The 71,206-nt window shown below is 42.3% G+C and overlaps 4 protein-coding genes across 8 annotated transcripts in view; 2 read left to right on the top strand and 2 right to left on the bottom strand.

The window, feature by feature from the left end:
- Nucleotides 1–942, top strand: part of LOC121995571 (pto-interacting protein 1-like) — a 13,966-nt gene extending 13,024 nt beyond the window's left edge. For both annotated transcript variants that reach the window (XM_042549295.1, XM_042549296.1), the window contains one exon: nucleotides 599–942. In XM_042549295.1, coding sequence (XP_042405229.1) covers nucleotides 599–730 — 132 coding nt within the window. In that variant the 3' untranslated portion in view covers nucleotides 731–942. The remainder of the gene's footprint in view (nucleotides 1–598) is intronic.
- A 16,810-nt stretch (nucleotides 943–17,752) lies between these two features.
- Nucleotides 17,753–22,173, bottom strand: LOC121995570 (probable receptor-like protein kinase At2g42960). Its single transcript, XM_042549294.1, has 8 exons — nucleotides 21,790–22,173; nucleotides 20,711–21,382; nucleotides 20,502–20,606; nucleotides 20,139–20,261; nucleotides 19,672–19,842; nucleotides 19,421–19,550; nucleotides 18,736–18,945; nucleotides 17,753–18,097 (listed from the first exon to the last, which is right to left on the bottom strand). Exons 2-8 carry the CDS (start codon nucleotides 21,361–21,363, stop codon nucleotides 18,017–18,019), a joined length of 1,473 nt encoding a protein of 490 aa, XP_042405228.1. The 5' UTR covers nucleotides 21,364–21,382; nucleotides 21,790–22,173; the 3' UTR covers nucleotides 17,753–18,016.
- An 18,601-nt stretch (nucleotides 22,174–40,774) lies between these two features.
- On the top strand, nucleotides 40,775–46,736 carry LOC121995569 (serine/threonine-protein kinase haspin homolog). Of its 3 annotated transcripts, none has more exons than XM_042549293.1 (16): nucleotides 40,775–40,809; nucleotides 40,888–41,017; nucleotides 41,111–41,182; nucleotides 41,399–41,495; nucleotides 41,582–42,231; nucleotides 42,660–42,783; nucleotides 42,866–42,981; nucleotides 43,179–43,290; nucleotides 44,171–44,263; nucleotides 44,342–44,403; nucleotides 44,500–44,630; nucleotides 45,448–45,518; nucleotides 45,587–45,639; nucleotides 45,974–46,040; nucleotides 46,146–46,313; nucleotides 46,512–46,736. In XM_042549293.1, the coding sequence occupies exons 1-15, from the start codon at nucleotides 40,791–40,793 to the stop codon at nucleotides 46,269–46,271; spliced, it is 1,923 nt and encodes a 640-aa protein (XP_042405227.1). In that variant the 5' UTR covers nucleotides 40,775–40,790; the 3' UTR covers nucleotides 46,272–46,313; nucleotides 46,512–46,736. The 3 variants fall into 3 exon arrangements, with proteins under 3 accessions (XP_042405227.1, XP_042405226.1, XP_042405225.1); XM_042549292.1 differs by having other exon boundaries at nucleotides 41,105–41,182; nucleotides 41,585–42,231; XM_042549291.1 differs by having other exon boundaries at nucleotides 41,105–41,182.
- Nucleotides 46,737–48,848: 2,112 nt separating this feature from the next.
- Nucleotides 48,849–55,837, bottom strand: LOC121995568 (nuclear envelope-associated protein 2-like). Of its 2 annotated transcripts, none has more exons than XM_042549289.1 (8): nucleotides 55,318–55,837; nucleotides 55,102–55,142; nucleotides 54,969–54,993; nucleotides 54,712–54,899; nucleotides 54,526–54,633; nucleotides 52,363–52,824; nucleotides 52,186–52,287; nucleotides 48,849–49,158 (listed from the first exon to the last, which is right to left on the bottom strand). In XM_042549289.1, exons 2-8 carry the CDS (start codon nucleotides 55,114–55,116, stop codon nucleotides 48,991–48,993), a joined length of 1,068 nt encoding a protein of 355 aa, XP_042405223.1. In that variant the 5' UTR covers nucleotides 55,117–55,142; nucleotides 55,318–55,837; the 3' UTR covers nucleotides 48,849–48,990. The 2 variants fall into 2 exon arrangements, with proteins under 2 accessions (XP_042405223.1, XP_042405224.1); XM_042549290.1 differs by having other exon boundaries at nucleotides 55,108–55,142.
- Nucleotides 55,838–71,206: the final 15,369 nt, after the last annotated feature.

Raw genomic sequence — 71,206 nt, 5'->3', positions numbered from 1 at the left:
GTTATATGATCTTTCTCCATGTCATGAGATTTTATAGGAAATCTAAATTTGGTTATCACAGAAATCTTACAGATGTAAATCCCATATGAACTGAGGTCATATTGGGCGTGTAAGCATGTCAGGGTTTATAACTCGGTAATTAAGCATTCCAACTGCAAAGTAACAGTAATTATATTTCAAATCATCTAATTTTAGAAATTAATATTTCTATTTGTTTTTTCAGTATTCCTTTTCCATATTGAAAATGATTTACTAGAGATCTTCAGTTATTTTTTGTTCTCAGAAATAGTTTTCTTGAGATTTTGAAGTCTGATACCAAAAGAGACATCAAGCAAAACTACTTTGATTATTTCCTCTGTCTGAAGTTCGTAACTAGAATTTAGTCCAATTTGATTTTGCACGACTCAAATGACCTATTATCACTTTCCTTTCATTGTATTCATAGGTTAAAAAATATATATAATGCTAGCAATCTGGACCTTGATATTGTCATTGGCAATTTTTATCAATTTGAATACACTGATGATATGCAAGTCTGAAAGGATACGATGAACTTTAAATAATTAGGACATGATGATGCTTTCATTTTGTCGAATAGTTTGCTGCTGTGGCCGCATTGTGCGTGCAATATGAAGCTGATTTCCGGCCAAACATGAGCATCGTCGTCAAAGCTTTACAGCCGCTACTGAATACTCGGTCCGGTCAACCTGGAGAAGGCCCTGGAATGTGAACCCTATCATATGTCTAGAGTTAAGTGCAGTCCTATCCTAACCTGTAGATTTTATATACCACCATTGTTCTCGATGGATCCATTATTTCAAACCTCTGCCCACTAGTTTTGAATATCCTTCGAACTCGAATTTGTCCTGTGAGTATGATCTCGGATTGTTCCACAAGTTGCATTATGCTTTCTTGTTCTAAATGCATTTGTAAAATTCGATATGATGGCAAAGTGATAGGACTTGTTGGCCAGGCAAACTCTGAGATCGATTCATTTTGATGTACTTTCAAAATAGCCTTCGACCACCCTTAAAAGAAAAGGAAATTTACATGTAGTCCTTAATCAGAAATAAAATTTTACATGTAGTCCTTATTGATAAAAATTTATTTTCACTCCCCAATCAAATATAATGGATATTAATTTACCTAATTATTTCTGATATTTTTAGTTATAAAAAGTCTAAAAATAAATATAATTCTTCTTAAATTCAACACATTAAATTAAAATTTCGTATATTTTTTATCAAATTGAGCACGATTCTTTTTCCACCTCAATTTGATAAAAAATATATTAGATTTTTTTAAAATGGTACTTAATTGAATGTAAAATATACTATATTTTCTTTAAACAATGCTGAATTAGGAGGAATTATATTAAGTAGGAAAAAAGTCGTGTTCTATTTGATAAAAAATATACTTTTCTAGTTTAAAGTGTTGAATTTAATAGGTATTATATTTATTTTTAGACTTTTTGTACTTATAAAATATGAGGGACAATTTTAATAGAAAATATACTCGATTCTAGTTTAAAGAGTTGTATTTAAGAGCAATTAAATTTATTTTTAGATTTTTATATCTAAAAAATCTAAGGAGTAATTAGAAAGTCGTGCTCAATTTGATAGAAAATATATTCGATTCTAGTTTAAAGTACTGAATTTTGTTGGTGCGGTTAGTACTAACGTTCTAACTCAGGTTTTGATAAATGACAAAGTAGGTTAAGTTAGTTTTGTTATGATCTAACACTTTAATTGAGTGTGCAGGAGAAATCCAGCTAGGTCGACGGGTCGATATGATAGCTGGTGCGAAGCCCAACTAGGTCGACAGGTCGACCGGATAGCTGACACGAAATTCAGATAGGTTGACGGGCTGATCGGATATCTGGCACGAAGCCTAGCTAGGTCAACGGGTCGACCGGATAGCTGACACGAAGTCCAACTAGGTCGACGGGCTGATCGGATAGCTGGCACGAAGTCCAGACTGGTCGACGGGTTGACCGAATGTCTGGCAAAAGGTAAATAAAGGTAAGTCACTGGAGGATAGTGATTGTGAGGACGCGTCCCAATTGAGGGACAGTAGACGTCGGTCTAGTTTAGGTCCATTTGGGATCCATAAACTGAGACCTTAACTAGTTCCTGGTCCTAGGAGGACAGGAGCTAATTATTCTATTTTTTATATTGTGCTAACACTTATCTTGCAGGGTAGTTTGGACTAACACATTTGTTGCAGGGCAAGAAAGCAAGCAAAGAAGTAAAACTGCCTTCGAGTGAACAGTTCCCGAATGTGCCTTCCATGGCTATAGAAGGCGTCTCGGTACTGTTCATGGAAGGCGCATTCCATGGCTATAGAAGACGCCTTCCACGGATAAAGGTCGACCGGTTCACAGATAAGGCGAAACGAAATCGGGATAGATTTTATCCCATTAAAGGCGCCTTTAAGGCCTTTGGAAGACGCCTTCCAAGCCCCTTATAAGGCAGTTTCGAGGAGGATTTGGAAAAATAACTACATACAAGCTACTGCGCGCATATTTGAGCCTTCGATTCCTCCCGGTTCCTACTGCGACTCTGCTGCTAAGCTGCTGAGCCCAACGACCGCTCCGAGGAATTCAGATCGTGCCCGACGGACAAACATCAACACAAAGCGCCTCGTTTCGATTCCGAATAAGTGTTGGTAAAATTTTATTATTGTACTTAGCTACTATTAAAAGACAAGTGCAGACTGTTGCACTTGGTCTAACTTTTTATACTCGATTCTCTCTTTCGGGGGTACTGGAAGAGATTTTTAGTGGATTGTCCATCGATAGGTCCGCGGGACCTGGACTTTGGAGTAGGAGTCGTCGAAGGCTTCAAACTAAGTAAAAAATCGCTTGTGTTCTTCTCGTACTTTCTTATTTTCATTTTCCGCTGCGTACTTGTGTTTTTAAAATCGAAAAAGAAGTGTTTTTAAAATCACGTGATTCGCCCTCATCTCATGTGCGTCACGATCCAACAAGTGATATCAGAGTGGGTACCGCTCTGAATTGGTGCAACCACCAATCATGCAAAGGGGGTTTTTAAAGAAAAAATTAGATATCGTTTTTGTTTAAAAAATATTCTTACGCCTTTTGTGTTTTTCCCTCCAATTTTTTTTTTGAAAAATTCATCTCAATTTTTTCACTATTAGTTTAAATTGACAAAAATAACCATTCTAGTAAATTTTGTCATAATACTTTCATTATTATTTTTTTATTTTGTAATAAAAAAAAATTGGTGAAATATCTTCATTTCTATATCTCACACACTGCTTATCCCAAGACAAAGTCTTGGAATTTGCTTCTTGTCTATATATTTTGCAAGTATATCGATGTCTATTCAAGAAGGACAGAGCATTCACGAACCACCACCATACGATCAAGAAGATTTCAACTACTAGAGACGAGCAATGGAATGATTCTTAGGAAGTTTAAATTTTGATAATCTGCTGATATTGAGAAAGCCTTCTGGGGACTCAGAACTGAACAAAAATGTAAGTAAACTTATTTGTAATATTTTATGTAATAATATTTTATACAGACTAGAAAAGTACAAGAATGCACATGAGCTTTGGACCTAGTTGATCAAGCTACACGAGGAGTCGTTAGAGCTAGAGGATCAAGTCAAAATCAATCAAAAAGCCTACTGAATTAGGGGATGCACTTAAGGTTTGTGATCCGGCGGTAAGAACGGGGGACCCCCTTTTCGAGGAGTTAACGCCACGTGGAAGTTAGAAGGCCAGGTGGCCAATCGGATAAGGAGGGACCAACCGGACGATCAAGAAAAGTGGGAGCGGTAGGCAGACCGGAAAAGGGGGCCGACCGCCCGGCCGGCCAACCGGTGTCTGACTGATGGCAAAAGGTGCCCCGGGCCGACCGGAAAAGGGGGGCCGACCGCCCGACCGGCCAACCGGTGTCTGACTAATGGCAAAAGGTGCCCCGGCGGGAGTCGGGGTTCCGACGCTCGCTGAACAGGATCATAGAGCCGAGCGGATGGCACGCTCGGTCGAAGACATAAGGTATCATACTGCGAACAGTCCCCACATAGCACATTACCGAGAATTTCCCAAGCATACCAGTGTATATGGAGGGCCGGACGTGAGGTGAGTGCCGGCCGGCCGGACGCCCCGGCATGGAGCGGGGAGAGAAGGACAAAGAACATCTTCTGACAGCTGTCATGCTCTATGATTAGGCCATACTCCAAATCTGGCGACAAGGTGTTCTGTTGTCCCATCGAAGACGTGCCTGGACTGTAGCAGTTTGGTGTCAGGTAAGCTTTCTTACAAACACATATCGAGGTATGGGCTAAGGACACGTATTTGCCTCGGTAGGCGTGCGTGAGCTCTTTCACCGCTCTATATAAGGAGCCTTATACTTCACCGAAGGTACGCGTTCTACGATTTTTGGAGCCACTTCTTCGTTGTTCGCTTGCCTGACTTGAGCGTCGGAGTGTCGTCGCCGGGAACCCCTTCCCGGCCCGACTTCTGTGCAGGTTCACCGGAAGTCCGTGCGGACAGTCAGGAGATCTACGTCAGCCGTTTGGAGAGCGCCACATGCCCAGCGTCCGTTGATTCAGCTTTCGGACAGGATCAATTTGGCACCGTCTGTGGGAACGCTCTTGCATCTGATCGGAAGCAATGGACGAAGCTGGACGACAGAACACGGTGACGCTTTCCACGGAGAAACTCGACGCTCTAATCGAGTCGAGGGCCGCTAAGCTTGTGGAACAAAAACAGAAGACACAATCCGAGCGGCCAGAGCAGCAGGCAACATCAGCATCTGGTGGCCGAGCGGAAGCACCGCCTTCCACAGTTCCATTTCCCTCAAAAGCAGATACTTCATCTCCCGAATTCAACTTATAGCAAGCCCCTCTTTCTGGAACCTCAAGAGCAGGAGTTTGATGTCAGGCGATGGATCAACCACATAGGAGGAAGTTGGGTGGACGGGCTGCCGAGCGGATGAAGATGGATTGGGACTTGGATCAACCATGAAGCGCAAATTATCTCCAGCCTTCACGGGGCAGGGTGAAAGGTGCGCCAATGTAATGTATGCTGTGTTTTCTGTTTGGCTGTATATTCGAAATGCAAGAAGCAAAATGTTAAAAACGCAATTGTCATTATCGGCCGAGCGGCCTATCTCCATAATATATAAGATCCGAGCCACCGACTTAATGGCGAAGACCCCGTGCCGATCGGCCGGGCGTATGGTTACACAAGTCAAGCTCGATGACGAAGACCCCGTGCCGTTCGGCCGGGTGTAAAAATTATCCGAGCCAAGCCATCGAAGACGAAGACCCCTCGCCGCTCCGTAGGGCGTATATTCTCAGTGTTCAAATTAGCCTTACAGGCCGTCGAGCTCCGACGTTAAAAATCGAGAGACGAGCCGGCGTCTATAAACCCTCCGAGTGGAAGACCGTCGAGCTCCGACGTTAAAAATCGAGAGACGAGCCGGCGTATATAAACCCTCCGAGCGGAAGACCGTCGAGCTCCGACGTTAAAAATCGAGAGACGAGCCGGCGTCTATAAACCCTCCGAGCGGAAGACCGTCGAGCTCCGACGTTAAAAATCGAGAGACGAGCCGGTGTCTATAAACCCTCTGAGTGGAAGACCGTCGAGCTCCGACGTTAAAAATCGAGAGACGAGCCGACGTCTATAAACCCTCCGAGCGGAAGATCGTCGAGCTCTGACGTTAAAAATCGAGAGACAAGCCGGCGTCTATAAACCCTCCGAGCGGAAGACCGCCGAGCTCGACGTTAAAATCGAGAGACGAGGCGCCTATAACCCTCCGGCGGAAGACCGCCGAGCTCGACGTTAAAATCGAGAGCGAGCCGTCTATAGATCCTCCGACGGAAGACCGTCGAGCTCGACGTTAAAAATCGAGACGAGCCGGCCTATAAACCCTCCGGCGGAAGACCGTCGAGCTCCGGCGTTAAAAGACGAGGCAGCGCCTATAAACCCTCCGAGCGGAAGACCGCCGAGCTCAGACGTTAAAATCGAGATGATCGCCGTCTATAAACCCTCCGGCGGAAGACCGTCGAGCTCGACGTTAAAAATCGAGACGAGCCGGCGATAACCCTCCGAGCGGAAGACCGTTGAGCTCGGACGTTAAAATCGAGAGACGAGGCGTCTATAAACCCTCCGAGCGAAAGACCGTCGAGCTCGACGTTAAAATCGAAGACGAGCCGGCCTATAAATCCTCTCGGCGGAAGACCGTCGAGCTCAGGCGTTAAAAATCGAGACGAGGCGCCTATAAACCCTCCGAGCGAAGACCGCCGAGCTCGGACGTTAAAATCGAGACGAGCCGACGTCTATAAACCCTCCGGCGGAATACCGTCGACCGACGTTAAAAATTGAGAGACGAGTGGCGTCTATAAACCCTCCGGCGGAAGACCGTCGAGCTCGGCGTTAAAAATCGAGACGCCGGCGTCTATAAACCCTCCGAGCGAAAGGCCGTCGAGCTCAGAGACGAGCCGGCGTCTATAAACCCTCCGAGCGGAAGGCCGTCGAGCTCCGACGTTAAAAATCGAGAGACGAGCCGGCGTCTATAAACCCTCCGAGCGGAAGACCGTCGAGCGCTGACGGTAAAAATCGTCGTTAAAAGGCGAGCAATTGGAGTCTATAAAGCCTCAGGACGGATAACTTTCTGCGAGGTCCTGCTCGGTTGTAAAGGCCGACCTCTGATTGGGCCTGCCGCTAAGGCAAGAATAAATCGGGAGGCCGAGCGGCTCCATTATAAAGAATACTTAGCGTGAAAAAATTATTGTGACTGAAACAAAGGCTAAGGAGGAATATAAAAACAGATTTCATTTACGCCGAACGGCAGACAGACAAAAATACTATTAACAAGGGTATTAGCGCCGAACGACGGGCGTACAAAAAACAGTTCAAACACTCCTCACTCATCAAAGTTAAAGAGGGCGTCCGGGATAGAGCCCATCATGACTGCCAGATCTTCGGGGGGGGACAGACAGCTCGGCTGGTAGGTGGCCCTTAGTCTTTAGATAATCAACAGCCACCTTGATAGCCTCTTCAAAAGTTAAGGACAGCTTGTCGCTGAACTTTTCACCAAATTCGTCCGAGCGAACGAAAGCTTTGCGCACTTCCGCCGACCGACCGGGCTCCCCATCTTGATATTCTTTAAGAGTGGCTCTGGAAGCGTCAAGGGCAGCCTGAAGATCTTTCAAAGCCCCTTCAGATTTTGCCTGGTCAGCCGAGCGGCTCTCCCGTTCAGTGGCCAGCGAGGCGTCCAAGTCCTTCACGCGCTGTTCCAGCCCTCGGTTTTCCACCTTCATCAAGTCCATATCGTCGATGGCCTTGAGCTTCCAGGTGGTCGCGGTCTTTATTTCCTTGTCCCGTTGCTTGACCAAGGCCTCGAGCCGAGCTACTTCACTCGACAAGTCGGAGGACTTACTTCGTTCGGCTTCCAGTTGCTTCTTGGCCTTCTCCAGAGCGGCCGTGGATTGGCCTCTGCTTTCCCCCGAAGCTTTGATCTTTTTCAGCTCGTCCTCCAGCTCGGCTAGGCGATTGCTGATAGCAATCTGCTCCACCCAGTTCTGCAAATGGATATGATCGAGTCAGAAGTTAAATCAAAGTAAGTAGCAAGACAAAGGATATACCCCAGTCGCCTGCTGCAAATTACTATCGCCTAGTTGACTGGGATTCATAAGAGCGATACGAAGTCGAGCATCCTCCCAGGCTTTGGCGAGTGGACCCGTAAGAGTGATCTGCTGCTCGGGAACCGTTGGCCGATCGGCAGCCAATAAATATTCCTCCGATGGAAATCGCAGAACAGTTTTTATCAACCGCGGGCCGCTCGGATCATCTTGGGGCGTAGTTGCTGTGCCAGACGGCTTGCCAATTGTGGAAGGACGGTCGCCCAATCGTCTTAGGCGACGCAGGGTCCGAGGAGGACTAGTAGGCGGCACCTCGGAGGCAGCCCGAGGGGAGCCGAGCGGCGTAGGGGTGCTCTCCGTGGAAACCGCTCTGGAGATCAAGGGAGCCTCACCACCTCGCTCGGAACGCTGCTCATCGGATGGGATCGGCTGAGAGGCTTGCTCTTGCCGTCTGCGTTTCCGAGTCGCTAGAGGAACCTCATCTACCGAGCGGCCCTCTACCTCGGCCTGAGCAAAGGACGCGATATCGCCTCCAGCCTCGTCTAGAGGGACAGAAGCGGTTATGGCTTCGGGGACCATCTGAGTCCCCTCACTCCCTCCAGCTGCTGAGCCACCCAGGACCAATCCCCGTTCGGCGACCTTCTTATTCTTCGCCGCCTCAATCTCAGCGGCTCTCAACTTTAGCCGCTCGGTAGCCTTGGCGCGCCACATGACTTCGGCTGCAGAAGCAAAAAATAAATCAGTTAGAACAAAAGAAAGAGAACGATAAGAGCACTTACTCATGCTGCAAGGCAAGTCGGCTGGGACGGGGGACAAGCCGAATATATACATCACTCCCGGAAGGAGCAGCTTGTCGATGTGGTAGCGTTGGCCGACCAGCCGGTCGGCTGCATGAAGATAGGCCGGATCGCCCCTAAACTTGCCGAGCTCCGGTTGTGCTGGCATCGCCGTCTGCCATTTGATACGGAAAGCCGGTGGCTCGGGGAAACGCATATAGAAAAAATGCTCCTTCCAGTGTTTGTTGGAGGTCGGCATATTATCGAAAAGAACAAAACCTATCCTAGATTGGAAAACGAAGGTACCCCACTCGGCTTGCTTAGGATAGTAGAAGTAGTGGAAAATTTTGGGGTCCAAGGGGATGTCGTTCAGTTTAAAGAGAATTACCACCCCGCTCAGCAGCCTAATGGAGTTCGGAACTAGCTGGCTGAGCGGGATGCGGAAGTAGTTGCACACTTGTAAGAAGAATCGATGTGGAGGAAATCGCAGCCCCGACCAGAAATTGGTCTCGGAAAAAGAGAATGGTGCCGAGCGGCGGTTCATTAGGCCGGTCGGTGGGTGTGGCTAATACTATGTGGTGGTCGGCGGGGAGTTCATAGGTCCGAGCGAGGCGCAGTGCGTCCTCCTCGTCAAACCGGCTCTCCATGGTCGTGTACCAAAGACCAGGAACGCCGGCGGTGGGTTGGGAAGTGCTAGTCATGGGCAAAAATAAAAAAGAAATGCAGGACAAAAAGAAAAGGAAATCAAGCAGGGAAGAAAGGTAGCAAAACGACAATGGCAGCTAACAAAAAGCGTAAAGGAAGGAGGAAGTGAAGAAAGGAATGACTTACGAGTAAAAGGATGATCGAAAGGGGTTGTGAGGTCGTCGGAGAGCTGAGAAACGGAGTCGCCGGAGCAGAAGGAAGCAGCAGTGCGTCGAAATGCGATGGAGCAGGAAGGCGGCGGAGAGAAGAAACTGAAAGCTTTATAGCGTTGGCCTTTGATAGCCCTAGCCGTTGGATTCAGGTTGCAAAAAACCAAGCTATCATCAAACCGTTCATTTCAAACGGCGGCTGTCCCATCGGAGGTAACGCCACCGCCATATACTGACAAAAGCGAGATCACCATATGTCAGCAGGATACGGGTCACATTTAATGAACGCCCCTTACTGCGTGCAGTGCACGTGCTTGGCAGTAAAGGAGAAGATTCGGTATGGATTCCAAGAGAATACAAGGCACGGGCAAGAAACCGCCGAACGGGTGTAACGAAGAGTGTGAGCCGAGCGGATGAGCATCCCTAAGCCAGGCCGAGCAGACTAGTATAGCGGCCGTTACTCAGTCAGATCGGAAGTCCAGTCAGTCAGACTTCGCCTCCTTCGACCAGACTTGAAGGGGAGGCGAGTGATCCGGCGGTAAGAACGGGGGACCCCCTTTTCGAGGAGTTAACGCCACGTGAAAGTCAGAAGGCCAGGTGGCCGATCGGATAAGGAGGGACCGACCGGACGATCGAGAAAAGGTGGGAGCGGTAGGCAGACCGGAAAAGGGGGTCGACCGCCCGGCCGGCCAACTGGTGTCTGACTGATGGCAAAAGGTTCCCCGGGCCGACCGGAAAAGGGGGGTCGACCGCCCGGCCGACCAACCGGTGTCTGACTGATGGCAAAAGGTGCCCCGGCGGGAGTCGGGGTTCCGACGCTCGCTGAACAGGATCATAGAGCCGAGCGGATGACACGCTCGGTCGAAGACATAAGGTATCATACTGCGAACAGTCCCCACATAGCACATTACTGAGGATCTTCCAAGCATACCAGTGCATATGGAGGGCCAGACGTGAGGTGAGTGTCGGCCGGCCGGACGCCCCGGCATGGAGCGGGGAGAGAAGGACAAGGAACATCTTCTGACAGCTGTCATGCTCTATGATTAGGCCATACTCCAAATCTGGCGGCAAGGTGTTCTGTTGTCCCATCGAAGACGTGCCTGGACTGTAGCAGTTTGGTGTCAGGTAAGCTTTCTTACAAACGCATATCGAGGTATGGGCTAAGGACACGTATTTGCCTCGGTAGGCGTGCGTGAGCTCTTTCACCGCTCTATATAAGGGGCCTTATACTTCGCCGAAGGTACGTGTTCTACGATTTTTGGAGCCACTTCTTCTTTGTTCGCTTGCCTGACTTGAGCGTCGGAGGGTCGTCGCCGGGAACCCCTTCCCGGCCCGACTTCTGTGCAGGTTCACCGGAGGTCCGTGCGGACAGTCAGGAGATCTATGTCAGCCGTTTGGAGAGCGCCACGTGCCCAGCGTCCGTTGATTCAGCTTTCAGACATGATCAGTTTGTATAATTGATTAAAAATACTCCTATCAGTAGTAGTTTAAACAATCTGCATGATAATTCAGATAAGTATAAAATTATCCCAAGTATGGTGCATGATACTCTAGATTTGATCAAATTGATATCAACCTTGACTTGGTCAAATAAAACAATGACAAAATCAATTCAAATAATTTAATTAATTCAAAAAATTTAAAATTAAATAAATATTTAGTCAAACATTAAAATAAATTCGAATTTAAAAGTTAATAATGAGAAAATGGATTTAGATAAAATAAATAAATATCTTAATAAAATATTTAATAATATAAATAATATCAATTTAGAAAACTCTATTCAAAACTAAGATAATTTAATTAACAAAAAAAATTAAATTTTAAAGATATGATTAATCTAATAAATTCAACTAATAATGTAAACTTAAAAGATAGAGAAAATATGAGGATAAATTCAAACACTTCAATAAAATCAAAATCAAATTTAATAAATTTAAAATTAAATACTAAAAAAATAAAATTAACAATTAATAAAAAGTTAAAAGATAAACCTTTAAAGAATTATATTTCAAACAATTTAATCAATTCAAATTTTAAAACTAATAAAAACGCAAACACTAAGAATAACATTAACTTAAGATCGAAAGAAAATTTAAATATTAAATACACTATTAAATACACTCCTTAAAAAAAAGACAATTTGACTCATTTAATTAATTTAAAATTAAAATTTTAAATTAAATATTAAATCTTAACTAAAATTACAATCAAGTCTACTACAATTATAAAACAAACCGACATAAATCCAAAACCAAAACTTAAAAATTTTGATCAATAATTCGAGGGAAGACTATAAACTAGTTGACATCTCCAAAACTAACTTACCCGGTAGGGTAATTAGGATTAGCTTAAAAAGGGATAAAGTTTAACTTGACCTACGGTACTAGTGAAGTTTTAGATGATAGTAGGTTAGGGAAGCTCTGTCTATACATGTCTAGGAAAATATGGCTTCGACCTGGTGCATTTGACTTAGTGGAACTAACTGAAGCTACCCTTTACAGATCCTAATCAGTTAGACCAAGGTTTTGTACTAAGTTCAATGGATAAGACTATTTGGAAAACCACGAAGGCATGATTACTCTAATGATGTCCAGGCGACTCACCATAACCTAGAAGTTTATTCAAAAAATGTCTGTTTGTTGAGCCCAAAACTAAACCTGAATCTAACACAAAGTTAAACCAAACTCTAAAATTGAACTAAACTAATCTTACAAATTATAAAATTTTCTGATTATAAACATAGATCGGGTGATATAACTAACGATTTAAAATTAAATTAAATTAAAACTAAAATTAAATTAAAATTAATTAAATTTAAATTTAAAATTAAATTAATATTAAATTAAAATTAAACTAAATTTTAATTAAAATTAAAATTAAATTCAATTAAAATAAAAAAAAATAAATTAAAAAAAATAAAAAAAAAGTAAAATTGAAATTAAAATGAAAAATTAAATTAAATTAAATTAAATTAAAAACAATTAAATTAAATTAAAATTAAATTAAACTAAATCAAATTTAATTTAAAATTAAATTGAAAATTCTATTTTAAATTATTTTAAACTTTAAAAAAATATATTCAATAAAATTTAAACTTAAAAACAAATTATTCTAAACTTAAAGAATTATTTTTAAAAAAGTTATTTTTACTTAAAGAATTATTCTAACATAAAAATTATTTTAAAAATTAATTTAACTTAAAAATTAATTTATTTTAAAAATAATTTTAAAAATAATTTTAAATTTAACTTAAAAATTATCTTTAAAATTATTTTAAATATTAATTTAACTTAAATAAATTTTTAACTTAAAAATAATTTTAAAAACTAATTTATTTTAAAATTATTTAAAAATTTCATTTAACTTAAAAATTATTTTAAAATTAACTTAAAAATTATTTTAAATATTAATTTAACTTGAAAATTAATTTAACTTAAAAATTATTTTAACTTAAAAATTATTTTAACTTAAAAATCATTTTAAAATTTATTTTAAAAAATATTTTAAATTTAACTTTAAAATTAAGATTAAAAATCAAATTAAACATTAAACTTTAAATAAAACTTAAAATTAAAATTAAAATTAAAATTAAATTAAGTTAAACTTAAATTAAACCTTTAAAATTAAAATTAATTCTAATATATGTACTTAACTTAAATTTCAATTTAATTTAACAACTTGAAATTAATAACTAATTTAATCTAAATCTACTTAATTCTTAACCTTACTTAAAATAAATTAACCTAACCCACTTATCTCCTAACTTATTTAGCAGATTAATTAATATATTAATACTCTAAATCAAAATCCATTTAAATTTTTTGACAAAAAAATCCTTTAGAAAAAAAATCTTTTAAAAAATTATTTTAAAATCCTTTTAAATATTTTAAAATCTTTAAAAAATATTTTAAGAATCTTTTAAAAGTTAATTTAAAAATCCTTTAAAAAATATTTTAAAATCCTTTTAAAAATTATTTTTTAAAAGAAATCATTTTAAAGACTCTATTAAAAATTATTTTAAAAATCATTTTAAAATTTTTTCCCCTTTTTTTCCTTTTATAAAATCCTTTAAAAAATTATTTTCAAAATCATTTTAAAACTTAGACACTTAACTTAAAACTTAAATCTTAATTAAATTAATTAAAATTCAATTAAACTTTAAACTTAATAATTAATAAGTAAATAATTAAAAATTAATTATTCAGACAAACTTTATTTAAAAATTAAGATTGACTTAATTAATATATTGATTTAATCTAATTAACTTTACTCTAAATCATTTTAAATTAAACTTGATTTTACATTAAAAATTTAATTAAAATTTTAACTACTTTATCTTAATTAACGAACCTCAAAATTATTTAACTTGATTTAATAACTTTAATAAATTTAACTCTCAATTAATATTTAAATTAAATCTTAAAACAAAAAAAGGTTAAATAAATGAAAAATTATATTATAACTAAGACTTTCATCACTTAACTCAATCAATTAATACAAAATTTAAGTTATTTTAATCAAATAAGTATTAAATTGAGTTATTTATTATTGAATTAGTAACAAATCAATTCTTAACTTAATGCTAGAATAATCGATTATTGATTAATTTAAATAACCTTATTTTATTCAAACTTATATAAACAAGTATATAGAAATTCTTATGTAAATAATACTTGATGAACATAAGTGTTACTAATACTAAAATCCCCTAAAAATACTTAGGTATAAAAATTGCTAAGGCCTTAAAATTTAATATACTTAAATCCTAGTGTAGCTTAAGAAGGAGTGTTGATACCCCCAGGGCGTAGCGCAGACGGTGGGCGCATGGTATCTCTGGCGTAATGGCCAGGGGTCGATTCTCAGGAACTGACGATCTAGGGTTTACCCCGCCATGCACCTATGGCCTGTGTCCCTGCATGAACCTTCCTCCATATCCATGGGGACGACACTAGGGGGGCCGCTAAGGTAGTGATCTACGTTTTTAAGAAGGAGTGTTGATTTCAGGGGGAGTAATAAATTCAGGGGAAGTATTAATATTTTATATTTTGCAAACTTCTTGTATTTTTCTTTAAATATTTTGCAAAATTTAAAGGGTTACTAAACTACTTTTTGTTTATTTTTTTTAACCTTAAAAGTTTTAAAGATAGGTTTTAAAAATTAAATGCCTAAATTTTTGAAAACATCCCCTATTTCTTTTTCAATTTTCAAAATATTGTTCAAAATGTTTTGAAAGTTATATAAAAATGTTTTGAAAACTCAATTTTCAAAATATTTTCCAAAATTATTTTCCATTTTGAAAATATTGTAACTTTTTTTTTTCGTATTTTCAAATTTTATATCTTTTGAAAATCTAATGAAAAGATAGTAAATTGTGAAAATTATGTGAAGTTAGTAGATTTTGAAAATCCTTTCCATCATTTATTAATATTTTTTACAACTTATTAACTTATTTTTATAAGTTTAACTTCTCTGAGTAAATCTGAAAATTTTCTATTATCAAAATTTTTTTATTCTATTCCTTAGTTGATTTTTTTTATTCCCTTATAAGTTTACTTGTTTACTTGTTTATTGGTCGAGTTATTTTTGCATATTTTTCACTAACTTAACACATGTTATTATTGCATCAAAAAGGGAGAGATTGTTGGTGTAATTAGCACTAATGATCTAACTCAGGTTTTGATAAATGACAAAGTAGGTTAAGTTAGTTTTGTTGTGATCTAACACTTTAACTGAGTGTGCAGGAGAAATCTAGCTAGGTCAACGGGCCGATCGGATAACTGGTGTGAAACCCAACTAGGTTGACGGGCCGACCGGATAGCTGGTACGAAGTCTAGATAGGTCAACGAGCTGGCCGAATATCTGGCACGAAACCTAGTTGGGTCAACGGATCGACCGGATAGCTAGCACAAAGTCCAGCTTGGTCGACGGACTGACCGGATAGCTGGCACAAAGTCTAGACTGATCGACGGGCTGACCGGATGTCCGACAAAAGGTAAGTATAGGTAAGTCATTGGAGGAGAGTGACTGTAAGGATGCACCCTAGTTGAGAGGCAGTAGGTGTCGGTCCAGTTTAGGTCTATTTGGGATCCCTAAACTAAGACCTTGACTAGTTCCTGGTCCATTTGGGATCAAGAAACTTTTATCCTGGCTATCGTCTATTGGCGTCAAATATATCACACTATTTTTTATATTGTGCTAACACTTGTCTTGCAGGATAGTTTGGACTAACACATTTATTGCAGGGCAAGAAAGCAAGCAAAGAAGCAAAATTATCTTCGGGTGAACAATACCCGAAGGCGTCTTTCATGGCTATGGAAGTCGCCTCGGTATTGTTCATGGAAGGCGCTTTCCATGGCTATGGAAGACGCCTTCCACGGATAAAGTTTGATCGGTTCACAGATAAGGCGTAGCGAAGTCGGGATAGATTTTATCTCACTAGAGGCGCCTTCAAGGCCTTTGGAAGGTGCCTTCCAAGCCCTTTATAAGGCAGTTTCGAGGAGGATTTGGAATAATAACTGCATACAAGATATTGCGCGCATATTTGAGCCTCCGACTCCTCCTGGTTCCTATTGCGACTCTACTGCAAAGCTGTTAAGCCTGACGACTGCTTCGAGGAGTTCAGATCGCACCCGGCAGACAAACATCAACACAAAGCGCCTCGTTTCGATTCCGAAGAAGTGTTGGTAAAATTTTATTATTGTACTTAGCTACTATTAAAGGACAAGTGCAGGTTGTTGCACTTGACCTAACTTTTTGTACTCGATTCTCTCTTCCGGGGGTACCGGAAGAGGTTTTTAGTCGATTGTCCATCGATAGGTCCGCGTTACCTGGGCCTTGGAGTAAGAGTCGTCGAAAGCTCCGAACCAAGTAAAAAATCGCTTGTGTTCTTCTCGTACTTTCTTACTTTCATTTTCCGCTGCATATTTGTATTTTTAAAATCGAAAAAGAAGTGTTTTTAAAACCATGCGATTCATCCCCCCCTATGTGCGTCATGATCCCAACAAATTTAAGAGGATTTATATCTATTTTTGGATGTTTTGTACCTAAAAAATATGAGGGATAATTTTGATAGAAAATACACTCGATTCTAGTTTAAAGTGCTGAATTTAAAAGAAATTATACTCATTTTTGGACTTTTTTACCTAAAACAAATTTGAGGGATAATTAGGTAATGTTATTTATGAAAATTGAACCAAATAAAATTTTACATACATAGAGTGGAAATAAAATTTTTTGGATATAAAAATTATATGTAAAATTAATATTAAGATTAAAGATTTTTCTTAATTTACCGTAAAAGAAAAGCAATAAAATAGTTAACGACGACCATTGGGATCAGATTGAAAGGTTTCTGATAGCAATTCCGGGTGCCTTTATTTTTTAGGCATTACTTTTTTCTAAAAGACGCCCAAATATATATTTTTTTTTCTTGACTTATCCATACTATACTATTTCAATAGGTAATTAAATGGTTGGCGAGAGAGAGAGAAAATCTTATTTTTATAAAATAGTTATGAATTTTTATTTCTAGGTAATTAACTTGTTGTACTGGATTCATAACTATTTAAAGTACATTATAACTTGGATTTATGTTGGAATAGCATTATTTGAAACAAAAAGTGATGATTAATTAAACCTTTAAACAAACAAAAAGTGACCATACACTTTTGCATGAACGTTCATGTGCTTACACAAACACAGTATTCTTCTTAGCACATATAGGACTGTAAATGAACCAAGCGTTCGTGAACAAGTTTGGTGTTCGGCTTGGTAAGAGCTTGTTTATGTTCGTTCAATATACATAAAATTAATTAAACAAACAAGCTTGAACAGCTCGTTAAGCTAAACAAACAAGCTTGAACACATATGTGTTCAGCTCGTTAACGTTCATGAACAACGTTCATGAACAACGTTCATGAACAATGTTCGTGAACAACGTTCGTGAACAACGTTCGTGAACAATGTTCGTGAACAACGTTCGTGAACAATGTTCGTGAACAACGTTCGTGAACAATGTTCGTGAACAACGTTCGTGAACAATGTTCGTGAACAACGTTCGTGAACAATGTTCGTGAACAACGTTCGTGAACAATATTCGTGAACAACGTTCGTGAACAATGTTCGTGAACAACGTTCGTGAACAATGTTCATGAACCATATTTATTAATAAAACTCTTTCAATATGCTAAATAAATAATAAAATAAAATAAATAAATTTAAATTATTAATCTTAATAACTAATCAAACAATTAAAAGTTTCAAACAATCAAACAAGCTTGAATTGAGAGCTTGATAACATCTAAACGAACCAAGCTCAAGCCAAGCTTCAAACAAGCTCAAGCTCATAAAAAATAAACCAAGCCAAGCTTGAACACTCATTTCAAAAGCTTGGTTCATTTTAAGCTCGGCTCGACTCGGCTCGATTATCTTATCAAACAAGCTTGAACACCCCAAAGCTTGGCTCGGCTCGGCTCGTTTACAGCCCTAAGCACATACATACTTCAATTTAATGTTATATGCATATTGTCAACTTTTACCATGTACACAACCACGTAACATACTTTCCTAAAACAATCTTAAATCTATCCCTCTGTAAACAACTTTGAAAGAAAAAAAAAATGAACACAGGCAAAGTTGTTGCCCTGTAAGTCTAATCAACATTTTATTTTTTTTTAAAAAATAGTAATATACCTAAGCATTGCCAGCACTTTAGTTGTCCCTCCTATCATTTTTCTGGTTCTCCCTTGTTCCCTTGGATTTAGAATCAACTGGGATTTATCTCAAGATCCTCCCGTTTTGTTTCAGCATCTCTCTTTGAAACTCTACTGTGCCCAGGCCTTTGGTCCTGTAAATCATTAAAATATTTGATTTAATAATCTAAAATGTGTTTGTTAGATATGAAGTATTGATCGATAGCGTTCGTGACAATGCATACATACGACAGCATGCACTCACAGTCGAAGATCACAAAGTCTGAACAACTTATAAGAGCAGTTTTTGACAAACAATATTACTCAAAACTCATACCAGTGTCTGAGATAGTTGTAAACGACCAGAAATGTTAATAAAAAAACAAATTGGCATAGAAGGTCATGTTGCTTTCTGAGTTAGAAGACCCCATCACATAGCCGCCACTGTATAAGTAAAGGTGAACCAGACTGACTGGTAGAAGATTTCGCAGAAAGTCAATACTATTGAGCTGTAGGAATAGACCATGCAGAAAATGTAGTTGACATGTAAACTGTTGTTTATAATGAAAAGCATCTTAGGAAGTTCTATCTTGAGTAACACATGTGATTGATGGATCAAAAGTAATGTGTTGATGGATAGAGAGTAAGTAAGACAAGCCTTTTGAAGACCATAGCTAAAAAGTAAATGAACTTGGTTCAATCATGGGGCAATTTATGCTCTTCACCTGGACTAGTCACTTTTATCTACTATTTATATTGTATGGCAATGAACTACAAGATTAACAAAGCAAACCTCATTTGATTTAGTATTCTCCTGTTCCAGCATTTGAACAACCTGCCCCATTTTGGGTCTCTTATCTGAATCAAGATCAACACACCTCAATGCTACTAAAAGGACTTTTTTAAGAGCTTTAGAAGTTGGCCTAATCACTATGCTTGGATCTACCACTTCTTCAGAGCGGCGGTTGGCAATCATCCATTTAAGCCAGTCAACAAGATTAACCTGTAATCATACCATGAAAAATATTAGTCAGATGAGGAAAGTTAGGAAAATGGCTGAATCGAACTGTTGATTTTTGCATAAAATACTTAGCAACTTGTATTAGTTTCCACTCTTTCACAATTTTGTCTCTGAAAGATATTTTATTTCACTAATTGCAGTGAATTGGTTAGCAAAGATCATATTGGTACAGGTGACAGTTATAGATGATTTAACTCAAAGATAAAGTTTGTTGTACTCAAAAGTATCAGTGATACAACAACTCCTGATCCAAAAATGTAATATGGAAAGTTAACCAAATCAAAAATTTACTTTGTTGAAGTTTCCTTCCTGTGTTCTACATGTGGTCCAGAATAAAACATAACCAGGCAATAGTTAACATTCTTTCATAACAAGGTTCCTTAAGCACAGCTAAATGATGCTGTTTTGGACTGCTTAATTAAACAATAGACATTGTCGTTGTCTATTAGTGTTCTACCTCATCAGGAGGGCGTCGATAGTCAACTGGACCCCTTCCAGTAATGGCCTCCAGGAGAAGAACACCAAAGCTGTATATGTCACTCTTTTCATTAAGACATCCAGAATTTGCATATTCTGGTGCAACATACCTGCATGAAAAAATATCATGATAGTGGATAACATTGTTATTGCAGTATTCCTTAAAATTAAAGTAGTTTTGAAATATTTAGCAAATATGAAATAGTTTCACATTTTAGCTAGAATATTTACCCAAAAGTGCCCATCACGCGGGTAGTGATATGGCTTTTCCCAGCACCCAACAACTTTGCTAAGCCAAAATCAGACATTTTGGCATTAAAGTCTTCGTCGATCAATATGTTACTGGACTTGATATCCCGATGAACAACTTTTGGCTCAACAGCCTCATGTAAATAGGCAAGCCTGTCAATGTACATAAAGGTTTAAAACCACAAATATACAACAGTCTATCACAATGAGTAAATATGTGAGGGTTGCATCTATATAGAAGTTGAAAGGCTTAATTAGTAAAGACACACCAGAGTTTTAACTATAATCAGAAATATGTTTTATATTACAAACATATGTATATAGCATTTTGATTTTTGTAAAGTGTAATGGTTTTCCAAAGCAGCCCAATCCAACAGCAAAATCCTTTGATTTAGGCATGTGTAAATGGAAAAGAAAAAGTGAGAGCAACCTCCAGATGATTTACTTACGCTTTAGCTGTTCCCAAGATAATCTTCATACGGGCATCCCAAGTAAGAGAACCCTTCTGTTCTACAACCCCATGAAGCCACTGTTCAAGATTCCCATTGTTGACATACTCATAAACCAGCATCCTGATCATTGTTAGACAAGATAAAGTTAATAGATACAACAATGACAAATATCTATCGCAAACATGTAACACTTATGAGACACAATGAAGAAGATTCTTTATTTTGCTCGTTAATCTGAAACTAGTTCAAGTAGGAACACTTCTAATTGAAAGACAATGCAATTGGTTTGATTCACTATTGTCAGCAACTTGTCAAAGTTTTTGTGAGTGAATAGAGCTTTCATGTTAAAAAACTTTGAACCTTTGAGTGCCTTCCACACAGAATCCAAGGAGCCGAACTAAGTTCTTGTGGCGAACATGACCAATTGCTTCAACTTCCACCCTAAACTCTTTCTCTGCTTGGCCACTAGAATCCACAATACCACAAAATCCATAAGGATATGAAAAGACAATGCTTAAGAAAACTTACAAAATGATCCACATTTCCACATTTATTCTGCATGAACTTACAAATTGTTGAGAAGCCTCTTGATTGCTACTGGAGTTCCATTGATCAGCTTTCCACGATAAACAACTCCATAACCGCCCTCACCAATAACATTATCCTTTGCAAACCAATTTGTCGCAATTTCTAAGTCTCTTAAGGTAAACCAATGGCCCCAACCTAGGTGAGAAAACTCTGGAAGGTTTGACAATTGTGGAGCACCAGCTGGATCTGCATAGTGCTGCCTGTTTACCACATCCATTGCAGTTCTTCCATTTTCAGAGGATTTGGAGCTAGTATGTTTCTGGACGAAATATAATGAGCCAACATTGCTATTGTCTTCACCTGGTTCTGGTTTTCCGAAGTCCATACCCTTGTTTGAATCATGGTCACTAGAGCCATCATAGACTTTAAGAAGAGCAGAATCATCTTTTATGGGCTTCTCAGTTGGAACTTCCTCAATGTCCCGTGCAAATGCAGGTATCTCAGTAGTAGACAAGTAACCAGAAGCCCTTCTATACCTTCTCCGGTTCTGACAACAGACACACATCAACAACAATGACAGTGCACATAACAGGACAGCTCCAAAACCAATACCAATTATCTCCCACACTCTGAGACCAAGAGGACTAATCTTTCTAGATAGGTGATCAGAAAGAGAGGGACTAGGCGATGACATGTTTTTGATGACACGCTATCTGCAAGAAAATAACAGGTCAAGATGAAGCAAAATAAAATCATGAACATGGAGAAATCATGGCAACTTGAGAAAATAACTTGTGGACAGACGTGCATAGCACCTTTAAATTGATGCAAGATGACAGAAAATAGGGTCACTGTCCAAGAAAACAACTATGCCAGAAGCAACAACAATTTTAATTTCCCATATGAAATAAAAACAAAAAAGGGCTGAACATTCATCTGTCATAGTCTGCTAGCAAAGCCAGAATTGCAAAAAAAAAAAAAACTGTTGTTTTTCTAGAATAACATGATTGTCTAAAAGCCATCATCAGAAACAGATCTCAAAACACTAGAATCCGAAACGGAAGATGGCATCGAACGAATCAGACAATATTCAAAAACCCTAACTTGACAAACATCCTACCTCCAAAATTAGAACTTTGAGGGGCGGACTCCCTTCAATCGGCTCCTTCACCTCACCTGCTTATAGCCTTATACCCCATCGGCCGCCAGCACCCCAGACAGGCACACTTCACGGAAGAAGCTACGAAAGGGCTTCCCTCGCACAGGTCGGAGAGTCAGTGGTTGGCTTCCTCTTCTCCCGGCAGGTGAGGCGAACACAGGTCATCCTCTTCGAGTAGCGGCAGGTACTAGGCGCATTGTCGGCAGAGAAAGAAGCACCTGCTGTATAAAAAAAGGAAAAGAAGCCGCGTTCCCTCACCTTCTCCGTCTTCTTCTTCTCCTCCTTCGTTATCTCACATGAGAAGTGGGTTCCGAGGGCGGTTGGTAGTGATAATAACACAAGGAAGGAAGCGTAGATTCTAAATCAAGTAAAAAAAAAACAACATTAGTCAAATAATAAAAATAATAATAAATCTATATTATGCTTGTAAAATTTAAAAAAAAAACAAAAATTCAATCTTCTCATTATTTTGAAGATTAACCGTTTTCCGAGGAAGTGAGGGAAGATGAAATAAGGAGGAGAGAATTAATGGAAAGGGAAGGAAGGGAAAGTAAACTATAAATGTTTCAATCATTTGGAAAGAGAGATGGTTTATGATTCCTAGAGAAAAGATTAAATATATAAAATTATTAAAAATATTTTGTTTGTATTTTTTTAGTTTGTGAACTCCAAAGAGGAAGAAGAGGCGGTCGTGACGGAGTTGAAGGTCTATACGCAGGTGAGTAGTAGCAAGAAGACGGCGGTGATGAAGGAGATGATCGCCTAGGAGTCCCAAAGTACCTATGCTTCATGTTTCAATGGTTGTAGTACCTATTCACCCTCTCCGACAACTCCATCAGGCAACTATCGTTGAAGTCGAACACCACCTCTAGGCACAACTTGTTGAACAGGTCCATCATGGTAGATTTGTAGAATTGAGCAAGAGTCGAATCTCGATAAAGATTGAGAAAATATCCTCTCATGTGTTGATTTACTCCCTTCTAATAGTCTAGGAGGGTCGTGAGAGGGCTGACAGAGTAATGGATTTTACCTTTCGTATAATTATTTTATAGAATTGTTAATAGGCCCGTCACCTCACTATCGTTGCCCAACCAGTGCTTTGATGATCCCTTGGTAGTTGGTAGTCCAAGTAGTGTTGGTGCGGTTAGCACTAACGGTCTAACTCAGTTTTGATGAATAACAAAATAGGTTAAGTTAGTTTCATATTGATTTAACACTTCTACGAAGTGTCCAGGAGAAGCCCAAACGGGTCGACGGGCTGACCTGACATCTGACACGAAGTCTAGCTAGGCCGACGGGCCGACTAGATAGCTGGCACGAAGTTCAGACGGGTCAACGGACTGACCAGACGTTTGACACGAAGTCCAACTAGGTCAAAGGGTCGACCGGATAACTGGCACGAAGTCCAGATGGGTCGAAGGGATGACCGGACGTCTAGTAGGTAAGTTGAGGTAAGTCACTAGAGGGGAGTGACTGTGAGGCCGCGTTCCCGGGAAGGGAACATTAGACGTCAATCCAACTTAGATCCATTTCAAAAAATCTAAGTTGAAATCATGACTAGATTCCGGTCTCGAAGAGACGGAATCTAACTACTACTTTTATTACTCTTATAACTTAACTGTGCTAACATTTTGTTTTGCAGGGTAATTTTACATTTTGCCTCGGACTAATGTTTTTTGCAGGGTGCTGAAAAAACAAAGGTTCGAGCGCTCGGAAGGGATCCGGGCGCCCAGGATGCAAAAATTATCCTCAGTTGCGTCGCCACGTGGAGCTTCATGTGTGGACGGGCTACGCCACACTCCAAGCGCCCGGAAGAGATCAGGGCGCCCCGAGCCTCCAATATAAGGAGGGTGAGGTCTGGAGCAAAGGACAACGAACAACAAGATCTCCCATCGATTGCTCTGTTGTGCTTCTGTGACACTGCGAAGGCTCTCTGACAAGTGTTGTTTTTTCTTTCTTCTAAATTATTGTCGGTATTATTTTTACTAGCATTTCTATACCTTACTTTTGTAATCAACTTTTCGAATTGCTAGTGGATTGCCCAACGAAAGCACTCAACAAGTGCGGGCCTTGAAGTAGGAGTCACTGAAGGCTCCAAACCAAGTAAAAATTACTTGTGTTAGCGTTGTTGTTTTCATGTTTATTTTGCTGCATACTCTCGCTAAAATTTTTTAATCGATATCCCCCCTCCCCCCTAGCGAATTCACGATCCAACAGGTAACTCACGTCATCTTTCGAGTTGATTAGGTTATCCATAAAGATGATGTAGGGGTTGATGTCATTGGTTCAGTCAGAGTGGCACTATTCTAGCACGATTAGGTTCAAGAACAACGATTTGGTGTCGTCGTGGATCAGCAACCGTGGGATTTTGAGCATGCTGTCAGCAAACTTGATGTTCCAAAACTGGATGTTGTGCATCGTGCAATGCATCACGAACACGAGGTTGTTGTGATCGTAGGCGAGGTCCCGAAAACCCTCGTTGATGGCTCTCCTTTCTCCTCTAAAGAGCTCTAGCGTGAAGGTGCCATCAAGCACTAGCATCTCCACGAACTCATCGTTGGACAAGTGATGCAACCCTCGCCTTAACACTTCTCTTCTCTGCCTTGCATGGAACAAGGTCAATATATGGTCGTCACCACCATGGACATCAACCGTGTCGTCATGCTCGACATCCGGATGCGATGATTGAAGGATAAAATTGAAACAAGTTTCTTTCTAGGGTGTAATCGAGCTGAGCCGAACTCTTGAATGTTTGAGCTTGGCTCATTTATAATCGAGTCGAGCTCGAGCTTTATTTAATGAATATATTCATGGCTTACGAGCTTATTCGAACTTTTATCGAATCTAAACGAGCTTAATAAATATAAATTATAAATTTAAATATTCATTAAAAACTAAATTATATATTTAGAGAAAAATATAATATTCTTATTAAAATTTATAATTTTATTCCAATAAATAAATTTAATATATTTATCTATATTTTTTCAAGTGTAAAATAAATTCAATATCAAAACTATTATTTTTTTATTTAAAAGTTAATTCATGAGCTTAACGAATGTGTTCACGAGCTAATGAATCAAGTATTCTGAAGCTTGAACTTGATTTGTTTATCTTAATGAGCCTCATTAAACGAGCGTTTATCGAATCGAGTTTCGAATAGCTCACGAACGACTTGATTCATTTACACCAATATTCCTTTTCCCCTTTCCTACACCTCTATTCAAGGTGTAAGAAATTCCACCGAAAAGAAGTAAGACTTACCCGTCTCTCCCCTTCCCCTACTTAATTCACTTCATCCTAAACAAGGGTAAATTCTCCCCTTTCTCTTATTTATCCTTTCCTCTCCTTCTCTTACCTTATCCTAAATATAGGGTAAAAGTTTTACCATGTTAAAGGTATTTTATAATCTAATATAAGAAAATCAAAATTTCTATTTTTTTAAAAAATATATATTAAAATAGTATCTCACTTATAATTGAATATCTTTAAATAATTTTGATCAAAATGTACTACATTGTCCTAATATATGCAAATAACTTTAATTAAAACCTTAAGAAGAACATTGAAAATCATGGAAAGAAGAAATTCAATAATGATCGACAATCACATAAATGAAGATTAGTGAACCTGTTTAGTTGGAAAGCTAATTAATTGCTCGGCCGGTTACTGATTTTCAGTTGTTTCCTCGTATCTAACTAAATTGAAGAAAAGAATATTTTATTATTTTAAATTAATATATATTTGGATTTTAAAATATAATAATCATAATTATTTTCATTAAATATGGCACGTCATTCATGAAGTATTTATTATTGGTCATTTAAGTTTTTACGGTGCTTAGTTGATTAAGAAATGATAGATTTATGATAATCAAGATAAAAGATTAACTTTTAATGGCCATATATTTTTAGAGAGAAAAAATTCTTTTATCCCCTATTTTGTATATAGGGTGAGCAAAGCCTCATTAAGATGGAAGTAAAATATTTATATTTTTTTTATTTAAGAAAGATTGAAGGTTTATTAACGTAACATATATTACTCGTATTTGAGAAGAAAGTAGGATAATGAAGATTAAATATATAAAATTATAAAATTACTCTATTAAAAACTTACATTTTCAAAAATCTAATACATCTTGTATACATTTATTGGTTAACACTTACACATTCAAACATTTATAGCTCATTTGTTAAAGTCGGCATCGAAGTCGGTGTCAATGTCAAAGTCAATGTCGACATTGAAGTCAGTATCGAAATCGGCGTGGAAGTCGACGTCGACATTAAAATCGATGTTGGTGTCGATAGAATGTGAGCGTCAGGTGATGCGAGTCGAGCTGTATGAGTATTTTTTGTCACATCACAAATAATATTTAAAATAATAATTTTTAGAATTAATATAATAAAATAGGAATAAAATTTTTTAATTCCTCTTATTTTTCCTTACACTGTGTAAGAAATTTTTTCGTTTCATGTGCATAAAATTTATCCTCTTTTAATCTTTTCTTTCATAGTTCATTTTTTCCTAAACAGAATTTTAAATTTTCTTTCTTATTTTTTCCCATCTAGCCACATTGATTATAAATTGATTTAGTAATTTACTTTCTTTTGTATTTGATCCGATGGTAAAAATAGGGGCTCATAGGGGAAGGGGTCAATGACACAGGAGAATTAAAGTTCCGGCTGAGTGAGGAGGAAATCTCCTGGCCGACTGGCCTGAGTAGATCCCGGGTCGGCACGAAGATAGCTCGACTTCGGGTCGAGCTTCCGACGCTCACAAGCTCCTTTATAGAGGAGCCGCTATGCCGAGTGACCGAACCGCTCGACCGAACTACAGAACAACTAGTTGGTGCCCCTATCCGAGTATGTGATCGAGCGGCCGTCTCACCCGGTCCGAGGTGCATATATGCCCGAGCGCCCTGGAGGTCGAGCAACCAGCCCGTCCGGTCCAAGTAGCGACAAAATGCTTAGAAGAGGACAAAAGTGACAGCTTGTGATATCATTCTCGAGACACCTGCCGCCAACAAACAGCATGGTTGACGGCCAAGCCGTACCAAGGATCGTATGGGGGAAGTTTCCGCTGCCGTGGCAGAGATATGCTCGGGCAGTTGTGGTATGACGTCAGACATGCTTTTCTGACACAACCATTCTGAGGCATGCTTTGAGGAACGTGCACGTCTCGGAAAGCATGCACGTGCCTGTCCGGGGTCCTATATAAAGACCTCAAGACTTCGACGGAGGTATGATTTTTCTCCTCATCTACTGTAGACACAGTTTCTCTATTCTGCCTCTACTTCTTCTCGTCATCGCTTGACTTGAGCGTCGGAGGGTCGTCGCTGGGAATCCCTTCTCGACCCAGTTTTGTTGCAGATTCATCGAAGGCTTACATCACTATAGAGATCACCCGAAGACAACCCTAATTTTCATCGACTCAGCGCACGGAGATGATCAGTATTATTATTATTATTTGTCATTTAAAATTGAACGTAGTCATTATTATAATTATTGTCGTCTAAATCACATAATTTCTAATGGACCCCGCCCCTTTGGAGCGTTTTATCAGGGCACGTGTCTGATTCTCATTGCAGCAAACTTCATTTTTCTTCCTTTCAAAAACTTACAGTTATTCAATGTCAGAGTTATTGAATATTTGCTCCAAATAATTATTGCTGACCTAATTAATAATTTAGCATTTATTATTCTTCTATTATTATTATTATTATTATTATTATTAAAAATACGATGAATTAAATTAATGGTTGTAACAGGGACAAAATAACTTACTTTAAAACGAATGAATGAATGAGAGGCCAACTAGTGATTTGGACATATTATTGAAAACTAATGCCCATATTTTGGTGGGTGGGTGGAGTCATGGAGACAAGTAATGCAGTTGGCACATGTTTATCACTAGCAAATAATGTTGATAATGTTCTTCACCTAATAATAGATGCTAGAAATAATTTTATATTTTTATTTTCCCAAGCTCCAATGGAAAGGAACTTGCATAGTTAATCGGATCCCGGGCTATAGAGGTACGGTAGGATATTTAGATTAACATTTAAATATTTACAATTTAATTCTCAACTACCATGTATTTATAGAAATTTTATTTCAAATAGAGAGCATAATTAAAGAATATTATTTTTAGGTTGGATATCATTTTTTGATTTATTGATGAAAAATATTTTATAGAGTTAAGCGGATATCAAGAGATAGTTAATAAGACAATCTAGAAATATTATTTTATGTAATTAATCGAATATTTAATCAATTTCTAACCGTAGTGTATCGGTGAAAAGACAACATTAAGATGTTGACTGTAGAGTGATATGTCAAATGATGCTTTTAAATTTATTTCGAAGGTCGATAAATTTTTTTATAAGATCAGATAATCATCCTTAAAATTAAGTAATTTGAAAAATTAAATATTATACTTTTATTCCTTAAAAGTTGGCGCCCTTGGATCAATTCGAATCAAGTGATTTAGTTAATCTTAAAAAAAAAGGATGGATGTTCAATTAAAAATGAAATAAATCAAAATAGAACTAATTATTATTATTATTTAGATAAATTGGAAATTGAATTTTACTATTAAAATTGGATAAATTGATATGACATTAATTAATTCAATCGATTATCAAATTAATTGAATTCGACTAATAATAGATCATCAATTGATCGCTCATGGATAATCGAGTCAGTCCAATTTATCGGTTTAATCAAATTTAAAATTTTAAAATAATCGTTAGTTTTTAAATGATTTTTTGAATTAATCAAATGGACTTTATAATTCGTTTAATTATTTTAGTTTAATTACAAATTTCCTCACCCTTAATACGGACGCGAGCCTATGTAAATATATAATTAATATATTTATAGATATTTTGTAAAAAGTTAAGAGGAAACATAATCTTAAAGCCATTAATTTGCGAACGGCGAGGATGGATACTCTTGTCCATAAATTATGAATGAAAGGATAATTTATTTTATGGATTGATTCATTTTGATGAATTCATCATTTAAATAGATAAAGTTTATCATAATCTATCAATCATAAGTAGTAGACCATCATTTATAGATCAGAGGATGAGGATCCCACTTGTGGAATGCCCATATGCTGAATAATTTAAAGAGCAATGATATGCTCAAGGAAAAAAATTTAAGAAAAAACTCAAGGATAGACACATAAAGTCATGATCCATCATTTTATTTTTTGTGAGTCTCATTGATCCTGTCCGAACCAAGAGTCAGCGGACGCTGGACACGTGGCGCTCTCTGCTGGATCCTCGAGTGCTCCGGCGAACCTGCAACAAAACCGAGCCGGGAGGGGTGTCCCGGCGACGGTCCTCCGACGCTCAAGTCAGGTAAGTGGTGGAGAAAGTGGCTGCCCAATTGGTATTATGCGTACCTTTGGCGAAGTAATAGCCTCTTTATATAGGACGGAGAAGGAACTGATGCACGCCCACCGAGGTGCGTACGTGTCAGCAACCCATACCACGGTATGCACTTGTCAGATAGCTTACCTGACACCATGCTGCCACAGTCCGAGCATGTTCTTTGATGGGACGGCAGGACCACCCGTTGTCAGACTAGAAGTATGGCACAGCCATACGACTTGACGGCTGTCAGAAGATGTCCCCGTCTTTTACCCACCGTCTGACTGGGGTGCCCGGCCCGCCGGGCGGGCGATGAACGTCGTCCGGACGGCCTTGATTCTTTGCGCCGTCCGGGCGGCACCTCCTTCCGCTCGGTCATTACGCACTGCTTTATTTGAGCGTCGGACCCCTGGTCCCTATCAGGGTGCCTTTTACTATCAGATTTCCCTTTCTTCCGAGTCCGGTCGGCTCGCCCTTTTCCGGCGAGCCACTGGATCCTTTGACCTCCCCTCAGCGTTGACTCCTTATGGGGTTCCGGATTTTTACCGCCGGATAACTTGCCTTCCTCTCGAGTCTAGTCGAAGGAGGCAAAGTCCGACTGACTGGACTGCCGATCTGTCGAACAATGATCATTGCCTTAGGCCGCTCGGCCAGGCATAAAGATGCTCATCCGTGCAGCAATATCTGTCTGTCCGGCGATACTTTGTCCATGCCTTGTATTTTCTGGGAATCGATGTCCGTTGTTCTCCCACACTACCCCTCACGTGCTCTGCGCACGGTAAGGGGAGCTCATTAAATGCGGCTAGTAACCGGCTGACACGTGGCGACCGTGCATTTGTCAGAGTATGGCGGTTACGTCACTTCCGATGGGACAGCCGCCGTTTGAAACGGACGATCCGATGACAACCTCGATATCGACGACCTGGATCGGACGGTGGAGATCGTTTCCGGGCGGCGATATAAGACCCTTGACTTCGTTTCCGCCGCATTTCGTCTTCTTCGTTTCCAAACTCCTGTCATTCCCCCTCTCGCCGGCGACTTTGTTCTCAGACTTTCCGACGATCACACGGCTTCTTCCGGTCATCTTCCTCGCCTGTAAGAGCCTTTTTCTCGCTTCAGACGCATTCTTCTTTCTGTTAATCATCCTTTTCAGCCGGTTTTCTTCCATTGCTTGAACCATCCTCTTCTATCCCGCATTCTGGCCTTTCGATCATGACCAGTACCTCGCAGTCAACCGGCGGTGCTCCGGGTCTTTGGTACTCGAACATGGAAAGTCGGTTCGACGAGGAAGACGCCAGGCGCCTCACTCGAGCATATGACCTACCGACCGACCACGAAATAGTGTTAGCCACGCCTTCTGATCGGCCTAACGATTCTCCGCCCGGCACTGTTGTCTTCTTCCGGGATCAATTCCTGGCCGGACTACATTTTCCTCCTCACAAGTTTTTCTTAGAAGTTTGCAACTATTTCCGCATTCCGCTCGGCCAAGTAGTTCCTAATTCTATTAGGTTGCTGAGCGGAGTGGTAGTTTTGTTCAAACTGAACGGCATTCCCTTAACCCCAAAAATCTTCCACTACTTCTACTATCCCAAGCAAGCCGAGTGGGGCACCTTTGTTTTCCAATCTAGGATAGGCTTCGTCCTTTTCGATAATATGCCGAGCTCCAACAAACACTGGAAGGAGCATTTTTTCTATATACGCTTTCCCGAGCGGCCCACTTTCCGCACCAAGTGGCAGACGGCTATGCCTGCGCAACCGGAGCTCGGCAAGTTTAGAGGTGACGCAGACTATCTCCATGCAGCCGAACAGCTAGTCGGTCAGCGCTACCACATTGACAAGATGCTTCTCCCAGGAGTAATGCATATATTCGGCTTGTCTTCTACACCAGCCGATCTGCCTTGTAGCATGAGTAAGCTTCCCTATCTTCCCCTTTATTTTGTTCTAACTGATTTATTCTCTGCTTCTGCAGCTGAGGTCATGTGGCGGGCCAGAGCCACCGAGAAGCTCAAACTGAAGGCCGCTCAGATTGTGGCGGTGACGAGCCAGGAGGCCGCCGAACGGGGCATTGCTCCGGCTGATCCGGCCGGCGAAGAAGGTGAGGGGACGCCAACGGTCCCAGAAGCCCCGGACGCCCCTGCCCCTCCTGATGAGGCCACGGGCAATATAGAACCTGCGAGTGAAGCTGAAGTGGAGGGCCGTTCGGCCGATGATGTGCCGCTGCGCACTCGGAAACGCCGGCGACCGGAATCCGCACCTGCCTCTACACTTGATGAGCCACAACCTGAGCGGGGTGCAGATGCGCCGGTGCTGTCCGGCACAGTTTCCCTCGAGAGTACCCCGACCCCTCAGGATTCTCCGAGGGCCAGCTTGGAAGTGCCGCCGTCCAGCCCTTCGAGGACTCGACGACGTCTCAGGCGTTTAGGCGAGCTACCCACCTCTTCTGCTGGCGGGCCATCTCAGAGCGGGCCGAGCGGCCAGAATTTACTTAAAACCGTTCTGCGCCTCCCTTCAGAGGCGTACATGGCTGCCGCCGATCGGCCGGTGTTTCCTGAGCAGATGATCACCCTGACGGGCCCTCTCGCACAAGCTTGGATAGATGCTCGGAGTCGGATAGCTAAGTTGACTCCCGGGCAGCTCGGCGACAGCAACCTTCAATCAGCCACCGGGGTATAGCCCTTCCCCCCCTTCTCTCTCTTATTTGAAGTTTTTACCCTGTTCGTGTTTGCTAGCAGAACTGGGTGGAGCAGATCGCCATTAGCGATCGGTTGGCCGAGCTGGAGGAGGAACTGAAGAAACAAAAAACAGCGGGGGACGCCAGGCAGTCGACGGCCGCTCTGGAGAAGGCCAAGAAATCGCTAGAAGCCGAACGGAAACGAGCCTCTGATCTGGCGAGCAAGGTCGTTCGGCTTGAAACAATGATTAAGCAGCGAGACAAGGAGATCCAGACGGCGACCACTCGGAAGCAACAGGCCATCAACGATATGGACCACATGAAGGTGGAGATCCGGGGGCTAGAGCAACGCATCAAGGACCTGGATGCTCTGCTGGCCACCGAAAAAGAGAGCCGCTCGGCTGATCTCCAAAGATTCGATGGAGACTTGAAGGATCTCCAAGCCGCCTGCCCATGCCGCGCTCAAGGAGTATCAAGAGGGGGAGTCGGCCCGCTCGGACGAAGTGAGGAAGGCGTTCCTCCGCTCGGAAGGCTTCGGAGAGAAGTTTACCGACAAGATATCCCTCTCGTTCGAGGAGGCCATCAAGGCGGCGGTGGGCTATCTGAAGACCAAAGGTCACCTGTCTGCCGAGCTGACTATCCCCCCCGAGGATCTGGCGAGCGTGATGGACGCCATCCCCGACGTTCTTTTTGATTTCGATGTGGGAGGAGCGTTTCTGTAAACTTTTTTGAATTCCCGCCGTTCGGCCCCACTTATCTATGTAATGACTTTTTCGGCTTGCATATTAGATAATCTTCTGCTCCTTTCTATTTTAGCAAGAAATTTTTCCCTCGTCCCAACTTTAAGTGTCTCTCGATATTTATCGTCGGAGCTCGACGGCTCGGATATTTATAGCCGGTCGGCGCGGCTCTCGATTTTTAACGACGGGGCTCGTCGGTTCGTCCGCTCGGATTATTTATAGACGCCGGCTCGTCTCTCGATATTTATCGTCGGAGCTCGACGGCGCGGATATTTATAGCCGGTCGGCGCGGCTCTCGATTTTTAACGACGGTGCTCGTCGGTTCGTCCGCTCGGATTATTTAGACGCCCGCTCGTCTCTCGATATTTATCGTCGGAGCTCGAGCAGATATTTATAGCCGGTCGGCGCGGCTCTCGATTTTAACGACGGGCTCGTCGGTTCGTCCGCTCGGATTATTTAACGCCGGCTCCTCTCTCGATATTTATCGTCGGAGCTCGACGCGGATATTTATAGCCGGCGGCTCTCAATTTTTAACGACGGGCTCGTCGGTTCGTCCGCTCGGATTATTTAGACGCCGGCTCGTCTCTCGATATTTATCGTCGGAGCTCGACGCGCGGATATTTATACGGCGGCTCTCGATTTTAACGACGGGCTCGTCGGTTCGTCCGCCCGGATTATTTATAGGCGTCGGCTCTCTCGATATTTATCGTCGGAGCTCGACGGCGCGGATATTTATAGCCGGTCGGCGCGGCTCTCGATTTTTAACGACGGGGCTCGTCGGTTCATCCGCTCGGATTATTTATAGACGCCGGCTCCTCTCTCGATATTTATCGTCGGAGCTCGACGGCGCGGATATTTATAGCCGGTCGGCGCGGCTCTACGGTTTAACGTCTGGGCTAGACGGTTCATCCGCTCAGATTATTTATAGACGTCGGCTCGTCTCTCGATATTTATCGTCGGAGCTCGACGGCGCGGATATTTATAGCCGGTCGGCGCGGCTCTACGGTTTAACGTCTGGGCTAGACGGCGCGGGGCTTCCGTTTTTAGAGCGCTTGGCGCCAATTTAATCTGTATACCTCCGGCCGAGCGGCTCGGGGCCTTCGTTTCAGGCAATAACCTCCCTCTATCATCCTCAACAGCGCAGGGCTTTGGTTTCCTTCCTGCCACACTAGTATGCAGCTCGGCCGAACAGCTCGGGGTCTTCGATTTCGAACGCTGCTTATATTCTATACGCAGCCCGGTCGAACGGCCTGGGGTCTTCGGGTTCGAGCTCCCGGCTCGGATATAAACCTCCCGGCGGCTCGGGGGCCTTCGGGTTCGAGCTCCCGGCTCGGATATAAACCTCCCGGCCGATCGGCTCGGGGGCCTTCGGGTTCGAGCTCCCGGCTCGGATATAAACCTCCCGGCCGATCGGCTCGGGGGCCTTCGGGTTCGAGCGCCAATTTGATCCGTATACCTCCGGCCGAGCGGCTCGGGGCCTTCGTTTCAGGCAATAACCTCCCTCTATCATCCTGAACAGCGCAGGGCTTTGGTTTCCTTCCTGCCACACTAGTATGCAGCCCGGCCGAACAGCTCGGGGTCTTCGATTTCGAACGCTGCTTATATTCTATACGCAGCCCGGCCGAACGGCCTGGGGTCTTCGGGTTCGAGCTCCCGGCTCGGATATAAACCTCCCGGCGGCTCGGGGGCCTTCGGGTTCGAGCTCCCGGCTCGGATATAAACCTCCCGGCCGATCGGCTCGGGGGCCTTCGGGTTCGAGCTCGGATATAAACCTCCCGGCCGATCGGCTCGGGGGCCTTCGGGTTCGAGCTCCCGGCTCGGATATAAACCTCCCGGCCGATCGGCTCGGGGGCCTTCGGGTTCGAGCTCCCGGCTCGGATATAAACCTCCCGGCCGATCGGCTCGGGGGCCTTCGGGTTCGAGCTCCCGGCTCGGATATAAACCTCCCGGCCGATCGGCTCGGGGGCCTTCGGGTTACGATGATAATGCCTTATATTCGCTCTTTTGACTTTTCATCTCTGCATTTCAAGTATTTAGTCGAAAAATGAAATACACAGGGTGATTTAGATACCTTTCATCAAGCAGCACAAGGGATCGTGCTCACGGTGCTGGATCAGCCGTCCTCTTCCTCCAGAATGCGCCCGAGCGGAGCTTTTCGATGATTTTGAAAGGGCCTGCCCATGGAGCTTCAAGCTTGCCGACGCCGCCGACTGTCTTCCAGACAAGATCGCCGACTTGGAACGATCCGGGATTATACGCCGGTTGTAGTTTTGCTTCATCCACTGACGGTATGCCATCACCGAACGGACGCCTTTGCCCTCTCCTCTTCTACCAAGTCCACTCCATGTTTCTTCGTTCGGCGTTGTCATCATCATAGCTCGGATCCGGCTGACTCAACGCCGACTTTGACCGGTACAACCTCACCGCCATATACCAAATGGAACGGTGTGACTCCGGTCCCTTCTTTTGGTCGTTCGGATGGCCCACAAGACGCTCGGCACTTCCGCCAACCTCCTCCCAAATGGTCGAGCCGAGCGCAGAATACGAAGAATTTCCGGTTGGCAACTTGACCGTTGCTCTGAGGATAGGCCACGGACGTGAAATGTTGCTCAATGCCGTAGCTTTTGCACCAATCCTCTAACATCTTCCCTGTGAACTGCCGCCCGTTGTCGGACACTAGTCGGCGAGGGATGCCGAACCGACAAATGATGTGTTGCCAGATGAATTTTTTAACCATTTGTTCAGTGATCTTTGCCAGCGGCTCGGCCTCCACCCACTTGGAGAAATAGTCTACCGCCACTAGTAAAAATTTCCTCTGCCCGGTCGCCATCGGAAATGGACCCACAATATCCATTCCCCATTGATCGAACGGACATGAGATGGTTGATGCCTTCATCTCCTCTGCCGGTCGGTGGGAGAAGTTGTGATACTTCTGGCATGAAAGGCATGTAGATACTGTCCGAGCGGCATCTGTTTGTAAAGTTGGCCAAAAGTATCCGGCCAAGAGGATCTTCTTGGCCAATGAGCGTCCGCCCGGATGACCCCCGCATGATCCTTGATGTACTTCCTGGAGGATGTAAGCTGAGTCCTCCGAGCTTACACATTTCAGCAAAGGGCACGAGAAAGCTTTCTTGTAAAGCTGATCTCCGATGAGTGTAAACCGACCGGCTCTTCTTCTGAGGAGCCGGCATATTCATCGGACGGTGTGGTGCCCGAACGGAGGAATTCTATAATAGGTGTCCTCCAGCACTTGGAAACGTGAGGCCTTGCATCCGGCCGACATGCGCCACCATCAGCGTTTTTTCAATTGGTTGGACGACCAGCGTTATTGAGCTCATGAGTTTGGCTAACTCATCGGCCCCTTGGTTCTGTTCGTGGGATCTTCCGAATAAGCACCTCTCGGAAAGTAGCTTTGAGTTTTCAAAGGCCTCAGCGTAGAGAATACAGTTGATTTCAAAGGTGCCGGAAAGTTGCCGAGCGGCCAACTGTGAATCGAATAGAGTGTCACCCGACCGGCTCCCACATGCTGCCTGCAATCCGGCCATGAGGGCCTCATACTGCTTCATTGTTAGTAGCTTTGTAATCTAGCCGGACGGATAGGTGCATCTTTTCTTCCCGAGGTGAGAGTAGTAATATTCGATCCCACTTCCGAGCGGAGTGGAGGATCCATCCATATATTCTCCACATAGCTTCCGGCTCGGCCTTGCACTTTGGTCACAAAATCAGCCAAGGATTGGGCTTTAATCGCCGAGCGGGCTGATATTGGATGTCAAATTCACTTAATTCGTCGTCCACTTGATAAGCCGTCCGGACGCTTCAACAACACTCTTCCGAGTGGACTGTTCGTCCGACAATAATGGTGTGAGCCAAGAAATACGGAGCGCCGAGCGGCTAGAACCAAAGCAAAGGCCAACTTCTCGAGCCCGGTGTAACGAGTTCACATCTTTTAAAATGTGGCTTAGAAAATACACCGGTTCTTCGCCCTCACAAGTGCTGAGCCTACAGCATGCTCAGTTGACGACAGATACATATAAAGTGACTCACCCCCGACCGGCTTGGCTAACACTGGCAGAGAATTAAGATATGTCTTCAATTCTTCAAATGCTCGGCCACATTCTTCATCCCACTGGAACTTAGTGGCCTTGCGCAGGATCCTGAAGAATGGCAGGCTCGGTCGGCGGTTCCGGAGATGAATCGATAAAGCGGTTATCCAACCGGTCAACCTTTGCACTTCTCTTGTATTTCTTGGGGCGCATGTCTTGCAGTGCTTTAACCTTGCTGGGATTTGCTTGATTCCCGCTCGGTCACTATGTATCCCAAGAAACGCCCTCTTTGGCTCGAACAGGCACTTTTGGGGATTTAGCTTGACTCCATATTTGCTTGCTCGGAAGGTTTCTTCCATATCCTTGAAAAGATCGGTCGGACGGATTTGATAAGAATGTCGCCCACATAAACTTCCAGATTCGCCCGATCCGCTCCTTGAACACCTTGTTCATCAAGCGTTGATAGGTGGCCCCGGCATTCTTCAATCCGAACGGCATCACATTGTAACAATATGTGCCGTTGGCGAGCTTACTTTTTCTTGATCTTCCGGGCGAGCAAGACTTGATGATATCCTTGGTAGGCGTCAAGCATGCAATTAATTCGCATAGAGTCCACCACCGATCTATCCGGCGGAGGATAAAAATCCTTGGGCATGCCTTGTTTAAATCTCGAAAGTCGACGCAGACCCTCCACTCGGCTTGGAGACCAAGACTACGTTGGCCAGCCATCTTGAACCGCACCTCGCGTATGTGGCCGGCCTTGAAGTTTTTCCACCTCCAGGCATCCTTACAGTGAGTTCAAGTCCCTTTTTCTCTGCTTCACTGGCCGAGCGTCCGGTCGGACATGCAACTCATGCTGCGCCAGGCTCGGCGAAATTCCAGGTAACTCATGTGTCGACCAGACGAAGACATCATGATTTCGTTGGAGGCATTGAATCAGCTTCTCCTTCTGTTCTTCCCCCAGATCAGAGGCGATAAAAGTCGTGGCCTCCGATCGGGTCGGATGGATCCGGACTTCCTCCTTTTCATCATAAATTAAAGCAGGAGGTTTCTCAGTTATGGCGTGTACCTCAATTCGGGGCGCCTTCCGAGCGGAACAAGCTTCTGCTCGGATCATCTCTATATAGCACCGCCGAGCTGCTAGCTGATCTCCCCGCACTTCTCCTACTTTGTCCTCCACGGGGAACTTTATCTTCTGGTGGAAGGTTGAGACAACCGCTCGGAACTCGGCGAGCGCCGGTCGTCCCAAAATGACGTTGTAGGATGAGGGAGAGTTGACCACCACGAAGTTTATTGTCCTGGTCCTCCTGAGCGGCTCTTCTCCCAGCAAGGTGGCCAGCCAGATTTGTCCGACCGGCTGAACTTCGTTGCCCGTAAACCCGTAGAGCGGGGTCGTCATGGGCAGCAGCTCGGCTCGATCAATTTACAGCTGATCGAACGCCTTCTTGAATATGATGTTGACCGAGCTCCCTGTGTCAACAAATATGCGGTGAATGGTGTAATTTGCTATTACCGCTTTAATGAGCAGCGCGTCGTCGTGGGGCACTTCTACTCCTTCTAAGTCCCCGGGTCCGAAAGTGATTTCCGGTCCACTTGCCCGCTCTTGGCTGCAGCCGACCGCGTGGATCTGCAGCTGCCGGACGCCCGCCTTTCTGGCTCGGTTGGAGTCTCCTCCGGTCGGCCCACCAGCAATAACGTTGATCTCGCCCCGGGAAGTATTGCTCCTATTTTCCTCCTCCCGAGCGGACGGTCGTGACCGTTCTCTGGACGCCCGGCGATTCTCCTGCCTCGGAGATCGGTGCCGATCGGGTGTCTGCTGATGTCGCCCCTCGGTGCGGGTCCGGTCAGCTTCATGAGTCCTACGTCTCCTGTCGATGGGAGGCGACCGTCGTTCGGCTTTCCTGGGAACAGGATTGGACACCAAGGGAAGGCTTCGGCAATCCCTCGTGTTGTGCGTATCCGTCTGGTGGAAGGTGCAGAACATAGGGGTCCACCTCTTCTTTGGCTTGGGCCGAGTGGCAGCCACTTCTTGTACGTGCGATCTGGCGTGAGGAGATCGAATTGCTTCGGCCCTCGGTCCTCTGGGTGGCTGCTGAGCGGCGTGCTGTTTTCGCTCGGCATGAACAGGTGCGCGCTCGGTTGGAGTTTCCTTTTTCCGAGCGGCTTGTGCTTCTTCCACATTTATATATTCGTTGGCCCGATGTAGCATGTGATCATAATCTCGGGGCGGCTTTCGGATGAGCGACCGGAAGAAGTCCTCATCCACAAGGCCTTGCGTGAAGGCATTCATCATCGTCTCCGATGTGGCCGTGGGGATATCCATCGCCACTTGGTTGAATCGCTGAATATAACCTCGAAGCGATTCTCTCGGCTCTTGCTTGATGGCGAATAAGCTGACACTTGTCTTTTGATAACGCCGACTACTGGCGAAGTGGTGGAGGAAGGCCGTTCGAAATTCCTTGAAGCTTGTGATGGATCCGTTCGGCAACCTCCGAAACCATCGTTGAGCCGATCCCGAGAGGGTGGTAAGGAAGACTCTACACTTTACTCCATCTGTGTACTGATGGAGCGTGGCTGTATTATAGAACTTACCTAGATGATCATCCGGGTCTGTTGTTCCATTGTATTCGCCGATCGTCGGAGGCACGTAGTGCTTGGGCAGAGGGTCTCGTAGGATAGCCTCCGAAAATTGGCGATTGATCCGCTCGGGGGAGGAGTCCGCTCGGGGAGCTTTCCCCTTCCTGTCATCCCGCCTTGGCATTTCATCTGAGAAAGATCCTCTATCTCTTCGGGCTGGTATGGCTTCAGGGGTGCGAAATAAGGCCCGATGGAATGCGACGGTGGCTGGAGGTGCTTCCGCTCGGCCACCAGACGCAGATGTTGCTTGTTGCTCCGCCCGCTCGGCGGATGCTTTTTGTTTTTGCTCCATGAGTTTGGCGGCCCTCATCTCGACCAGAGCGTCGAGTTCTTCTGTTGAAAGCGCCACCGTGTGTTGTCGTCCAGCCTCGTCCATTGTTCTTGTTCGAATGCAGGAGCGTTCCCACAGACGGCGCCAATTTGATCCTGTCCGAACCAAGAGTCAGCGGACGTTGGGCACGTGGCGCTCTCTGCTGGATCCTCGAGTGCTCCGGCGAACCTGCAACAAAACCGAGCCGGGAGGGGTGTCCCGGCTACGGTCCTCCGACGCTCAAGTCAGGTAAGTGGTGGAGAAAGTGGCTGCCCAATTGGTATTATGCGTACCTTTGGCGAAGTAATAGCCTCTTTATATAGGACGGAGAAGGAACTGATGCACGCCCACCGAGGTGCGTACGTGTCAGCAACCCATACCACGGTATGCACTTGTCAGAGAGCTTACCTGACACCATGCTGCCACAGTCCGAGCATGTTCTTTGATGGGACGGCAGGACCACCCGTTGTCAGATTGCGACTTGACGGCTGTCAGAAGATGTCCCCGTCTTTTACCCACCGTCTGACTGGGGTGCCCGGCCCGCCGGGCGGGCGATGATCGTCGTCCGGACGGCCTTGATTCTTTGCGCCGTCCGGGCGGCACCTCCTTCCGCTCGGTCATTACGCACTGCTTTATTTGAGCGTCGGACCCCTGGTCCCTACCAGGGTGCCTTTTACTATCAGATTTCCCTTTCTTCTGAGTCCGGTCGGCTCGCCCTTTTCCGGCGAGTCACTGGACCCTTTGACCTCCCCTCAGCGTTGACTCCTTATGGGGTTCCGGATTTTTACCGCCGGATCACCCATCATTTTATGTGTCTATCTGAGTTTTTCTTTGAATTTTTTTTCTTGAGCATATTATTTTTTTAATTTAAATAATTAAATTAAAATTTAATCAATCCATTTAAAAATGAATTTAAAAAAAAAATCTTCCTTACATTAACTAATTATAATTTTTTGATTTATCTTCTCACATATAATCCTGGAGTCTACTATGTGGAATCGTTGAGTGGCGGATTCTACCTTCTGCTGCCACCGTGTTATTGTGATAAGATGCTAACCTATTGGGTCTGAACTTGTTGGGTCGTAAATGCTGTGTGTTGGTCGGCCCAAGCCCAACCTTCTTTTCTCATTAAAGCATTTGTCTTCCAGAAGCCCCTTTCAAATTCTCCCTCCGATCTACGCCGATGGCTTCTCCGACGACAGGTGACGACAATGACGGGAATCCCTCTGTCTGTGTCCTCCTTCGCTAGTCTCTTCCTTCCTAATCGTCGCTCTTTCCAGGAGACGGAAGCGATCTCTGGGCGGAGATCGTCTCCCAAGGGGAGCAACCGCCGGCAGTGCCTCAAGTTGCTGTGGTTTACGAAAGAAGAAGGAGAACGGCCTCGGATACGAACCCTAAGCAAGTACAGATGTGAGCATCAGTTGCCGCTGCGTCGAATGCATTCCAACACTTAAAATTTTCTGCGAAACTAATCACTTTTTTTTTTTAACTATGAAGATGTAGACCGAGCAGGGAATGGCGAGTGAGCTTTGCCCCGACCAAGAGACCTAGCTGGAATCGATCCCTTTCCACCAGGTTTGATGAGTTTTCCCCTCCTTTTTATTTGTCGTTTATTCTCTGTCCTTGTTTTATGACTTGAAAATTGGTATCTTGAACTTTGTTATTTTCTCTCATGGTTGGGACTGTTGCTTCACATCATTACATGGAGAGAGAAAAGTTATAGCTTGTGCATCATTATGACTTTGAGCGCTACATAATCTAGTGTTTTTTTTTATAACTTTCTTCTTATAGAGGAAGGGAAAGTATTGTAGTCGCAACGGGGGTGTATTTTAGACCCCAAGTCAAACAAAGAGGAGCACCCAAGAGAGGGAAGAAAGGAGGCAGAGCAGTATGAAATTAAGCGTTCCAATTTAGTTTGGTAAATTGAATTGGGATCAAGGAAATTTGGTTTTTATTTCATTGGTTTGCTTGCAGAAGAAAACTGGCCAGGATTCTCCAGATTTCACAAAGGAGAAGAATTACTTCCTAGAGGTTGACTCCTTTGAGTTACTGGAAGAGAGTCCTTCTCCTAAGAATTTTAGCACCTGGACCATGGGTGCAAAACAAGTTGCGGCTGTGCATGATTTGCCTGCCATTTTAGAGAGATGGAAAATCTCAAAACTTGTTTCGCAATGTGGCTCTTCACAACATTTATTTAAAATCATGGAAACGCCATTTTCAGTTCCTTCTGTACTTGGCAGTTGTGGTTCCTCCAACAATTTGACTGATAAAACACCTGAAAGGGATTTGAGGACAAAGCTTCCGTCAAAGTTTGGTTCATACAAGGAAAGCCGTAAACCAGAACTGGTTTCAAATAGTTCAATTAGAAATTTGGTTGATAACAGCATTGTGGCTTCCTTTGATTCACTTAGCATAAAGGAAAAAGAAGTAGAAAATGGGATATGTGAAAATGCAGAAATCTTGCAAGAAGTGCATGTCTCCAGTGAGTCAAAAAAAGCTACTCAAATTGATGCATCACAATTTACGACATCCGATGGGGAATATCTGAAGGCATTTGACCAACTTCTGATGATTTGCCGACAATCTGCGCCAATCAGTCTTGGAGAAGTCTTCTCTAGACACTGGTACGCTCTATTTTCTTCAAGTTCTCTGGAAATTATCTATTTTCTCAATTTCCTATGGCATTTGTGCTTGCACTTTTTTATTCTTGAAACTTAAAGGGGTCTATCAGTTACTGGGTACTTGCTAGGGCCTTTACATATGTTTGTTTATCTTACTGAAAATACAGATTGCTGGCAATGTTCAGTTACTTTGTTTCGACGTGCTTATGTGTGTTTAATAAGGACATCATCTTCTAAACAAAAGATCAGCAACTTAAATTGTCTTTGCTTTTGTGTCTTAATTGCCAGTGGTGAAGATGCATTTAACTACAGCAATCTGATTGTTCGCCACCTTAACAAGTGTTTGATCAGTTCTTTTCTTCACTGAAATTGAGAACTATTTCAAGAAACTGCTGGACAATTGGTTACTAACACTAATATCCATTTTCCAGTGAGTTGAGCAGTATTGCCAAAATTGGTGAAGGCACATATGGGGAGGCTTTCAAAGCTGGTCAAACTGTTTGCAAAGTAGTACCTATTGATGGAGATCTGTTAGTAAATGGAGAAGTTCAGAAGGTTTGTAAAAGTATAGTTGATTTTCTTTGATATTCAAACTTTAAAGGGTTATACTAACCATATTTGTTTTTTTGGGGAACAGAAATCTGAGGAAGTGCTTGAGGAAGTTATGCTTTCTTTGACATTAAATAGCTTAAGAGGTAGACAAAAGGAAACTAACACTAAAAATGCATGCTCTGGCTTCATTGAAACAAAAGAGTACACTCCCAACTCTCTATTTTTATGTAATATGAAACTATTTGTTGAAGCATATTTTCATTCTTGAGTCTTGATGATCGTCAATAATAGCAGTGGTGAAACTTTATGCTCATTGGGCTCTCTTTTTATTGTGTATTCACTTTTATATAAAAGTAGTGTTTTTAATTATTATTTTGATTTATTCTTTCTCTCGTCAGTTTTTGCATCTGCCGAGGACCCTATGATGATGGATTGATTAGTGCTTGGGAAGATTGGGATGCAGTGCATGGTTCTGAAAATGATCATCCCAAAGAGTTCGTGGAGAATCAGGTTTTTTACATCTTTTGGAAAAATAAAATTTTGGGTATAGATTATAAACAAGAAAAATATTCTTGTTGGTTATCGCTAGCCTTGTATGACTGTTTTATGAGCAAGCATTGTTATAGGAACAAGCATATCAATGTAGTGCTACAGATCTGTTTTCTTGTTAGAAATAGCAGTTTTAGTCATGTACCAGTATATTAGTAGGTCTGAGATTATATAAATGTAATCACATTATTCTATAGAGAAGAAACCTAATTTTAAACACCTGCATTGCACAATTGTTGAAAGCAATCATCCCTTGCACACATGTGCATCATGACATAGCTAGCATTGCACTATGATCATTTCTCCAAGCTGCGCAACTTGATCCCCCCTCTCTACATCTTCATGTTACTCTCGAGAAACCTCCTGTTGCTGATCCTTGCCATGACTCCTTTTCCTTTGCATGTAGCCCCCGCTCTACATTAATCTTTTACACCTATGTTGCAGGTAACAAGAACATGAAAATCCAAGAAATAAATCATTCCAACAATCAGACAATCATTTATATTGCAAGCAATCCAATATTTCAGAAATGTATTAAACATGTTGATTTTAACTATCATGTCAATCCATCTGACATGTCATTATGTCCCAAAAAGCGATGAGCCATAAACTTTGTTGTGTATTATCTATAATTTCGTCAAAGCATTTGCTGGAACTTTGTTTTTGTTTTTGTGTGACACATTGAGCATGATAGATATCTATGATCCGACTCTAGAGAAATTGTTACAAATAGTTATTTTACTCTTGCATTATTATTTACTTGAATATTATTAGGCTTGGGTGCCATAGACACACGGATTGTAATCTCATTATTCACTTGAGATAACCCCAATTCCTTCAGTGCTATATAGTATTTGTACTTGCTGATGGCGGGAAAGATCTGGAAAGTTTTGTACTAGGTAACTATGATGAGGCTCGAAGTTTATTGGTGCAAGTAAGCCATTTGTTCTCCCTAGCAAATATCACTAAGCTGGATTTCCAATTATTTACTGATTTCACTTGACTACTGTAGGCTACTATTGCTTTGGCTGTGGCGGAAAGTGCTTGCGAGTTTGAACATCGAGATTTGCATTGGTTTGTTTTTTTCACATTCAACCAATTTGATCAAATCACTGCTTTTGTTCTTGTTAGGTCTGTTTCTTCCTTGCTAGCCATATATTTATTTTGCAGGGGCAATATTCTTTTAACTGATACAAAAGATACTTCAACAAATTTTACTCTTCATGGAAAAAAGATGGGAGCTAAGACATTTGGGTTAGCTATTTCAATAATAGATTTTACTCTCTCCCGTATCAATACTGGTAGGTATTTTTCTAATGTTCTAAATCCCAAAATGTATTTTGAACTTTTGATTTTTGATCACAGGGTAGAAAATGAGACTAGTTTCCATGTTGCCAGCATAGCGGACAAAATAACTCTTTGCATTCTAATCTTGATGCTTGATTAATGGGTTAATTGCATATAGCTTGGTGGCACAAAATGTAAGATGCAAAAACAAACTTAATCAGATTTTTATAAAGTTGAATTGGACATGAAAATCAATTATTTCGAATTGCAAAATGGAAATGTTTTCTTCCAAAGCTTTATGAATTTTCTTCTGCTTGATTTTCATTGGGTGCAACAATTTAGGAGGCCAATACAAGAGATTAAATATTAAAAAATAGTTGATATTTCTTTTATTGATATTAAACCTTTAGGTTACCATCTTTGGAAACTCTTATTATGAGAAAAATGGTCCTTTTTTTATTTTCCATTTCGAAAGGAGATACCGTATAGCATCCATCCGGATAGAATTTTAGACTCTTGCTTCATTATTCACAGTTAAAGAGCCAAATCTAAAATTAATGAAATAGGAAATACTATTGCCTTCTTGTGAAAATTATTCTCTTTTAGTGTCTTGTACTTAGTTTAAATAACTTACTGATCTCATTTCACTGCAATTAGGATAGTTGTGTGAGTATTGTGACAATCTCTTCCACAAGCAACATTCAAAAAATGATGCAATGCTCAAAGAAAGGATTTACAATAATTTTCACAAAAATTATTATTGAATCCTATTTTCTGCTTGTATGCAAAAAAAAAAAAAAACAGAATTTAATGTGTCTACCATCTTAACAGGCGAAGCTATATTATTTCTTGACTTGTCTGCTGATCCTGGACTCTTTGAGGGTCCAAAAGGAGATAAACAAGTTGGTAACAAACATCATCTCTTTCTTTGCTTAGTTTAATTGTCTCACATAAAACATGTTATTGGCAGTTTGAAACATACCGCAAAATGAAAGACTTAACTGAAGACTGTTGGGAAGGAAGGTAAAACTTAAGTTGCGGAAAATCCAATTATTCTTTACATGTTGTGTCATACTTGAAGTTTGAATTACAAAACAAGAGAGTTGAGATTTTTCCCACATCCTGAAACCAGGAGCACTCATCTCTTAGCAATAAACTTTCAAAATCCATTGTAAATTAAATTAGTTGACACTTTCTGGTAGAACATTTGCATCAGTCTATGTTTGGAAGGCAAAATCACTAGTAGAAATTTTATTTTATATTTATTTTTGTTACTAATGTAGAAAATAAACTAATCAGCAATGTTATTCTGAATTAACATCTTCATGTATGCACTCTGCAAATTCCCATTTTGCAGTTTCCCCAAGACCAATGTTCTCTGGTTAATATATCTTGTGGATATCTTGTTGACAAAGAAATCATTTGTAAGTTCAGTCTTAATTTTCTAATAATCCTCTCTTATTTTTCAAGTTACCCTCTAGCAAAGAATTACAGAAATCCAACTTCTTAAAACACATTGTTTCTGACAGAAACGAACAGCAAAGGATGAGAGAGATCTTCGTTCTTTCAAAAAACGTTTGAATGAATATGGATCTGCTACAGATTCTCTCTCTGATACTTTCTTCAGCGACTTGCTGATCAATGATTCAGAATGAGCTTCCATGAACCAATTGAAGTACATGCGAGTATGGGGCAAGGTAATAAGTTTGCTTAGTTTACTATTAAATGTTTTCCAAGTATACTGTTAAATGCTTTCTGACCTTTACGCGCTCAATTTGATCTACTTGCTTAGTTATGTTGCCTCATGCTTCATGCACACCTCACAGTTCAAGAAGTTGAAATAACTAATAAGCACGCTTGTGTCGTCTAATTTCCAAAATGATCTTTCTTTTCAGTGTAATCTCAGAAGGGTCACCATCCAATTGCTTGCTTGCTATTAAGATTATGAGAATTGAATCCCTTTCAGAATTCAGTAGTCAGCAAATGCCAGGTGCTTATGAACTCGAGCAGAAACTGCTGTATATTATTTTCCCTTGAGCAGTTTGTCAGAACAAATCTCTGATGATGTTCATCATTTTTCAGTAATACAATGACAAGTTTATGCCCTTTCCCATTGATTGAAATTGTGACATGATAATTTGAGAATCAAGTTAGCTTGTGTCGTTCGGTACAAGTTTGAAGCTAATATAACATTACTGAATTATCTCACATGTGAGGGATCTCATGGTCGGAGACCCCACATTACTCGCCTACTCTTAGTCTCCGATCTCTCAAAAAATTGTCAATTGAACTATCTATAATCCATCGTTAGCCAAAGCGTGAGATCCATTTCGTAGTAATTTCATCGCCAAAATATGTTTCTTCCAACAAGACCATTGAATAGTTAAATCTTCCTAATAGCACCCACAAGTGTGTGAAAATTATAAATGAATCATATATTTATGAATATTCAAATCGATAAAACTTATTTACCTTCGTTCAATAGTAAAAAAGTACATAAAATAAATAAGTTTAAATACTAGTAAATTTAGTTGGTTAATATTCATGAATAATTATTTATTAATTGATATAAAATGTAATTACAAATTTATTCTTATTTTTTAAATCCATTTGATAGTAATTTCATTGTCTAAATGTGTTTCTTTGAACAAGAGCATTCTCATAACTCCCCCTCTCTAACATTTAAATGATTTTCTTAATTTCTAACGCACCAACCGCAAAACAAGTTGTATAAACAAACCTTGCAAAGCAAGATGACCGAACAAGTCAAAAATATGAACAAATTAATCAGCCAAATGGATCGACAAACCTAATGGGTAAACCTAGCAAGTTGAACAAACTATACAATCTAGATGAGTCAACTGTAGGATCGAAAGTGCTAAAGGGGAGGGTGAATAATGCTCGTGGTTATTTCGTTCGTTTCGTAAAACTCAAAGTAAAACACGTAGCGAAATATAAAAATAAGTTAAAAGCAATCGCTAACACTTTTAACTATTTGATTCGGAGCCTGTGTTGACTCCTACTCCAAGGTTTGCACGTAAGAGTGTTTTCGATGGACAATCACTATAAGCTCCGGAAATTTACAACTTTGAATTACAATATTAATGCACTAAAAATATATATCGACAATAAAGGAAGGAGAAATTAAAGCTTTCGGTTGTCGGAGTTTTGTTACGGCTTTGTCGGATTGTCCTTTAAGCAGCACACGGACGAAGGATTGCAAGTTTGTATTGTTCCTTGGCATATGCTCGGACCAAGCTTAAATAGCCTGTTGAGGGCGCCTCCAACCTCCATAGGAGGTGCCTTCAACCAAGTTTTATTCCCTTAAACTCGATCGTTCATAAGCTCCGTTGTGGTTGTTGATTATCCATCCAAAGGTGCCTTCAAGCTCCATGGAAGGCGTCTTCCATCAATTGTCCAAGGCGCCTTCAGCCTTGCTTCCTGCGCAGCTACAGCCAAGGCGCCCGAGGCACCTCCAACAGTTCAGAGGCACCTCAGACACTGTTCATCCGAGAGTTCTTTTGCGTAACTTCATTCATGCAAAGTATATTAGTCTACAACCAAAGTATACCCTGCAAAACCAAGTTAGCACAATAATATAAGATAAATATAAGTACTCGACAGTCATCGGACTGTCCGATTCTGATTTTGAATTTTCTCCAGAAACCCTAGGTCGAACCGACGACTACTACTCTCTCTTCGAAGAACGCGCCCTCACCTACTCCTTTCAGGAGAGTTTACCTATTACCAGTTCGATCCTTCAGACCTATCGAACTTTCTGTATAGGGTTACCACTCCTAGGACCTAGGGTTACCACCCCCTAGGGCTTTCCTCAGCGTAGGATTACTACCCCTTAGGATTTTCCACCTGACTAACCTCAGTTAGGACTTTCCACCACCTAGCATTACCGCCCCTAGGACCTAGGGTTGCCACCCCCTAGGGTTTTTCATCTGCCTAAAATTCATGAGGACTTTTGCCTAAGATAACTTATGACTTTCCTACAAGATCAATGAACCTTATTAGTTCACAAATAATCTTAACTTTGAACTCTTTGACATTATCAAAACTCAGGTTCGATCGTCGGATGTTCCCGTACCAACATCAACTAGACCAAACATACTTAACAAACCAAGCAAAATATCAATCGAGCAAACTAAGTGCACTAAGCATGTGGAACAAATCGAACAAGCACTACAAAGTAAAAAAAGAATCAAACATACAAATATAAAATATGAATTAATCCATCCAGCCATTGATAGCCTCTAAAAAATTGCTTGGTAGTCAGAGTGCACATATTTATACATGGTATCGATCTTGTAACGTGAAACTGCGCCTACATTCATTTACAAAGGCAACAACCAAAAAGCTCTTACTCTATCTCTTTGCAAAAATAACAAGGACCAGCATAGACATCGAAGCAATGATCTTAAACCCTTGTCTCTCCCAAAAATTTACTCTATTTCCGCAACTTGAACAGTTCGGCTGCTTTGTAGCCAATTGATCCTTTAACTCCTTAATAGCCTTGTCTCTTTTCTCACCCATCTGTTACAAGAACAAAGATACATTATTGACAGAAGGTCTCAAAGAACATAGGCATTAAAGGAACTCAATACAACTAACAGTGCTATTTTAAGTTATGACCAAAAGTATAATTTCGGTTGGTGTTTTTGATAACCAGTTTGGTAAGATGGATTTATCAAACTCCCTGATAACTCTTTTTCAGGTTGAATCAGTAATAAATCCAGTTGAACCAGAGAAGTAATACTAAATTGACCATTTTTCGTTTCATGATTCAACTGGTTGAACTGGAAGGTTCAGTTTTCAAATGTGGCCTTTAGTAGCACAAATACGATAAGTAAAAATACTCTCAAGATGGTAACCAGCTACAAGAACTTGACAAGCAAGCAAATCAATTAAATTAGGCATCATTGATGAACCGACCTTAAACCATTAATAATCCTAATGTTTAGGCTGAGTTGAATATCCATTGGATCAAGTTTTTTGCCCAAACCTATCTAGTCTAATGTGTGCATCTTTTCATTTTCTACAATAGCATCATAGTTATGCCAAGATCAAATCAAATTACTGAACAGGTAATTCCTGCATAGGGCTTGTGACGCCGGGTAGAAAAATGATTATTCTAGAGGTAGAAGTTTAGAGAGGAATTGTAAAGAAGACAAGAAATCGTCAAAATGAGAGACAGTCTCTAGGTTTAACCAAAATAAATTGATTCAAAACAAAAGATAATGCTCTAAAATCAAGTAAACAAAGGTTTAAATAGTCTCAAAACCCTAACAATGGAAAAGACGAATATAACCCTAAACTAATAACAAAAATTACTCGGAGCTTCCTGCATCAGCTTGGCCAAGGAGACAACGGGGTTAGATGACTTAATCATATGCAATACAGGACCATGCCAAAAAAATCACCTTAGAGTATCAAGTGCAATCATGATGTAGTATCTCGCTGAGGTGGAGATTAATGAGTTAAATGAAAATGCTAGACTAGCATAGCCTAGCATGGGGAAGCTATAAAACCAAGCAATGTGTCCCTACATGATAGCTCAATTACAACAACAAGGCCGGTAAAAGTTTTCATGAATTAGGTGAATTTTCAACTAGAATTTCGTGATAATTGCAATATTCTCTTTGGTAGATCATTCTGAAATCCAAAAGATGTTTTGGGTACATTTAGAGATTGTAGGAGATCATATACGGTAGAGAAGAAGATTTTGTTCCAAGGGGAGAGGTAGAAAACTATGATAAATTGCTTTTGTTCTTTTAGAGTGTTTGTGTAAATCTAATGTGGGAGACAGTCTCCACTAGCTTCTAGTGAAGTTAATCCCAAATTTTAGAAACACCAAATTTAGGTCTACATGAAACATACAGTTTGAGGTAGAAAATCTAGCAAGAGGTGCTAGATCAACCTTCATCTCAACAGAGTGCGAAAAGCACTTGTGATCTAGCAAAAAAAAAAAAAAAAAAAAATTGAATCATAAATATTCATGTGCATTGAAGTTTAATCTTATTGTGTTAGAGTCACAATACATGAAGATGATTTTGATAACATGTTGAAATTGTAAAACAAAATGATGCCAGTTGATATAAAACTGCTTTACTTATTTAAGTAGTATATTATAGGGTTAATAACTTTAAACCCCCTTATATTTTATAGCAGGTTGCATTTTGCCCCCCTCTATTTAAAAAACTACACTTAACCCCCTTTTGACATAAGTAAAAAGGAGAAAAAAAAATATAAATGACCAAAATAACCCTAACCTAAATCAAACTTTTAGAAGAAAATGAAAAATAAAAATAATCCCGTAAGATCGTTGAAAGCTTAATCTTAACCCAACTTGATTTATATATAGACCCAAAATCTCACTTGTTCCTAGAAAAAATATCCTCACAAAATTCACACATGTACCAGTATAAATAACAGAAAAATAGGAACTCTGAGAGGGGTAATCAGTCAAAAACTCATTCCACCAAACAAAAAAGAGCCAGAATTCTAAATTGATGAATCAAAATTAAATAATGATAGAATAAAGTTTATCATTAAAAATCAAAATAAAGACCTTTTGATTTTTTATAAATCATCAAAGGGTATTCATTTTGATTTTTAATGATAAACTTTATTCTATCTTTATTTAATTTTGATTCATCAATTTAGAATTCTAGCTCTTTTTTGTTTGGTGGAATGAGTTTTTGACTGATTGCCCTCTCAGAGTTGCTATTTTTCTATTATTTATGCGGGTACATGTGTGAATTTTGTGAGGATATTTTTTATAAGAACAAGTGAGATTTTGGACATATATATAAATCAGGTTGGGTTAAGCTTAAGCTTTCAACGATTTTACGGGATTATTTTTATTTTTCATTTTCTTCTAAAAGTTTGATTTAAGTTAGGGTTATTTTGGTCATTTACTTTTTTTTCTCTCTTTTTTACTTATGTCAAAGGGGGGTTAAGTGTAGTTTTTTAAATAGAGGAGGGCAAAATGCAACCTGCCATAAAATATGAGGGGGTTTAAAGTTATTCCCTATATTATATACCTAAAGAGAGAATCATATGTATGTGCACACCAAGGTTTAAAATCAAGTTCTATGTCAAAGTTACAATACTCATCTAGAAGACAATTTTAATACTAACTGACATACCATGTGAGTAAGAGGTAGGGTTGATCGGCATTGATCAAGAAGAATTAAAGAGAAAAGCATAGGAAATAAGACGATGATGAAGAAAGAAAAGTAACTTGTCCACTGAAATAGTTTAAACAAAAGACAAGATGAGGTAGAGGATCGAGAGCAAGGCATGAAACTGAATCGAAGTAGATGTGCCATAGCTATGGATTGTTGATCTAAAGGCGCAATCGTTCATTGAAGTCACATTGCTTCTATTTTACTGGAACTATCTCATGTTGGCATATTTTTGGCAATACGAAATGGTAATGGAAACTACGGAAATTCCTACTAGATAGTATGATGAAAGATGAGATCTAGATATGTGACTAAAAGCAAAATTACAAGAAAAAAAATAACAGAACTTTTTGGCTATTCCTAAACAAGTTACCTTCTGAAATTTTCTCATCTGGGTCCGTGCTTCTTGAAGACAAAATTCAAGTTTCATTATCCTCTTCTTCAGCTCCTGATCAACTCTACGTTGTTGTTCTAGCTACAGCACATGTACCAGATAAGAAAAAAACATAATTCTGTTGAAAATCATGTTTGCAGTTAAATGAAGACTAACCTGTGCTTGTAATTCCTCACTTTGCTGTTTCCAGTGCACAGACAAGACTCTAATCTCATCCCTCAACCTAGCAATTTCTTCATCTTTTGCAGTCAGATGCTTATTGATATTCTCAATGTTCTTTGGCAAAACTTCGGTCAAAATCTTCCTAAATTCACAGTCCTTTTTAGCTCCAGCTATTTCAACCACATCCATTATTCCTTTCTCTATTCGCAATACTTCCTCCCTTAGTTGCCTTTGTGAGAGTTCTCTTGATTTGAGATCTTTTTGCAGAAGGTCTATCTGCTTCCCAAGTTTATTTACTCTGTCTTCATGTGCTTCTAGCAAACTATTTTTTTCATCCAGATCTCTTAACAAATCTAAGCATTGAGTTTGAGCTGATTTAGCTGATACAACACTAGCATCAGCAGTTGCTTGAGTGATTGACAGTTGAGATTTTAAAACATCCAACTCCTTTGTATACTGTGACATGAATCAAATTTAGACGATATATGCAAATAAATAATTATACTGATTACTGACAATGTAAATTTATACAGAAAGAATATTTTGAATCAGGCAATATGATAATGGGCAAGTGGAAGATATGTACCAGAATATAACAAGGAAAGTTTTGATTATTTTGAGAAGATAACACTATTGATACTTGATTTGTTAACCTACATTTAAAACTTGTAAAAGTACTTATTATAGGCACTATGAAGTGTATTTTCACTATCTTCTTCGAAGATTTTCCATTTAAGCTATTACCTAGCTTCTCCTTGTTCGGTATAGACCCAGTCAAATTAATTCTAGGAAAAAAATATCCCCATAAAAGCTAGAAGTCTTCAACATTGTTAATTGACTTATAATATTATTCCCTTGGCATTTGTTATTGTATCTGATGTGGTGATGATGAATGCCCCACCAAAGAGAGGCCAAAGTAGGGGAAGACTGGCTGACATGGAAGTTAAAGTCAAGGAAAGAGTCAAAGCTGGCCAAGCGGGCAAGTTACAGCCGAGCAATCCGAGATGTCCGAGCAGACGAACAAGGCCAAATGGATAACTCGAGGTTAAGAAACAAACAGGCAGCACCTCCCCCTATCGTCGTCCTTGCCAAGCGGGAGGTATGTCCGTCCAGATGAGAGGCAGCCCTCCGACAACGAGAAAGCTAAGAGAAGGGAGAGTGCTCGGTGCAGCATAGCCGAGCGGGTGTGTCCTGGCTGAGCGGATGTCCCGGTCGAGTGGCCACCGCTTGGCCTACAACGGGACCCACCCGTATACCTTCTCGTACTCTTTTGGAGGTTTGTGTCACTGACAACAGAGCATGTTCCGTAAACAAATCATACGGTAGAAACTTCCAGACTATTATATTAGCAATATGCATGCTCTCTTAAGGAAAAGTGTCAGGGACATTTTTTTGACTTGTCTTTTCATAAGACACTTGGGAAAACGTGTGTGCATATTGAGATGCGTGCACATGACACTATAAAAGGGGGTTCCCATTTACAGGAAGAGGTATGCGCAACTTCATCATTCTACAAACTCTTTTGCTATAATTTTCCTACTATTTTCTACATCGTCGGAGACTGACTTGAACTTCGGAGGGTCAACGTCGGGAACCCTTCCTGACCCGGCACTGACGCTTTTATGTTACAGGAGCACATGGAGTCTTCGCCGCATCAAACTCCCAGTCACGTCCCTAGCTTTCCGTCTTCTCCGCTTTCGGACAGGAATACTATCAAATCCCGAAAGGCTGATAACCAACAAGTCCAATGATATGGGAAATAAGATTCCATTGATTTAACTCATTACAGAAAGAACTTCATTTCCATGTAAAAAAACAGTATGTGTGCGATAATAATTAAACATTTCCATACTTCTCTTGTAGTCAAATTCTCCAAAGAAAAAAACATCATGGCTATAAGAGCAAGCTAGGAAATTTCATTCTTGTACCAATATCTAGTTAAAAAATGTACATCAAACAGAAGAAAGTGAGTCAAACATCAAATTCGATGTTCCTCATTCAAATAAGATCAAAATTCCATCTGGCTTTCCTGCTAAAACTTAGGGTTCAAAGATGGAATCATACAAAAACCTTGCTTACTTATAATTGGAACTTTGTGTATGTACATAATACACTTAATATGTATGAAAAAGAAGATAAAACTTCTAATGCTTTTACCTGCTGAGTGGTACTCAAGGTTGCATTGAGCTCCTCATCCTTCTCTTGCAAGCACATCTGCAACCGGCCTATTTCCTCTTCCATGCTCCCTGCTCTCATCTCTGCTACCTGTCAGGGACTTCACAATTTCATCCTCCACCGAGGCATCCACCAAACCCGATCTACAAAACTACAATCAAAACCTACCTTCCTAGCATGGGCCTCTTTCGCAAAAGACTGCTCCTGCGAAACCAAGCGGTGCCTGACATCTTTCAGCTCAGCTGCCAACGTAGCTACGTTCTTCTTAAAGATCAACTTTTTCTCTGTTAAATCCTTGAGAAGTGGATCCACCTCTAGAGAAGATGAAGAGGCGGTCAAAGGCTCGACTTTCTCCGCTGCCACGGACATCAGCAAATCAGCACTCTAACATGCAAAGGAACGGATACAATGATTGAGGAAGGTGCCTTCAAAGCAGAATTCCCATTTTCCCTGCAAGACCATTCAGGCAACAAGTGGATACAGCTTCCCCAAATCTAATGGAAATTCAAAAGGACAGCTACTGGTCTTTGGACCCATTGCAGAGATCAAAGAACAAACCGACACCGTTTGCATTTAAGTCGCCAAAGCCGTAGTTTTCACTGTAAAAATAGAACGAAGAATTATTTTCCACAAAAATACAAAAAAAAAAAAACCTAGGTATCTCAAGAACCGCAAAATAATCACGAATGGTACAGCTACCGTTCCATGAACGGCAACCACAGGTTGAAGAAAGAAAAGTCAAACACAGAAATCACGAGAAGATAGTTTCCTTACTTCAATGGCATGGACTGAGACCACAAAGCGCTGAAACAATGCTTCTTGTGCCGCAGATTTCCCCGCCGAAGGGATTTTGACAAGAGAAAACTAGAAAAAGCTCAAGCTTTGCCAACTAGTTTACTCCTTTCCGATCAGAACTTCCCTGACTTACTTCTTGCAGGACAAAGAAAACTTTTTTTTTTAATTGTTGTAAGTCGCCACAAAACTCGATCGATCTCCAAATAAATAGAGTCGGTAGGGAGCAACAGTTGCTCCAGATGATAAAATATTCAGAAACACACAGAGACACACAACGTTGATTGCTACTCCCCCTGGCTTCGCCAGTCGCCACTCCTCAACGTCTTTGCCGACATAATTGTCCCACCGCTAGAAGAGCCTCCATTTGCCGCGGATGCCAAACAGAAGAAAACCTAGAAAGGTACACTCACCAAAAATGGTGACAGGACAGGGAGCTCAAAATCTCTCCTTTCCGCCTATTTCTCCGGGACGGAGAACAGACAAGGCAATCAAACGGCTCTCCGCCGCGGGCCACAGCTCTGGCGCCTATAAAAATGGAAGTTTCTGGGGATGTGGTTCGTGTCCGAACCGGATTTGCCCGGACAAATCCAGAGCGCCACAAAATCCAAAATTTGGACGCGGAGGAAAATGACGTGGCACAAGCCATGCACCCTTAGGTAAGGTGAGAAGACTAAATTGCCCTTACCACGCCGCTCCCATGGGTTTAAGGAAATATAATAAAATGTTAGATCATCTTAATGCTTGAAGCGTTAATATCAATATGGATTTTTTTTTGTTGTTTAATGTAGCATTAACACGTTTAATTTTTAATATGTTAATATTTACCGATTAAAAATAAATAATAATATATTGACATGCATGAACATATTATAAGAAATATATCAATGAAAATTTTGTATGGAGCGGGATCAGTTATCTTCTTGATTTAATTAATTCAAAAATTAAATATCAATTATTATTTTATATTATAATAACTACGAAAATATTTGGATAAAGAGTGTGTGTTTTTGGATTTACCTTGTGACTAGTCACGGATGTTTTATGTGTGATTATATTAGTCATCTCCAAGATTATTAGGAGAAGAGTAGTATCTTTCTGGATTTATCCTGTGATCAGTAAAAAATTTTCGTGAAATTAAATTGGTCACTTGTAAATTAAACTTGAATAATTATCATTTTAGTCTCAATTTAGTTTGACTCAATTATTTTATCAAATAAATTTAAACATTCTAAAATTTAATTATTATTTATCATTCTAATTATAATAAGTACAAAATCATAATAACTAACTATCATATAAAATATAGCTACTCTGGCGCGCGTCCGATTAATTTAAAATTTAAATAAGAAATAATAAAAATAATAACGAAGGAAGAAATATATCCAACTCAACATAGAAGAGAAGTCATTTTAATTAAAAAAATAAAATGGGACGTCATTTGGAAAAAAATGCCTCTTTTAGTTTTTTCCAAAATTCATCTAGCAATTTTGTTCAAAATTGTTGGATAAATTTACAGTAATCAATTAATCAAACTGCTCATATTTTAATTGGATGACTCAGGTGCTCAATCAAATTTTGGAGGGTAATTATGTCTTTTTAGTGTAACTGAGTTGTATACGACAACTAAAGCATGACTATTTTGACTATGAATATTTGGGACTTATTTATTAAATAAAATATATTTCACGCGTAAGCAAATTAGACAAAAATTTAATTCAATTAGCATTATTTTCTCATGCATGCATGTGGAAATGGACCCCATGGCAGTTGATGAGATTCAAATCATTTTTTTTCAAAAATAAAATAAATTTGATTCATAATTATATTAATTTACCCTTTCAAAATAAACTAAATAGCTTGTTCACTCTAAGTAAATTTGATATTGCTCATTAGTCAAAATTATATTGCTAAAATATCATCATAATAATTTAACATTTGTTTACCTTCATTCCTATGTCCTTATTTACCTTCACTTTGTATTTATTTGTATGTTAAAATGTGTTTGATATAAGAATGCTATAAATATTAAATCAATCTAATAGATTTTAAAGCATAAAAATAGAAAATAATCAAAAATTTTAAAAAATTAAGGACCCATTATCAATATTCATGCATGATCTTAAAATTTATGACCACCTAAGTAAAATGTTATAATTTTAAATGATAAATGTGTAAAATTTAATGTTTCCAATTTACTATTTGTAAAAGTTGCAAAACATTTTGTATATGAATGATGATGTATAGAATAATATCCTCTAAGATTCTCAATGTGTCTACTATACCAAACATTAATGTGTCTATTATCCATGCCACATTGCATTTTTCCCCCTCAAAAATGAAGCATTGAAAACAAAAAGTGGTATCAAATTAAGTAAGCGGCTTAAGTTATTTAATTGACTAGATTTGGAGTAGCTCCTATGCTATGTTTACTCGGAAGTGTGCATAGAGAAAGGAAAGGATTCTTTGAGAAAGCGAGGTCCTTCGCGTGAAAGAAGAGAAAAGAGAGGGAAGAGAAATGAATCTCACAGAAAAAGAGGGAAAAGAGAAAAACTCGTGAAAGAAAAAAAAAACAAAAAACAATGTTAGTGCAGGACCTCCCTTCCCTTCGTGAGCTATTGTGCTAGGCCTCCTTCGCGAGCCGCCAATGACTATAAGTGGTTGCTTTCCCTCCCTCTTTTAGAACTAGTAGCTTTGCCCAAACAGTATGACTGCTTTTTGTTTTCCCTCTTCATCCTCCTCTAGCGACGACAATGAAATGAATCCTTACATAAAAGCATGAGGGAAAAGACAAAAACCCATGGAAGAAAAAAGAAAAAAAAAACAGCATTAGCACATGACCTCCCTGTTGGTGCAATCTTGCTCTAGGCATTATTTACTTTTGATGTTTGGTTAAATAAGTTTAAGTTAGACAATGTTAGTAATCTAACATAAATGTTGAATAAACAGGAAAAGAAAAAGCCCAGGTATGGAGACTTGGCAAGGGAAGTCCAAGAAGATAGTCTTGGCGGATGAAGTCCCAAAGGTGCGACCTCTTGGCAAAAGAAAAGTTACCATGACGAAGCCAAAGGAAGCACTTGAAGGCAAGTGCAAGGATGAGGAGTCATGGACACGGAAGCATCCTAAGGGCACAAGGCTGATGGAAGATGCTTGAAGGTATAAGTCTAAGCTAAGGGAATGATTCCTATATGAAAGGTTAATTGATGTATCATGATATTATGAAGCATCAGTTGACTGATAATTGTATCAGTCGATTGATGCCTAATTCGAAAACACACAGAACGTTGCAGCCAACTACTAGTCGACTGGTGCAGATACTTGTCGACTGATAAGTAACCATTACATGATGATGACAGAAAATCTTGCAAAATCTTTAGTTCGTTGAAGACCATTAGTCGATTGATATAATCATCAGTCGACTGATGTCGGGAAAACATATAAAATCTATTCTTGAAGCTTGGAGAGACTCACTATTTAAATTGAAAAAAGCTCTCCAAGTGATATCTAAGCTGATAGATTCTCAATTTCTTTCTCCTAAGCTCATCTTTCATCTTGTAAGAGGGAGGGATCATCTTGTAAGGGTTTCTCCACCTTTATTCTTGATTTGAAAAGGAGAATATCATAGTGAAACTTGATCATGTGTGTGTGCGCCTTGGATTGGTCACCTTAAGGAGGTGAAGACCAAGTAAATCGAGTAGTTAGCATTGCCTTCTCATCTCTTCATTATTTCATTTCCATTTTTCTTGCTTCCACTAACAATTTGTAGGTAAAAATTGAAGAAAAGTTATTCACCCCCTATAGCCGGACACAAAGGTCCTAACAAGTGGTATTAGAAAGAGGTCCGTCTAGGAAGAAGTCACTATCCACGAAGCATCAAGATGACATTTCAAGAGGGATATAACACCGCTCGACCACCTTTCTTTGATGGCAATGACATTGTATATTGGAAAGGTAGGATGGAGTATTACTTAATGAATGATATTAAAAATTGATTTAGTGTTGTAGATGAATTTGAAAAATCAAAGGATGAGTTTGGAGCACCTCTTCCAACCAAGGATTGGACAAAAGAGATGGTAAAGAAGGCTCAACCAAATGCAAAGGCCACAACAATCCTACAATGTGGACTTTCAAAGGAGCAATTAATCAAAGTAGGATCATTCAACTCTGCCAAAGAGATTTGGGAAAGTTCATTGAGTTAAATAAATGATCAAGCAAATCAAAGAGAGACAAGAGAGATCTCTTGGTGGGTCAACTTCAAACCTTCACCATGAAGACCAATGAGATCGTGAGTCAAATGCACGGTAGATTCAAGGAGATAGTAAATGAGCTTCATGTAATAGGCGAGAAAATTGACAATCGGGATCTAGTTGTTGGGTTCGAAGTGCAGCGGAAGACATATATTGAATCATAGATTTTTTTTGTGATACATATAGTTTTCTACAAAATAACATAAAAATATACCTTGAGTCCTCGATAGGCGTGAATGAAATCACAGACAGATAAGAGCCCCACGTGTGACTCCTTAATGGTATTCACGTGCACTAGATCATGAACTTGATACGATTTGTTAGGTGCTAGCCTCTTGGATCGACAAAACTTTGGGAGCACTAACGATCTCTTCTGATGGAAGAAAGCGAAGAAGAAGTTGATGAGGGAGAAATGGAGAGAAGGAATTCCCCCTTGAATCTTTCAGAGGAGGGTTACTTATAGCCTCTAAGGAATACAAAGAATTAAGGTCTCAATTAATTCTTCATTTATGATCTTCATTAATTAGGAAGATGAAGATTTATATCCTCTATAAATTCTTCATTTATGACCTTCATTATGATGACTCTTCAAATTCTTCATTAATCATCATTATGATGACTTTTCAAATTCTACATTAATTATCATGATTATGGCTATTCGAATTCTCCCTTCTTTGTATAAAATAAATTCATATTTGATCTTAATGTAGACTAGCTCCCGATATTTCAGAATTAATTAATAATCTAATTAATTCTTATTCTAAAATAATCAATTGATTAATTTTAGTATCCACTAAATTAATCATGCAATAATGTTCATGTCTACGTGCTTGCGTGCGACCCTCTAGGTTTTATACACGAATGTAGTGTAAATTTATACACAAACTAAGGTAACCATCTAACAACAGTTTTTAGTCACCCAACGTGATAAAATTAATATCAGCCATAAGCTATAAACCACCATGAACTAATTATTGTGTAATTCAATCTCTTCATCTAAGCCTACATCCCACTTAATTCGGTACATTATGCATCATTACCAAATTAATTGTTTTACTTGATTTCCAAGATATAATAGACTTCTCTTGAATGATAAATCATTCCTCTCATGACCATGGATTTCAAGTCACTAATATCTCTATTAAACGACCAGGATGTTAACTCCTAATCCAAGAGAGCGATGATTCCTCTATTGACTCAACACTATTCTCTCTACGCTTTGTCATACACTCAACTACTGTATTAATCATAATTCGATTAAAGACTGTTTTTAACGGTGTCAAAGCACATAATTTCATGCATAGAATAAATGAAGGTCTCAAGTCAAAAGATCAGTTACACTCGTTCATAAGAGAAAAAATCAATGATGCTTAATATGTGGTTTCATCTTGAGCGGGTCATGTCCAATGTACCTCTAAACTCAAGGCATCCCCAAGTACAACTTGGATATCCATCCCTCGGTTTATCTCGACCTAGTCATACTCAGCATTGATATAGATATCCATGCCCTCTCTAGATATCTATCCGATCAAGGACTGTTTTTAGATTAATATACCCATTAATCTATGGAACCTTATTATTAATCATATACGTATAGAAAAATAAACTTTTATAAAATAGTTATTCATAAAATACATAAGGAATGTCTTAGCACATAAGTGCACACACTAACAATCTCCACTTGTACTATTGCCAAACACTATGGACTTTCAGTCCTAGGCTCCTTACATGAGTCTCATGTTTCTGTAGAGGTAATGCCTTTGTAAGTGGGTCTGTGATGTTCTCACTGGTATCTACTAAGCTAACAAATATATCACCCCTCTGAATAATCTCTCTGAGGAGATGATACTTCCTTAGTACATGCTTGGATCGTTAGTGAGACCTTGGCTCCTTTGCCTGCATAATGGTCACATTATTGTCATAGTATAGCACAACTAGATCAACAATCATAGGAACCACTTCAAGCTCTATGATCCGGCGGTAAAAATCCGGAACCCCATAAGGAGTCAACGCTGAGGGGAGGTCAAAGGGTCCAGTGGCTCGCCGGAAAAGGGCGAGCCGACCGGACTCAGAAGAAAGGGAAATCTGATAGTAAAAGGCACCCTGGTAGGGACCAGGGGTCCGACGCTCAAATAAAGCAGTGCGTAATGACCGAGCGGAAGGAGGTGCCGCCCGGACGGCGCAAAGAATCAAGGTCGTCCGGACGACGATCATCGCCCGCCCGGCGGGCCGGGCACCCCAGTCAGACGGTGGGTAAAAGACGGGGACATCTTCTGACAGCCGTCAAGTCGTATGGCTGTGCCATACTTCTAGTCTGACAACCATCAAAGAACATGCTCTGACTGTGGCAGCATGGTGTCAGGTAAGCTCTCTGACAAGTGCATACCGTGGTATGGGTTGCTGACACGTACGCATCTCGGTGGGCGTGCATCAGTTCCTTCTCCGTCCTATATAAAGAGGCTATTACTTCGCCAAAGGTACGCATAATACAAATTTGGCAGCCACTTTCTTCACCACTTACCTGACTTGAGCGTCGGAGGACCGTCACCGGGGCACCCCTCCCGGCTTGGTTTTGTTGCAGGTTCGCCGGAGCACTCGAGGATCCAGTAGAGAGCGCCACGTGCCCAGTCTCTACTCACACTTGGATAGGATCAAATTGGCGCCGTCGTGGGAACGCACCTGCATTCGAACAAGAACAATGGGCGAGGTGGGACGACAACACGGTGGCGCTTTCAGCAGAAGAACTCGAGCTCTGGTCGAGATGAGGCCGCCAAACTCATGGAGCAAAAACAAGTATCCGCCGAGCGAGCGGAGCAACAAGCAACATCTGCGTCGGTGGCCGAAGCACCTCCAGCCACCGTCGCATTCCATCGGGCCTTATTTCGCACCCGAAGCCATACCAGCCCAAAGAGATAGAGGATCTTCCTCGGATGAAATGCCAAGGCGGGATGACAGGAAGGAAAAGCGGACTCCTCCCGAGCGGATCAATCGCCAATTTTGGAAGCTATCCTCGAGACCCTCTGCCCAGCACTCGTGCCTCCGACGATCGGCGAATACAATGGAACAACAGACACGGATGATCATCCGGTAAGTTCGATATCTGACCACGCTCCATCGATACACGATGGAGTAAAGTGTAAGTCTTCCTTACCACCCTCTGGTCGGCTCAACGATGGTTTTGGAGGTTGGACGGATCCATCACGAGCTTCAAGGAATTCGAGCGGCCTTCCTCCACCACTTTGCCATGGTGGCGTTATCAAAAGACAAGTGTCAACTTATTCGCCATCAAGCAAGGCCGAGAGAATCGCTTGAGGCTATATTCAGCGGTTCAATCAAGTGGCGATGGATATCCCCACGGCCACATCGGAGGCGATGATGAATGCCTTCACGCAAGGCCTTGTGGATGGGGACTTCTTCCGGTCGCTCATCCGAAAGCCGCCTTGAGATTATGATCACATGCTACATCGGGCCAACGAATATATAAATGTGGAAGAAGCGCAAGCTTCGGAAAAGGAAACTCGGTAAGCGCGCACTGTTCATGCGGAAGCGACCGCGCTCGGCCACCCGAGGACCGAGGGCAAGCAATTCGATCCTCACGCCGGATCGCACGTAAGAAGTGGTTGCTCGGCCCAAGCCAAAGAAGAGGTGGACCCGATGTTCTACACCTTCCACCGGACGGATCGCACAACACGAGGATTGCGAAGCCTTCCTTTGTGTCCAATCTGTTGAAAGCGAGCAGCGATCGCCTCCCATCGGCGAGGCGTGGGACTCATGGTGGCCGGACCCGCAGGGGCGACATCAGCAGACACCCGATCGGCACCGATCTCCGAGGCGGGAGAATCGCCGGGCGTCCAGAACGGTCACGACCGTCCGCTCGGGAGGAGGAAAATAGGAGCAATACTTCCGGGGCGAGATCAGCCGAGCCAGAAAGGCGGGCGTCCGGCAGCTGCAGATCCACGCGGTCGGCTGCAGCCAAGAGCGGACAAGTGGACCGAAATCACTTTCGGACCGGGGACTTAGAAGGAGTAGAAGTGCCCCACGACGCGTTGCTCATTAAAGCAGTAATAGCAAATTACACCATTCACCGCATATTTGTTGACAGGAGCTCGGTCAACATCATATTCAAGAAGGCGTTCGATCGGTGCAAATTGATCGAAGCTGCTGCCCATGACGACCCGCTCTACGGGTTTACAGGCAACGGTTAGGTCGGACAAATCCGGTGGTCACCTCGGCGGGAGAAAAGCTCGGGAGGACCGGGACAATAAACTTCGTGGTGGTCGACTCTCCCTCATCCTACGACGTTTTCGGCGAGTTCCGAGCGGTTGTCTCAACCTTCCACCGAAGATAAAATTCCCGTGGAGGACAAAGTAGGAGAAGTGCGGGAAGATCAGCTAGCAACTCGGCGGTGCTATATAGAGATGATCCGAGCGGAAGCTTGTTCCGCTCGGAAGCGCCCGAATTGAGGTACACGCCATAGCCGAAACCTCCCGCTTTAATTTATGATGAAAGGAGGAAGTCCAAATCCATCCGAGGCCGATCGGAGGCCACGACTTTTATCGCCTCGATGCGGGAAGAAGAGAAGGAGCTGATCCAATGCCTCCAACGAAATCATGATGTCTTCGTCTGGACACATGAGTTACACGGAATTTCGCCGAGCCTAGCGCAGCATGGTTGCATGTCCGACCGGCTCGGCGGTGAAGCGGAGAAAAAGGACTTGAGCGGAATGCCATTATCCCGGAGGTGGAAAAACTTGGGGCCACATCGCGAGGTGCGGTTGGTGGGCCAACGTAGTTTTGGTCTCCAAGCCGGGCGTGGAGGGTGTGCATCGACTTTCGAGATTTAAACAAGGCATGCCCCAAGGATTTTTATCCTCTGGTGGACTCTACGGTAGGCTGCGAATTAATTGCATGCTTGGCGCCTACCAAGGATATCATCAAGTGCCGCTTGCCCGAGAAGAAGTAACAGCCGACGGCACATATTGTTACAATGTGATGCCGTTCGGATTGAAGAATGCCGGTGCCACCTATCAGCGCTTGATGAACAAGGTGTTCAAGGAGCAGATCGGGCGGAATCTAGAAGTTTATGTGGACGACATTCTTATCAAATCCGTCCGGCCGATCTTTTCAAGGATATGGAAGAAACCTTCCGAGCAGCTGCGTAAATATGGAGTCAAGCTAAATCCCAAAAGTGCTTTCGGAGCCAAAGGAGGCGTTTCTTGGGGTACATAGTGAAAGCGGGGAATCGAAGCAAATCCAAGCAAGGAGAACTGCAAGACATGCCGCCCCAAGAAATACAAGAGAAGTGCAAAGGTTGGCCGGTCGGATAACGCTTTATCGATTCATCTCCATCTCAACTGACCGGAGTTTATCCTTCTTCAAGATCTTACAGAGAGCCACTAAGTTCGAGTGGGATGAGAAGTGCGATGAGACATTGACCAAGTTGAAGACATATTTGTCCCTTTACCATTCTTCTCCAAGTTGATGGTGGAGTCAATGCTTTGGGTATACTTATCATCATCTAAGGGAGTAGTCTCTATGGTAGAGGATGAAGTGAACAGCCTATGTATTTTCTAAGCCACATACTAAAAGATGTTGAATCTCGTTACATCAGGTTGGAGAAGTTGGCTCTTGGGTTGGCCCTTACCACTCTCTTGGCTCACACCATTATTGTCCGGACGAACAGTCCACTCGGAAGAGTGCTGTTGAATCCAGAAGCGTCCGGACGGCTCATCAAGTGGACGACAGAATTAAGTGAATTTGACATCCAATATCAGCCCCGCTCGGCGATTAAAGCCCAATCCTTGGCTGATTTTGTGACCGAAGTGCAAAGGCCAGAGCCGGAAGCTATGTGGAGAATATATGTGGATGGATCCTCCACTCGGCTCGGAAGTGGGATCGGAATATTACTACTCTCACCTCAGGAAGAAAAGATGCACCTATCCGTCCGGCTAGATTACAAAGCTACTAACAATGAAGCAGAGTATGAGCCGGATTGCAGGCAGCACGGCATGTGGGAGCAGGTCGGGTGACACTCTATTCTGATTCACAGTTGGCCGCTCAGCAACTTTCCGGCACCTTTGAAATCAACTGTGTTCGGCTCAAACTCTACGCTGAGGCCTTTGAAAAACTCAAAGCTACTTTCCGAGAGGTGCTTATTCAGAAGATCCCACGAACGGAGAACCAGGCGGCCGATGAGTTAGCCAAACTCGCGAGCTCAATAACGCCGGTCGCCATTCAGCAACCAATTGAAAAAATGCTGCTGGTGGCGCATGTCGACCGGATGCAAGGCCTCGCGTTTCCAAGTGATTGGAGGACACCTATTATAGAATTCCTCCGTTCGGGCACCACACCATCCGATGAATATGCAGCCCGGCTCCTCAGAAGAAGAGCCGGTCGGTTTACACTCATCGGAGATCAGCTTTACAAGAAAGCTTTCTCGCGCCCTTTGCTGAAATGTGTAAGCTCGGAGGACTCAGCTTACATCCTCCAGGAAGTACATCAAGGATCATGCGGGGGTCATCCGGGCGGACGCTCATTGGCCAAGAAGATCCTCTTGGCCGGATACTTTTGGCCAACTTTACAAACAGATGCCGCTCGGACAGTATCTACATGTCTTTCATGCCAGAAGTATCATAACTTCTCCCACCGACCGGCAGAGGAGATGAAGTCATCCACCATCTCATGTCCGTTCGATCAATGGGGAATGGATATTGTGGGTCCATTTCCGATGGCGACCGGGCAGAGGAAATTTTTACTAGTGGCGGTAGACTATTTCTCCAAGTGGGTGGAGGCCGAGCCGCTGGCAAAGATCACTGAACAAATGGTTAAAAAATTCATCTGGCAACACATCATTTGTCGGTTCGGCATCCCTCGCCGACTAGTGTCCGACAACGGGCGGCAGTTCACAGGGAAGATGTTAGAGGATTGGTGCAAAAGCTACGGCATTGAGCAACATTTCACGTCCGTGGCCTATCCTCAAAGCAACGGTCAAGCTGAAGTCGCCAACCGGGAAATTCTTCGTATTCTGCGCGCTCGGCTAGACCATTTGGGAGGGAGTTGGCCGGATGTAGTGCCGAGCGTCTTGTGGGCCATCCGAACGACGCCAAAAGAAGGGACGGGAGTCACACCGTTCCATTTGGTATATGGCGGTGAGGCTGTAATATCGGTCGAAGTCGGCGTTGAGTCAGCCCGGATCCAGAGCTATGATGATGACAACGCCGAGCGAAGAAACATGGAGCTGGACTTGGTAGAAGAGGAGAGGGCAAAGGTGTCCGTTCGGCTGATGGCATACCGTCAGCGGATGAAGCAAAACTACAACCGGCGCGTAATTCCCAGATCGTTCCAAGTCGGCGATCTTGTCTGGAAGAAAGTCAAGCCGGTCGGAGATGTCGGCAAGCTTGAGGCTCCATGGGCAGGCCCTTTCAAAATCATCGAAAAGCTCCGCTCGGGCGCGTATTATCTGGCCGTGGAGCGCGAACCACCTCCAGCCTTACCGGGCGGGGTGAAAGGTGTATCACTGTAAATCACCCTGTGTATTTCATTTTTCGACTAAATACTTGAAATGCAGAGATGAAAAGTCAAAAGAGCGAATATAAGGCATTATCATCATAATCCGAAGGCCCCCGGGCAGATCGGCCGGGAGGTTTATATCCGAGCTGGGAGCTCGAACCCGAAGGCCCCCGAGCCGATCAGCCGGGAGGTTTATATCCGAGCCGGGAGCTCGAATCTGAAGGCCCCCGAGCCTATCAGCCGGGAGGTTTATATCCGAGCCGGGAGCTCGAACCCGAAGAACCCAGGCCGTTCGGCCGGGCTGCGTATAGAATATAGGCAGCGTTCGTTATTGCCTGGAGCGAAGGCCTGAGCCGCTCGGCCAGGTACATTTTAGCCGAGACTACCTCGAGGAGGATTATTTGCGAGCCAAGCGCTCGATGTGAAGGCCTGAGCCGGTCAGCCGGGTATATGGTTTTCCGAGCCAAGCGCTCGACAACGAAGGCCCCGAGCCGCTCGGCCGGAGGTATACGGATCAAATTGGCGCCAAGCGCTCTAAAAACGGAAGCCCCGTACCATTCGGAAGGGGGTATATTATCCGAGCCAAGATACTTGACGAAGTGGACCCTGAGCCGTTCGGCCAGGAGGTAATTATCCAAGCTAGACTCGAAAGGAAGGCCAAGGTCGCTCGACCTGGTAAGGAGTTAGCCTTAAAAAGGCCGTCTAGCCCAGACGTTAAACCGTAGAGCCCCGAGCGGAAGAACCGACGAGCCCGTCGTTAAAAATCGAGCCGCCGACCGGCTATAAATATCCGTCCCGTCTAGTCAGACAGCCGCACCGACCGGCTATAAAAATCGGCGGACGGCCAGTAAAATCGTTGTCCAAATTAGGCTATAAAAATCCGTCTAGCCAGACGTTAAACCGTAGAGCCGCCCCGACCGGCTAAGCCGACGAGCCCCGTCGTTAAAATCGAGAGCCGTCTGGCCGGCTATAAATATCCGCCGTCTAGCCAGACGTTAAAGCCGTAGCAGGCCGCTATAAACCGAGCGGAAAATCGACGAGCCCGTCGTTAAAAATCGAGCCACCGGCTATAAATATCCGCGTCGAGCTCCGACGATAAATATCGAGAGCAGTCGTCGTCTATAAAAAAGCGGAAAACCGCGAGCCCGTCGTTAAAATCGAGCCGACCGGCTATAAATATCCGCACCGTCGAGCTCCGACGATAAATATCGAGAGACGAGCCGACGTCTATAAAAACCGAGCGGAAAACCGACGAGCACCGTCGTTAAAAATCGAGAGCCGCGCCGATCGGCTATAAATATCCGCGCCGTCGAGCTCCGACGATAAATATCGAGAGACACTTAAAGTTGGGACGAGGGAAAAATTTCTTGCTAAAATAGAAAGGAGCAGAAGATTATCTAATATGCAAGCCAAAAAAGTCATTACATAGATAAGCGGGGCCGAACGGCGGGAATTCAAAAAAAAGTTTACAGAAACGCTCCTCACACATCGAAATCAAAAAGAGCGTCGGGGATGGCGTCCATCACGCTCGCCAGATCCTCGGGGGGGATAGTCAGCTCGGCAGACAGGTGACCTTTGGTCTTCAGATAGCCCACCGCCGCCTTGATGGCCTCCTCGAACGTGAGGGATATCTTGTCGGTAAACTTCTCTCCGAAGCCTTCCGAGCGAAGGAACGCCTTCCTCACTTCGTCCGAGCGGGCCGACTCCCCCTCTTGATACTCCATGAGCGCTGCATGGGCAGCGTCGCTAGCAGCTTGGAGATCCTTCAAGTCTCCATCGAATCTTTGGAGATCAGCCGAGCGGCTCTCTTTTTCGGTGGCCAGCAGAGCATCCAGGTCCTTGATGCGTTGCTCCAGCCCCCGGATCTCCACCTTCATGTGGTCCATATCGTTGATGGCCTGTTGCTTCCGAGTGGTCGCCGTCTGGATCTCCTTGTCTCGCTGCTTAATCATTGTTTCAAGCCGAACGACCTTGCTCGCCAGATCAGAGGCTCGTTTCCGTTCGGCTTCTAGCGATTTCTTGGCCTTCTCCAGAGCGGTCGTCGACTGCCTGGCATCCCCCGCTGTTTTTTGTTTCTTCAGTTCCTCCTCCAGCTCGGCCAACCGATCGCTAATGGCGATCTGCTCCACCCAGTTCTGCTAGCAAACACGAACAGGGTAAAAACTTCAAATAAGAGAGAGAAGAGGGGGAAGGGCTATACCCCGGTGGCTAATTGAAGGTTGCTGTCGTCGAGCTGCCCGGGAGTCAACTTAGCTATCCGACTCGAGCATCTATCCAAGCTTGTGCGAGAGTGATCATCTGCTCAGAAACACCCGATCGGCGGCCATGTCGCCTCGAAGGGAGGCGCGAGCAGTTTTAAGTAAATTCGGCGCTCGGCCCGCTCGAGATGGCCCGGAAGAGGTGGGTAGCTCGCCTAAACGCCTGAGACGTCGTCGAGTCCTCGAAGGGCTGGACGGCGGCACTTCCAAGCTGGCCCTCGGAGAGTCCTGAGGGGTCGGGGTACTCTCTAGAGAAACTGTTCCGGACAGCACCGGCGCATCTGCACCCCGCTCAGGTTGTGGCTCATCAAGTGTAGAGGCAGGTGCGGATTCCGGTCGCCGGCGTTTCCGAGTGCGCAGCGGCACATCATCGGCCGAACGGCCCTCCACTTCAGCTTCACTCGCAGGTTCTATATTGCCCGTGGCCTCATCGGGAGGGGCAGGGGCGTCCGGGGCTTCTGGGACCGTTGGCGTCCCCTCACCCTCTTCGCCGGCCGGATCAGCCGGAGCAAGGCCCCGTTCGGCGGCCTCCTGGCTCGTCACCGCCTCAATCCGAGCGGCCTTCAGTTTGACCTTCTCGGTGGCTCTGGCCCGCCACATGACCTCAGCTGCAGAAGCAGAGAATAAATCAGTTAGAACAAAATAAAGGGGAAGATAGGGAAGCTTACTCATGCTACAAGGCAGATCGGCTGGTGTAGAAGACAAGCCGAATATATGCATTACTCCTGGGAGAAGCATCTTGTCAATGTGGTAGCGCTGACCGACTAGCTGTTCGGCTGCATGGAGATAGTCTGCGTCACCTCTAAACTTGCCGAGCTCCGGTTGCGCAGGCATAGCCGTCTGCCACTTGGTGCGGAAAGTGGGCCGCTCGGGAAAGCGTATATAGAAAAAATGCTCCTTCCAGTGTTTGTTGGAGCTCGGCATATTATCGAAAAGGACGAAGCCTATCCTAGATTGGAAAACAAAGGTGCCCCACTCGGCTTGCTTGGGATAGTAGAAGTAGTGGAAGATTTTTGGGGTTAAGGGAATGCCGTTCAGTTTGAACAAAACTACCACTCCGCTCAGCAACCTAATAGAATTAGGAACTACTTGGCCGAGCGGAATGCGGAAATAGTTGCAAACTTCTAAGAAAAACTTGTGAGGAGGAAAACGTAGTCCGGCCAAGAATTGATCCCGGAAGAAGACAACAGTGCCGGGCGGAGGATCGTTAGGCCGATCGGAAGGCGTGGCTAACACTATTTCGTGGTCGGTCGGTAGGTCATATGCTCGAGTGAGGCGCATGGCGTCTTCCTCGTCGAACCGACTTTCCATGTTCGAGTACCAAAGACCCAGAGCACCGTCGGTTGACTGCGAGGTACTGGTCATGATCGAAAGGCCAGAATGTGGGATAGAAGAGGATGGTTCAAGCAATGGAAGAAAACCGGCTGAAGAGGATGATTAACAGAAAGAAGAATGCGTCTGAAGCGAGAAAAAGGCTCTTACAGGCGAGGAAGATGACCGGAAGAAGCCGTGTGATCGTCGGAAAGTCTGAGAACAAAGTCGCCGGCGAGAGGGGGAATGACAGGAGTTTGGAAACGAAGAAGACGAAATGCGGCGAAAACGAAGTCAAGGGTCTTATATCGCCGCCCGGAAACGATCTCCACCGTCCGATCCAGGTCGTCGATATCGAGGTTGTCATCGGATCGTCCGTTTCAAACGGCGGCTGTCCCATCGGAAGTGACGTAACCGCCATACTCTGACAAATGCACGGTCGCCACGTGTCAACCGGTTACTAGCCGCATTTAATGAGCTCCCCTTACCGTGAGGAGTAGTGTGGGAGAACAACGGACATCGATTCCCAGAAAATACAAGGCATGGA

The sequence above is a fragment of the Zingiber officinale genome, chromosome 6A (genome assembly GCF_018446385.1).
Source record: "Zingiber officinale cultivar Zhangliang chromosome 6A, Zo_v1.1, whole genome shotgun sequence".
In the NCBI taxonomy this organism is placed as follows: domain Eukaryota; kingdom Viridiplantae; phylum Streptophyta; class Magnoliopsida; order Zingiberales; family Zingiberaceae; genus Zingiber; species Zingiber officinale.
Note: the sequence above shows the minus strand (reverse complement) of the source record. Positions and strands in the feature narration are given on the sequence as shown.

Bases quoted from the DNA above. Each gene is read 5' to 3' on its own strand.
- LOC121995568 (XM_042549289.1), bottom strand. The intron at 52,825-54,525 runs GTAAAAGCATTA...TTCATGTCACAG, and splicing joins CCTTGAGTACCACTCAGCAG to TATACAAAGGAGTTGGATGT. The intron at 49,159-52,185 runs GTAACTTGTTTA...TTCTTGTAACAG, and splicing joins AGATGAGAAAATTTCAGAAG to ATGGGTGAGAAAAGAGACAA.
- LOC121995570 (XM_042549294.1), bottom strand. From the start codon at position 21,363: ATGTCATCGCCTAGTCCCTCTCTTTCTGATCACCTATCTAGAAAGATT. The intron at 20,262-20,501 runs GTTCAAAGTTTT...AACAATGATCAG, and splicing joins TGTGTGGAAGGCACTCAAAG to GATGCTGGTTTATGAGTATG. The intron at 18,946-19,420 runs GTAGAACACTAA...GTATGATTACAG, and splicing joins ATCGACGCCCTCCTGATGAG to GTTAATCTTGTTGACTGGCT.
- LOC121995569 (XM_042549291.1), top strand. The intron at 42,982-43,178 runs GTACACTCCCAA...TTCTCTCGTCAG, and splicing joins GGCTTCATTGAAACAAAAGA to TTTTTGCATCTGCCGAGGAC. The intron at 46,041-46,145 runs GTAAGTTCAGTC...TGTTTCTGACAG, and splicing joins TGTTGACAAAGAAATCATTT to AAACGAACAGCAAAGGATGA.